Below are 71,757 nucleotides of genomic sequence, written 5' to 3'. Positions count from 1 at the left end.
CATAAGTAAAAACTTCCCAAACTACATTCCTCAGAAAAATAAATAGACAATCTATTTGTTGATGAAATCATGTTTTAGCAAAGTGCCCATTTCAGCCACTGGAACTAGAGTTTAATGGGGAAAAGAAAAGGAGAATGTGTTTAAAAGACAAACAGCTGCAAAGGAGAGGAGGACGGACACAATTGTTGCTCCAGTTAAAGCCTAGGTTTATATTGGGTGGCCTATGGCAAGCCGTTTTAATATTTATTAAAAGCACACTGTTGTTCCATTTGTAGATCGCTAAAATAAGATAGTTAGTGATCAAAATCACTGCTAGACTGAACTGTAACAATAGATTTACTAAACAGTGTCGTTTCTGGCAGCCGTCTTAGATTTAGTCTTAGTCTTCCGGACAAAAATTATTAGTTTTAGTCGCATTTTAGTCATTACGATATCTGATGTTTTAGTGGGTTTTAGTCTACTTAAACTCTAAAAGGTTTTAATCAGTTTTACGTTGCAATAACAAATACCACATTCTTTCCTTGACTGACAGCTCTATCCTAGATGCTACAATAGCTGGGCATAGAATGCTGCCATGTAGATCATATTGCCGTTGTGCAGAAAACTTTGATTTATAGAATTCAAATAAACTTTTACATTAATTTATGCCCTACTTTGGAGAGTGTTGGTCTAGTGGTTAGACCAGTACTCTGTGCTGCCCAGTTCGACCCCACAGACTCCACTCTGGGTCCCTGAACAAGACCCTTAACCCCACTCTGCTCCCCGGGCGCCGAACAATGGCAGCCCACTGTTTCCCAAGGGGAGGGGTTAAGTGCTGAAACTGAATTTCTCCATTGTGAGATCAATAAAATAAACATACAAAAGTGTCTCAGAAAAGCTGTGAAAATAGATCTAGTTCAACAGATCCAATTGGTTAATATAGCAGATAAACAAGCTAACAAATAGTCCAATAAAGGAAAGATTTAGACATCCAAGGTTTCCATCCCAAAGCAAACACTTCCTACTATGAATTATGCATTAAACACACATCTATAAAATCTGCATTGTTCCAAAAAAAAAAGCAAAGAAGAAAATCATTCTTTCTACTTTGGTAATTTTGGTTTTATTTCTGAGAATTTCCCCCTCGGTTCCTGCTGCTCAGGGGTCAAAGTGGATTTAAATCTGCAGCCTTTGATATATAAAAAAATAAAAAGAGAATCTACATAATTGCCTTGTAATGCCATGGCAACTCAGACCTAAAATGAATGAATATGCTACTAAAATTTTGAAATATTTAAAGGAAACCGAACATTTTTTAATGAGAGAGAAATATTCAAAGATCTATGCAGCTTTTCATCTGGATCTTTATCCAGAGATAAACAGAATGAAATGAAATGAAATATTTGCTCTGGTTATAATTTAGGGATTCCTTTGGTAGAGATTAAAGAATGTTTAGCATCACTTCTTGTGAGCTGGAAGAAAAATCTTGATAGTTAGACAAAGGGATTTAGTAGGCTTGGCAGAGGATGATCAGCCACATATAGTTAATTAAGTAGCGAGAGCAGGAAGAGCCGTACTGCTGAGAGCGAACCATCAGAGTGGAGCGTGAAGCGCAGACTGAGCTAAGCCGCGCAAAAAAGTATTTCTGCACAAGCACAGCTGGAAGAGCAGAGTCAGAGTTCAGCACCCAGTAACGGATCAGTCCCAGTCATTTTCTCAGACCTGCTGTTGCCAGGATCCATTTCTGGTCATGAAGAATGAGCAGCGCTGCACACCAGGTGGGGGCGTGACCAAACAAGATGCACGGCTGATACCGCTTAGCTGGTCTAATTACAGCACAATGTCTGATCGACCGCCCGCTGACATTTTTATTCAGTCATCGACAAAAACCTCAGACCCATGAGTCGTCAGGTTTTCATCATCAAAGATCCACATTTAGCTCGTCAGTTTTCGTTAGTCATGAAAAAAAAGGTGCGTCAAGGAAATAATTGTCTTCATAGACGAAAATGTTACTCAATGACATTTTTACTGCAGAAAGTGAATTACAGAAAGAAACTAAATTATACTAGAAATAATTTATACATCTAGAAATGTTTACATATTTTAATTTGCTGCTCTGACATTTATCAGTTTGAATTAATATTTATTTATGATATCTGAAATAAATTTCATTAAAATAATGCAAATTCTGACTAGTAACAAGAGGAATATGGAAATCTGAAATTAATTTCCAGACATCTGGAATGTTTATTCCAGACGTATAGAATGTGATTTTATTTGAAAGTCATTTTGACAAAGAAAAATGTTTTGTTTTTTTCTCCAGATATCAGGAATACACGTTTAGGAAAACTTTTGTTTCAGTCAAACTAAATATTTTTCCACAGAATTAATTAATCTATTTATATGGAATATAAAAATTTCATTAGTTCTTCATGTTCTGAAAAAATAAATAAAATATTCAGCTTGTTGCTCATATTAAACAAACCAAAAACAAAGAAATTTCATATCCTGTCAACTGAGTTGTTTTATCAGCACATTCAATGTGACTGAAACATGGAATTCATGTAAAACTTTAAAGTAGTTTTTTTTTTAATAGGTTCATTATAAATAAAGTAGATAAAAAGTACAAAGTAGGTTAATAATAAACAAAACATCCAGTTTTAGAGGATAAACTGCATATTATCAGCCATAAGAAACCTACTAGAAGGTAGAGATGCAGCCTGGAGCCGTTTTCTATGATGCTGCTTTAACTCAATGTTCTCTCACTGATATCCAGTTCTGATAAAGTCTGCAATGCTGCTAATGTGAGGATGAGACGGTCTGGATGTCTGGAATTATTGAAAGGTCAAAGGTTAGCTTGCATAAAGATAATTTTCTGAATATGAAAGGTTAGCTTTCACTCTGTGAATTAATGCCGTTTATCCTTTAATAAGTTCCTCATCAAATGGACGTGCAATGTTTGTTTTTAAAACCTAATGTGTGTAACGGACCTAAGGAAGGATTTGGCATTTTATGCACAAAACTACAACAAAATGTGACTAAATTAGGAAATCAATCAGCGTGATTGGCTGTAAGGAGAGTGGAGACAGGACACCGAGTTTACTGAAGGAAAGCAGGTTAGCTCTGGGAGGATGTTACTATGGCAACAGAAACAGAGGAAACTCTTTGTGAAACGGAAAAATCAGCTTCTTCAAACGGAATCTAGAGGGAAAAAGAACTTACAGAAATCAGAATAAAGGAACCTGGAAACCAGAAAGAAAGCTTTTAAATCAAAATATGTTCTTGATAAATTAAATAGTTTAAATGAATTTTCCTTCTCTCACATGAAAACCTTTTACAATTCTAGATTTTCTGCTGTGTGCTGCTGTGAGCAGCAGCCTGTCCAGCTTCCTGACTGTATCAGTGAGATGTTAGGCAACAGGCAGCTTCATGTCCTCCATCATGGACGCTGAGCAGCAGCCTGTCCAGCTTCCTGACTGTATCAGTGAGATGTTACGCAACAGGCAGCTTCATGTCCTCCATCATGGACGCTGAGCAGCAGCCTGTCCAGCTTCCTGACTGTATCAGTGAGATGTTAGGCAACAGGCAGCTTCATGTCCTCCATCATGGACGCTGAGCAGCAGCCTGTCCAGCTTCCTGACTGTATCAGTGAGATGTTACGCAACAGGCAGCTTCATGTCCTCCGTCATGGACACTGAGCAGCAGCCTGTCCAGCTTCCTGACTGTATCAGTGAGATGTTACGCAACAGGCAGCTTCATGTCCTCCGTCATGGACACTGAGCAGCAGCCTGTCCAGCTTCCTGACTGTATCAGTGAGATGTTACGCAACAGGCAGCTTCATGTCCTCCGTCATGGACACTGAGCAGCAGCCTGTCCAGCTTCCTGATCCAGCTGATGAATGAATTCATGCCTGAACAGTGTGTAAAAAGGAAGGATTTATGCCGTCGCAGGTTTAGTCAATACCTGGATTCCTGGGAAATTTCATATTCATCACTTTATGAAAATCAGGCTCTTAAATAAGGAAAATTTCATTTAATAAATGAAAAATTGGCTTTAAAATCTGGCTTGAATGTAGACAAACATTTACGTCTCTGAAGAGCAAAGTGATGCAGTCTGCATCCGGGACTAAGATTTCAGTAAATATTAAAGAGCAAAAACATCTGGAAGTTTAAAGAAGCCAATCGGCTTTGAAATGAACATTAATAAAGAATAAATGCAATAATGACGTGTTGATCTCAGCCTCCAGAGTCACAGAAACAGGAGAGACGGCGGCAGCCATCGCCTGGTTAATCTAACTCTGGAAGGAGGGGGGCTACCATCAGCCAAAAACTAATTACTGAGAGACATTACCGACATCTGCAGCTTGATCTCCATCACTTGGTTGTCCAGGGCTGTCCACGGGGGGGTCATGACAGGAGAGCTGCAGGTCTGAGCGGGACAAACGGGTTTAGTTCGGGCGTTTAGCTCAGAGACGAGCGGATCGGTGGATTCAGCTCACCGGAGCCGCAGCGGCTGAGGCCAGGATCATCTTCTCCTCTTTCAGACTTTCAGAGAGAAGCGCGGCCAAGTTCATGGGCTGATCCTGAAAGTTCTTCTGCAAAGAGCAAAGTTACCAACAGCAAATCTCAAATAAGACTGTTAAAAGATTGTTCTGTACCTCCAGGCAGTCCCTCATCCCTGAGAAGTTTGGTCCCTGCAGGATGTTGTTTTCCTGGACGGAGCGCTTCCACTGATCCATCAGATGCTCCAGGAGACCTTGGAAACAACCTCTGGCTGCTTCCTCATCCACGGCTGCAGAATCCCTGAAAACAACCAGATATCAGCTGCAGGTTTCCTCACCCCAACATCTAGAACAGCAGAAAAAGCCGCTTTTTGTCCCGTTTGTCAGTTAGGGGGAGGAGCTGTGGAAAAAAAAAAAATTTAAAAAGAAAAACCCTCCAGCTCTTAAACCAAAGCATCATTTCACCAAGAACTGAGGATTTTATCAGTCAATGTGAAGCAGAATCACTTAAATTCTGCTCTGCTTAGACAGGAAATAATAATTTAACTTCACATTGGAGAAATTCCCTCTCTGCATGCAACCCCTCCCCTTGGGGAGCAGTGGGCGGCCATTGTGCGGCGCCTGGGGAGCAGTGTGGGGTTAAGGGATAAAAGATTAAAAGCAGAGTTAAAGGAATAGTACACCCAAAACATGATTAGCCTTCATTTTCTACTCACCCCCATGCTGAACAACACTCTGGAGACCATCTGGTTTGGTCTGCCGCGGTTTCCGTAGACTAGTGAACTCGCAGGCGCGCGCTTTTAGGAAATCCTATACCCTACTGTTTATGCTCTAAAAACATTCTAAATGACTTCGTTTCGAGTAAATTATGGACGCTACCCACTCAGGACACTTGGAATACATTGGACGAGCAGTATGGAGGAATATTGACACGTTTTTTGTGGACCTTTCTGCCTCGGGCGCCATAGACCTCCATTATTTGAATGTCAGCAGACAGCAAGAAGCCTCCCAGATCTCCAGATGCATTTGAGATATCAAAAAAGTACTCCAGAGTGTTGTTCAGCATGGGGGTGAGTAGAAAATGAAGGCTAATCATGTTTTGGGTGTACTATTCCTTTAAGCTCTGAATCCAGATCCTCTAACCTGCTGCAATCTGGTCGGGTTTTGGGTCGACATGTCAGAACCTGCAGCTCAGTAAAGATCAACAGGAAGGACCTTCAGAGGACCTGCAGCTGAAGGTGCTTCTCCAAACAGCAGGAGGCTTCAAATTATTCTCCACTCAATCAATATACAAGCGCTTTGTCATGCTTGGTCATCTAAACCAGGGCGCCCCCTGGTGGCCTTTGGCAGGTTATGCAGGTCTGACTCAGAAAATGTTCATATAGTCAAAAAGTTTGTTTTTGTTGCTTAAAAATCAAATTCAGAAAAAAATAATCTTCAGGGTTTGATTCCTTCTTAATTTGGTGATTCTAGTTTACAGGAAATGACCTCAGATCATTGAGATATTCATGGATGAAGGTCAGAAATGATCCATCTCTGCCCTCAATTCCTGCATCGATGGAACCAAACATCTGCTGAGCTGTAAGGAGGATTTCTGACAATTCTGGTTTTCATGATCCGGAAATCATAGGAAGGCTTGAAATGTCTGCTCTGCGTGTAATAGATCTATAAACCGGTTCAACCAGCTTCAGCTGTGCAGAGCACAGAGCAGCGTTTCCACAGCAACCAGGTGCCAGCTCAGGAAAGGCAGCTCCGGTCTGAGGGACGGTCGCAAGTTTTAATGAACCAAACCCAGTAGAACCCAGTAGAACCCAACAGAACCGAGTCATCTTACCAGTCCTGGCTCTCTATCCAGTGGCTCAGCGAGTGTCGGACCTCAGTGGGGAACTTTCCTTCATACAGACGCATCACCCGCTTCTGCAGCGCAGAGTCCAACTTCAGCAGCTCCTGCCACTGCGCCATCTGGAGAGATCCAACAGAACCTTCATTAGAAGAACCTCCAGCTGATGGTTCCTCAGAATAAAAAGACTTTCTTCTTTGCTTTCAGTTCCGCTTTCTGTGAATTCCATACTTAACTTTATCCGCTTCATTTCTATCTTCTAATTAAATAACTAGAGGTAAACAAACCGGATTTCAACATCAAACCTTTAACTCGTGTTTAGGCTCCAATCAAAGTGTGACGCTTCAAAAACAAAAAACCGGCAGGAAAAGCTGCTGAGTCAGCAGAGCGCAGCAGCTTCTAATGAACCAGCCTCTCACCTGCAGCCTTTAATCAATTAGGATTGATTAAGGAGAAATCACAGCAGCAGCCGCTCTGGACTGGATCTGGATCCCAATGAAACGGAGGAGGAGGAGGAGGAGGAGGAGGAGGAGCTTTTATTCTCAGCACCTCCCTTCACCTCCATGTGACTCTCGGGAAAAGGCTCAGCCTGAAGCATCAAGCTGGTTATGTTGATCTGACTTCCGCCTCAGCAGGTAGAGCTTTTCACAATAAAAGTCTTTAAACCTCAGATTCAAAAGCGCTGGATGTTTGTTGGATGTTTGTTGGATGTTTGCTGGATGTTTGCTGGATGTTTGTTGGATGTTTGTTGGATGTTTGTTGGATGTTTGTTGGATGTTTGCTGGATGTTTACTGGATGTTTGTTGAATGTTTGTTGGATGTTTGTCGGATGTTTGTTGGTAACGGACAAGTTATAGAAGAAATAATGGAAATAAAAAATCTAGTATGTATTAATGATGGAAAGGGAACAAGAATCAATATAAGAACGGGGATGGAATCAGTTATTGATTTAACAATTGTCTCAAATGTTTTAGCTGGTAGTTGTGATTGGTTCATTGATAAAAAAATCTACAATAGGTAGCGATCATTACCCATAATAGTAAGAGTAGGGCTAAATTTAAATAATAGGAATATAAAAATTGGGAAAAAGTATAATTTTAATAAGGCTGACTGGACTAAATTTAGATATTTGAGTCAAATAAACTTAGAAAAAGTAGACATGAGTATGGATATAAATGATTTAAATTTAATAATTGGTAAAATAATAATGGAAGCAGCAGATAATTCTATAAAGAGATCAGGGAGTAAGAATGATAAGAAAATGGTTCCATGGTGGACAAATGTGTGTAAAGAAGCAATAAAGTTAAGAAATAAAGCATTTAAGACACTCAAACATAATCCAATTTATAAAAATTTAATTGATTATAAAAGAAAACAAGCAATAGTAAGGAGAACTATAAAGAATGCAAAAAGAGAATATTGGAAAAAAATTTGTAATACGATAGGGAAAGAAACAAAAATAGAGAAAATTTGGAAGGTAATCAAAATAATGAATGGTATAAAAAGAGAGTTTGACTATCCTGTACTAAAAATAGATGATACAAAGATAATAAGAGATGAAGATAAAGTTGAAATATTGGCAAGAACGTTTAGTAAAATTCATAGTTCAAATAATATTAGTGAAAATGGAAGAAAAGGTAGAGAAAATACAAAAATTAAATAATAATAATGATTTTATACAGAGCGTTGAAGAAACAAATAATTTGTTAAATGTTGAGTTTACAAAAATGGAATTGAACAATGCACTTAAAAAGACAAAAAACACAGCACCAGGTAAAGACCAAATCTGGTATAGAATGATAGGGCAACTTAGTGAAAAATCTAAAGATATAATATTACAACTATATAATAAAATTTGGGAGGAGGGAAAATTACCGTTGAACTGGAAGGAATCAATTATAATACCAATAGCCAAACCAGGAAAAGATCATTCAAACCCAGAAAACTACAGACCAATAGCCTTAACATCTAATTTATGTAAAATAATGGAAAAATGATTAATAATAGACTAGTATATTATCTAAATAGTAAAGGATATATATCAAAATATCAAAGTGGTTTTTGAAAAGGGAGGAGCACTAACGATCCAACGCTCTGTTTAGAGCACGAAATTAGAAGAGCACAAGTAAATAAAGAAAGTGTAGTGGCTGTATTCTTTGATATAGAAAAGGCATATGACATGATGTGGGTGGATGGATTATTAATTAAATTATACAAGTTTGGTATTAAAGGGAGAATATTTAAATGGATTAAAGACTTTTTAACAGGTAGGAAAATACAAGTTAGAATAGGAGAATCTACCACAGGAAAATATATAGTAGAAAATGGAACTCCGCAGGGTAGTATTATAAGTCCACTATTGTTCTCAATTATGATAAATGATGTATTTAAAGATATTGAAAAAGACATGGGGTGTTCACTATTTGCAGATGATGGAGCTGTTTGGAAACGAGGGAAAAATGTTGATTTTATTATAAAAAAATTACAAAAGGTTATTATTGAAATAGAGAAATGGGCGTTGCAATGGGGATTTAAGTTCTCAGTTGATAAAACGAAAGTAATGTTATTTACTCAGAAAAAAATAAACAAGGAAATAAAATTTAAATTATATAAACAAGAGTTAGAGCAGGTAAAGTGTATAAAATTTTTAGGATTATGGTTTGATGAAAAATTAAAATGGCATATACATATACAAAAAGTTGTTGATAAATGTAAGAAAATTTTGAATATTTTGAGATGTTTGGCTGGCAGTGACTGGGGAGCAGATAGAAAATCACTAAAACAGATTTACACAAGTATGATAAGATCCAACATATACTTTGGTTGTTTAGTGTACGGTTCAGCAGCTAAAACACATCTAACCAAATTAGACATTATCCAACATCAGGCACTAAGATTATGTACTGGAGCATTTAAAACCACACCAACAGCAGCATTAGAAATAGAAATGGGAGAAATGCCATTAGATTTAAGAAGAACAAAATTAGAAATTAATTACTGGTTAAATTTACAAGGAAATAATGTGGATCACCCAACTTTGGACATTTTAAATCCATGCTGGGAAAAAGAAAAGAAAGAAATGAGGAGTTTTGGATGGACAATTGAAAATAAAATAAAAAAACTTAAAAATGAATAGTTTAGAAATGAGTCAAACAACACCAATATCAATTATACCTCCCTGGATTCTACCAGAAGCAACAGTAGATATGTCACTAATGGAAAAGAAACAAGATAAATCAAGTGATGTAGATAGATGTTCAGTGCAATTATATTTAGATAAATATTATCAATATATTCAAATTTATACTGATGCATCAAAAATAACTGAGAAACTAGGAATAGCATTTGTAGTACCAGAATTCAATATAAAAATAGGAAAACAAATTACAGATGGATTATCAGTATACACAGGAGAAATGTTGGCAATATTATTAGCGTTACAATGGGTAGAAGACATAAAACCATTAAAAACAATAATATGTTCAGATTCAAGCTCTGCATTGTTAAGTTTAAAAAATAACCAAACAGACAGTAGGATGGACATTTTATTAGAAATAAATCATACACTGTTCAGAATACGAAACATGGGGCTGATAGTTACATTTGTGTGGGTTCCAGCACATATTGGGGTAAAAGGAAACGAGAGGGCAGATAAAATGGCAAAAAGGGCAATTAAACATTCTATTAGTTTTATAGTTAAAATAAGTAAATCAGAAGGAAAGAGTATTATTAAAGAGAAACTTATGGAAATTTGGCAAAAAAGGTGGGATGAAGATAAAACAGGAAGATGGTTTTATAAAATTCAGAAGATGGTAGGAGAAAGAAGAAATGGAAGAAGAAATAGAAAGGATAGAGTGATAACAAGGTTAAGATTTGGTCATATAGGACTTAATTATACACTTTTTAAAATACAAAAACATAAAACGGGCAAATGTGATTTCTGTGATAAATATGAAACTATAGAACATGTTATATTAGAATGTCATAAATATGAAAAAGAGAGAAGATATATGAGGAGAGAGTTTGAAGATATTAAGGAGAAGGTTAATTTATTAGATATACTGAGGAAAAATCTAGGGAGTAAACATACAAATAATTATTCGATTTCTAAAGAAAACCAAATTATTTCATAGAATTTAATTATAGTAAGTGTGTTTGTGAGTGAAGGAATGATATACAAAGCTGTGCACAAATATGTATATATTTTTAAGTGTGAATGTGTGAATGTATGTTAAGAAGAAGTTAGGGTAGAATGTATCAGGATAAATATTTAAACCATCACGAACCACACTCCATACCAGTAAGTGGCGGTAATGCTACTAACAGTTTGTTGCCAACCGCCATAAAACTCTACAAGAAGAAGAAGAAGAAGATGTTTGTTGGATGTTTGTTTGCCGGATGTTTGTTGGATGTGTGTAGGATGTTTGTTGGATGTTTGCCGGATGTTTGTTGGATGTTTGCCTGATGTTTGCCGGATGTTTGCCGGATGTTTGTTGGATGTTTGCCGGATGTTTGTTGGATGTTTGTTGGATGTTTGTTTGCCGGATGTTTGTTGGATGTGTGTAGGATGTTTGTTGGATGTTTGCCGGATGTTTGTTGGATGTTTGCCTGATGTTTGCCGGATGTTTGCCGGATGTTTGTTGGATGTTTGCCGGATGTTTGTTGGATGTTTGTTGGATGTTTGTTTGCCGGATGTTTGTTGGATGTGTGTAGGATGTTTGTTGGATGTTTGTTGGATGTTTGTTGGATGTTTGCCGAATGTTTGCCGGATGTTTGTTGGATGTTTGTTGGATGTGTGTAGGATGTTTGTTGGATGTTTGCCGGATGTTTGTTGGATGTGTGTTGGATGTTTGTTGGATGTTTGTTGTATGTTTGTTGGATGTTTGTTGGATGTTTGTTGGATGTTTGCCGGATGTTTGAGGGATGTTTGTTGTATGTTTGTTGGATGTTTGTTGGATGTGTGTTGGATGTTTGTTGGATGTTTGCCTGATGTTTGCCGGATGTTTGCCGGATGTTTGTTGGATGTTTGCCGGATGTTTGTTGGATGTTTGTTGGATGTTTGCCGGATGTTTGTTGGATGTGTGTAGGATGTTTGTTGGATGTTTGTTGGATGTTTGTTGGATGTTTGCCGGATGTTTGTTGGATGTGTGTAGGATGTTTGTTGGATGTTTGCTGGATGTTTGTTGGATGTGTGTTGGATGTTTGTTGTATGTTTGTTGGATGTTTGTTGGATGTTTGTTGGATGTTTGCCGGATGTTTGTGGGATGTTTGTTGTATGTTTGTTGGATGTTTGTTGGATGTTTGTTGGATGTTTGCCGGATGTTTGTGGGATGTTTGTTGGATGTTTGCCGGATGTTTGCCGGATGTTTGTTGGATGTTGCTGGATGTTTGCTGGATGTTTGCTGGATGTTTGCTGGATGTTTGTTGGATGTTTGTTGGATGTTTGCTGGATGTTTGCTGGATGTTTGCTGGATGTTTGTTGGATGTTTGTTGGATGTTTGCTGGATGTTTGCTGGATGTTTGCTGGATGTTTGTTGGATGTTTGTTGGATGTTTGCCGGATGTTTGTTGGATGTTGCTGGATGTTTGCTGGATGTTTGCTGGATGTTTGTTGGATGTTTGCCGAATGTTTGCCGGATGTTTGTTGGATGTTTGTTGGATGTTTGCCGGATGTTTGTTGGATGTTTGTTGGATGTTTGTTGGATGTTTGTTGGATGTTTGCCGGATGTTTGTTGGATGTGTGTAGGATGTTTGTTGGATGTTTGTTGGATGTTTGTTGGATGTTTGCCGGATGTTTGTTGGATGTGTGTAGGATGTTTGTTGGATGTTTGCTGGATGTTTGTTGGATGTGTGTTGGATGTTTGTTGTATGTTTGTTGGATGTTTGTTGGATGTTTGTTGGATGTTTGCCGGATGTTTGTGGGATGTTTGTTGTATGTTTGTTGGATGTTTGTTGGATGTTTGTTGGATGTTTGCCGGATGTTTGTGGGATGTTTGTTGGATGTTTGCCGGATGTTTGCCGGATGTTTGTTGGATGTTGCTGGATGTTTGCTGGATGTTTGCTGGATGTTTGCTGGATGTTTGTTGGATGTTTGTTGGATGTTTGCTGGATGTTTGCTGGATGTTTGCTGGATGTTTGTTGGATGTTTGTTGGATGTTTGCTGGATGTTTGCTGGATGTTTGCTGGATGTTTGTTGGATGTTTGTTGGATGTTTGCCGGATGTTTGTTGGATGTTGCTGGATGTTTGCTGGATGTTTGCTGGATGTTTGTTGGATGTTTGCCGAATGTTTGCCGGATGTTTGTTGGATGTTTGTTGGATGTTTGCCGGATGTTTGTTGGATGTTTGTTGGATGTTTGTTGGATGTTTGCTGGATGTTTTTTGGATGTTTGTTGGATGTTTGCTGGATGTTTGTTGGATGTTTGCCGGATGTTTGCCGGATGTTTGTTGGATGTTTGTCGGATGTTTGTTGGATGTTGCTGGATGTTTGTTGGATGTTTGCTGGATGTTTGCCGGATGTTTGTTGGATGTTGCTGGATGTTTGTTGGATGTTTGCCGGATGTTTGCCGGATGTTTGTTGGATGTTTGCCGGATGTTTGTGGGATGTTTGTTGTATGTTTGTTGGATGTGTGTTGGATGTTTGTTGGATGTTTGCCTGATGTTTGCCGGATGTTTGCCGGATGTTTGTTGGATGTTTGCCGGATGTTTGTTGGATGTTTGTTGGATGTTTGCCGGATGTTTGTGGATGTGTGTAGGATGTTTGTTGGATGTTTGTTGGATGTTTGTTGGATGTTTGCCGGATGTTTGTTGGATGTGTGTAGGATGTTTGTTGGATGTTTGCCGGATGTTTGTTGGATGTGTGTTGGATGTTTGTTGGATGTTTGTTGTATGTTTGTTGGATGTTTGTTGGATGTTTGTTGGATGTTTGCCGGATGTTTGTGGGATGTTTGTTGTATGTTTGTTGGATGTTTGTTGGATGTTTGTTGGATGTTTGCCGGATGTTTGTGGGATGTTTGTTGGATGTTTGCCGGATGTTTGCCGGATGTTTGTTGGATGTTGCTGGATTTTTGCTGGATGTTTGCTGGATGTTTGCTGGATGTTTGTTGGATGTTTGTTGGATGTTTGCTGGATGTTTGCTGGATGTTTGCTGGATGTTTGTTGGATGTTTGTTGGATGTTTGCTGGATGTTTGCTGGATGTTTGCTGGATGTTTGTTGGATGTTTGTTGGATGTTTGCCGGATGTTGCTGGATGTTTGCTGGATGTTTGCTGGATGTTTGTTGGATGTTTGCCGAATGTTTGCCGGATGTTTGTTGGATGTTTGTTGGATGTTTGCTGGATGTTTTTTGGATGTTTGTTGGATGTTTGCTGGATGTTTGTTGGATGTTTGCCGGATGTTTGCCGGATGTTTGTTGGATGTTTGTCGGATGTTTGTTGGATGTTGCTGGATGTTTGTTGGATGTTTGCTGGATGTTTGCCGGATGTTTGTTGGATGTTGCTGGATGTTTGTTGGATGTTTGTTGGATGTTTGTTGGATGTTTGTTGGATGTTTGTTGGATGTTTGCCGGATTTTTGTTGGATGTTTGCCGGATGTTTGCCTGATGTTTGCTGGATGTTTGCTGGATGTTTGTTGGATGTTTGCCGAATGTTTGCCGGATGTTTGTTGGATGTTTGTTGGATGTTTGCCGGATGTTTGTTGGATGTTTGCCGGATGTTTGCTGGATGTTTGTTGGATGTTTGCTGGATGTTTGTTGGATGTTTGTTGGATGTTTGTTGGATGTTTGTTGGATGTTTGCTGGATGTTTGTTGGATGTTTAATGGATGTTTGTTGGATGGTTGTTGGATGTTTGTTGGATGTTTGTTGGATGTTTGCCGGATGTTTGCTGGATGTTTGTTGTATGTTTGTTGGATGTTTGTTGGATGTTTGTTGGATGTTTGCCGGATGTTTGTGGGATGTTTGTTGGATGTTTGCCGGATGTTTGCCGGATGTTTGTTGGATGTTGCTGGATGTTTGCTGGATTTTTGCTGGATGTTTGTTGGATGTTTGTTGGATGTTTGCTGGATGTTTGCCGGATGTTTGTTGGATGTGTGTTGGATGTTTGTTGGATGTTTGCCGGATGTTTGCCGGATGTTTGCCGGATGTTTGTTGGATGTTTGTTGGATGTTTGCCGGATGTTTGTTGGATGTTTGCCGGATGTTTGCCGGATGTTTGTTGGATGTTTGCCAGATGTTTGTTGGATGTTTGCCGGATGTTTGCCGGATGTTTGTTGGATGTTTGCCGGATGTTTGTTGGATGTTTGTTGGATGTTTGCCGGATGTGTGTTCGATGTTTGCCGGATGTTTGTTGGATGTTTGCTGGATGTTTGTTGGATGTTTGCTGGATGTTTGTTGGATGTGTGTTGGATGTTTGTTGGATGTTTGCCGGATGTTTGCCGGATGTTTGTTGGATGTTTGCCGGATGTTTGTTGGATGTTTACCGGATGTTTGCCGGCTGTTTGCCGGATGTTTGTTGGATGTTTGTTGGATGTTTGCCGGATGTTTGTTGGATGTTTGCCGGATGTTTGCCGGATGTTTGCCGGATGTTTGTTGGATGTTTGCCGGATGTTTGTTGGATGTTTGCCGGATGTTTGCCGGATGTTTGTTGGATGTTTGTTGGATGTTTGCCGGATGTTTGTTGGATGTTTACCGGATGTTTGCCGGATGTTTGTTGGATGTTTGTTGGATGTTTGCCGGATGTTTGTTGGATGTTTGCCGGATGTTTGCCCGATGTTTGTTGGATGTTTGCCGGATGTTTGTTGGATGTTTGTTGGATGTTTGTTGGATGTTTGCTGGATGTTTGTTGGATGTTTGCTGGATGTTTGTTGGATGTTTGCCGGATGTTTGCCGGATGTTTGTTGGATGTTTGTCGGATGTTTGTTGGATGTTGCTGGATGTTTGTTGGATGTTTGTTGGATGTTTGCTGGATGTTTGCCGGATGTTTGTTGGATGTTGCTGGATGTTTGTTGGATGTTTGTTGGATGTTTGTTGGATGTTTGCCGGATTTTTGTTGGATGTTTGCCGGATGTTTGCCGGATGTTTGCTGGATGTTTGCTGGATGTTTGTTGGATGTTTGTTGGATGTTTGCCGGATGTTTGTTGGATGTTTGTTGGATGTTTGCCGGATGTTTGTTGGATGTTGCTGGATGTTTGCTGGATGTTTGCTGGATGTTTGTTGGATGTGTGCCGAATGTTTGCCGGATGTTTGTTGGATGTTTGTTGGATGTTTGCCGGATTTTTGTTGGATGTTTGCCGGATGTTTGCCGGATGTTTGTTGGATGTTTGTTGGATGTTTGTTGGATGTTTGCTGGATGTTTGTTGGATGTTTGTTGGATGTTTGCTGGATGTTTGTTGGATGTTTGCCGGATGTTTGCCGGATGTTTGTTGGATGTTTGTCGGATGTTTGTTGGATGTTGCTGGATGTTTGTTGGATGTTTGTTGGATGTTTGCTGGATGTTTGCCGGATGTTTGTTGGATGTTGCTGGATGTTTGTTGGATGTTTGTTGGATGATTGTTGGATGTTTGTTGGATGTTTGCCGGATTTTTGTTGGATGTTTGCCGGATCTTTGCCGGATGTTTGCTGGATGTTTGCTGGATGTTTGTTGGATGTTTGCCGAATGTTTGCCGGATGTTTGTTGGATGTTTGTTGGATGTTTGCCGGATGTTTGTTGGATGTTTGCCGGATGTTTGTTGGATGTTTGCCGGATGTTTGCTGGATGTTTGTTGGATGTTTGCTGGATGTTTGTTGGATGTTTGCTGGATGTTTGTTGGATGTTTGCTGGATGTTTGTTGGATGTTTGTTGGATGTTTGCCGGATGTTTGTTGGATGTTGCTGGATGTTTGCTGGATGTTTGCTGGATGTTTGTTGGATGTTTGCTGGATGTTTGTTGGATGTTTATTGGATGTTTGTTGGAGCAGCGGTTCCCTCAGAGAACTGCTGCTCCAGCCTTCTCCATAAACACACCACTGATATTTATTTATTCCCTAGATTGCTGATAGGCCATTGGCAGTACACGGTGCTGTGAAGTCACCAGCCGCCATATTGGTACTCCCTAGTGAGACCGGTTGCAATGTAAACAGTCCGGGCGCTACAGCATTGAATAGCAATGATGTTCTCATGTTCAGTGGACTTAAGACTTTTCAAATAAAGATAAATTCATCACTTTGACATAGACTGGCTGTTTCATAGCATCACAAGATTACTATCATTTATGTTAAAGAAATAGGAACATCACATTGCATAGTCAGTATGAAAGTATGAAGTCAATGAAGCCTATAAATCATGTAATATAACATATACAAATCCATCACAATATAAATTAATGAGTTAATGGAGCAGAATTAATACTGAGTTGAGTACTATAAATACTTAATAGGGCTTGGTCGTCATGACGTAAGCACTTTGCATCGCCGCCATCTTGAAGGCCTCTTTTACCGCTGCTCAGACTACTGCCTATGACTACCGCGTACTTTACTCCCTCTCAGCTGTGTTTTGATTTGATTAATTTCACCTTAACTTGATTTCAACCATGGTAAACCGTTGCTGTATTGTGGGCTGTAACAGCGCAACACATGATCGCCATGGGAACAACATAGAAAATGGGTTAACTTTCAACTGCTTTCCTGCCTGGAGGCGTAACCATGGAGACCAAGCGTCAGAGATAAAGAGTCGTCGGCTAGCTTGGATCGCGGCTGTAAGACGACCGAACATAACTTTCCACAGTATCCCGATGTCAATGAGAGTGGGTTCCCTGCATTTTCATTCTGGTAAGTTAAAGATGCACGGTTTTATTTTATAGCCTACTTTGTTTCTTTCCTTCAAAGTGTCATGATCTTGGCACCGTAGGCTGGGTTTTACTCTGTTTTTCCTCTTATCTGCTTTGCTCCTCCCTGGCCCTATTATCTCTTATCAGATCCACCTGTGTCCTCTCCTATTTATGCCACTAGTTCCCAGCCCATGGTGCCAGATTATTCAAGCTTCCAGCCTGTCTAGTTTTCTCTGTATGTGTTCTGCCTGATTTTGACCTGTTTCTGCCCCCGGACTTCTGAGTTTTGGCCGCCCCTGCTCTGCTCTGTTTTGCCTGTTCTGTTTCTCTGGATTCTACCTGTTGCCGACCTTGGACCTGTCTTCTGACCACGGCTTGGATTATCCCTCCTGGATCCCTCGTTTTCTCTGTGTGCTCTGGCTGCTGCTGGTCGCTGCTTCTCTACCCTTCTGGATCTCTGGTTCGGGCTCAGTCTCACGCTGCGGAGCTCAGCTCCTCCGGACTTCACTCCTCCTCCTGAGCTCAGACTGAACTTTGCCTGGTTGGTGACTTTCAGCTCATTATAATTCCCCGATTGAGCTTCTGAGATATTTATCTGAGTCCATATCCCCGCAGCGTATCCAGTGAACCCGCGCCAGCTGATGAGCAGCCGCACGCAGCTTGTTTCAATAAACTCGTTTAAAGCTTCACTGTCTGTCTCGTCTGAATTCTGGGTCCAAACCTCTGAGCCCCTGACACAAAGTTGGGATCTTTTACAGGAAAATAATAAAATCGGCAGCGGGAAAAGGCTCAAATACGTGAGAAACCCGGAGGGTTGGCAGTTAACGTTACTAACTACACCTTTGAAACACATAGCAGCTAGTTAAAAGTACATTACATGCGTGAGTGGTTGTTAGCATTAGCGGTTAGCAGTTGCTAAACTAGCAGGTTCCAGAGCCCGTCTGATCACAGCTTACCTTTGTACGGATTACTGTGTTCCCACTGTTTGCTGGCTTTATGATCTGCAGCTCCTGAACCCATCCATTCATGAACTGCATATGAGACTCCAGGGACTTGTAGCTTCGGAACTGTTTTGAAGTATCGCCGCTCACTCATCTATTCTCCACTCATTGTTTGGAACTTCATATGGATCCAAATTATTAATAACGCAGATTTTGTCAACATACATGTCTGTGGCTTCTCTATTTAATGTGTCCCGGTAAATTCCAGATCCTTTTCTGGATTTTAACATCTTTTTTCTCTCTACTTCTACGTCTCTTCTTTCAACAACAACGTTGTATCAGAGCTATGTTTACGTTCGCGTAGCCCTCAATATGGCCACCACGTCCCACAATGCAACGCGGATCCCAAGCGCTATTGGAAGTTCAGTTTAATATAATCTAGTCTGTGAATAGTTTCGTCTGAAATGAATGAAAATAGTTGTTTTAATGGTTATGGAGTCAGATATGTGGCGGTAATGTTTTGGTTTATCTAAAGGTTTTTATCTGTTACTGTATAAATGGGTTTGGCTGGAATTTAAGGTCAGATTCTAATATATCTGCAGGGTGAGGGGGGGACTATAAATCTGATAGGAGTTTTATCTTTTTATTGCTGTTTTTGCACAATATGCTTAACTAAGAAATTTTTTGTTATTGAATATTAGATATTTTGCAGATATATATTTTTTATACATACATTGTTTAGATTTACTTATATCTTTCTTCCCCCTTTATAGAATAGAAAATCCCTTTATTGTCTCACAATGGGCAAATTTACAGCAGCAGAAAGATTATTGAAAATGGTCACACAAATGTGGACCTTAGAAAAATGTATAAGAATAACATAATAGGGAAGAGTTAAAATATAAACAATAAAATACTGTAAAGTGTTTTAACAATATAAAACTGGGGAATAAATAACCAATATGCAGCTATGGACATTTTTACAGTAATGGATATTTGAAATTAGCAGCAACATCAGAGATCTGCAAAATGACAGCAGCAGGTTATTTAACTGACTACGGTTTCTATCATTACATTTGATTTTATCTGTTCCTGCTCCCGGTGGTTGGAACCTTTATTCCACTCAATAAAAAATAAATAAATAAACAAACAGTTTTGAAAACTTCGGTTTTCATTCTTTTCCTGCTTTGTGTGTCAACTGTCATGGTTGCTAAGCAACAGAGCCTACGGTGGTAAAACCCGCCGAAGGGTAGACCTGTTCAATTCACAGCCACAACTCTTCATATATCCTTATTTTCACGGACTTGGAAGGATCCAGTCCAGGTAGACCAGGTCCTTGAAGGATCCAGTCCAGGTAGACCGGGTCCTTGGAGGATCCAGTCCAGGTAGACCGGGTCCTTGGAAGGATCCAGCTCATGAATTCGAACACAGCCCATGAGAGATTTTTAAGCAGAATGGGAGTGACTCACTTCTGACTTCCTCTCCAGCTGTCACCAAAGTAAAAGCTCCAAACTGGGCAGTAGTTCTTTGTGGCCAGCAGGGGGCGAAGGTGTGAGATAACCCACATGTACAACACAGCAAACTAGTTTATTTTTCTGAATTTATTTAAAAATACTTTTTTACAGACAATCATTGATCTGAAGGTGAGCTTGGAGCCCAAAATAAGAAGGGAAAAAAAAACATTAAATACATTTATTAAAGATGTTCTGGTTCTTTTTAAGGGAAAAATTAACATTTATATATGAAGAGATGGCATAATGGTGGAAACACTGTTGATCAATATGGTCATCCAACTTCACTCTGAATATGGGGAGCTCATCTGAAAGCAGAGGAAAATAAACAAGGCAAAATGATTCTTCAGGCACCAAACAAGATCCCATCATAAAGTCAGCAAAGCAAACTGATTAAAAATTAGGTAAATATAAAGGAGCTGATGAATGAAACTAAGAAAACGTCTTTACTGTAAACCTGCAGAATAAACAGAATAAACCCCCATTACCATGACAGCCTGCTGTGTTTAATACTGTTAGCAGACATAAAGTTAGCCTCAAGGCAGATGGCTGGAATAAAAGCAACAAAGGAGGAGCTCATAGCCGAGGGTTAGGAGCTCATAGCCGAGGGTTAGGAGCTCATAGCCGAGGGTTAGGAGCTAATAGCCGAGGGTTAGGAGCTCATAGCTGAGGGTTAGGAGCTAATAGCCGAGGGTTAGGAGCTCATAGCCGAGGGTTAGGAGCTCATAGCCGAGGGTTAGGAGCTAATAGCCGAGGGTTAGGAGCTCATAGCCGAGGGTTAGGAGCTCATAGCCGAGGGTTAGGAGCTCATAGCCGAGGGTTAGGAGCTCATAGCCGAGGGTTAGGAGCTCATAGCTGAGGGTTAGGAGCTCATAGCCGAGGGTTAGGGTTAGGAGCTCATAGCCGAGGGTTAGGAGCTCATAGCCGAGGGTTAGGAGCTCATAGCAGAGGGTTAGGAGCTCATGGCCGAGGGTTAGGGTTAGGAGCTCATAGCCGAGGGTTAGGAGCTCATAGCCGAGGGTTAGGAGCTCATAGCCGAGGGTTAGGAGCTCATAGCCGAGGGTTAGGGTTAGGAGCTCATAGCCGAGGGTTAGGAGCTCATAGCCGATGGTTAGGAGCTCATAGCCAAGGGTTAGGAGCTCATAGCCGAGGGTTAGGAGCTCATAGATGAGGCTGAGCTGCAGGAGTTTGATGCTCTGGGGACATTTTAGAGGGATTGTAGAATGGAAGACTTAAAACTTTGAACACATGAACCAATGTTCCCTGAAGGTGTATCCTTTGTTATTATACTAACTAACCCTAACCCTGGCACTGGGCGTCCCCTGGATCCCCCAGTAGGTTCTCCAAGGACTCAGAACAGGAAACTCACGGTGTCGATGTCAAAGCACAGGTGTTCACTGAGCATGTCAAACTCCCCGGGGGTCATCGGGGGTTCGGGAGACGGACAGGAGCGGGGGGTGGTGCTGGCTTCAGACCTAGAATCAGAGAAAGAGAGAGCGATGGGACTAGAGCAGACTGGATGAATAACAAGGTTTCCCAGAAGTCCATCACCAAGATCAGTTCATTTATTATTAAAAGTTCATCAAGGTAATGTCAGTTTGTCAGACCTACAATTAGCTTCCCTGCTAAAGTGCAGCTAATCTGAGCTCAAGTGTTTGATTTGTCTTTTTACAGCAACAAACATTTTTGCTTTGAGGATGGATTCAGGTCATTCATCCAGTCACTTCACCGCAGCAGAAAGGAAAGTCAAGGTGTTGTTGCTGAGGACTCACCGCAGCTCTGAGATGGGGATCAGGGTGGATGGGATGTATGGATGGACTGAGAATTGAACAGAGAGGAGGGAGGTTAGTGCCAAGGATGGGGGGGGCACCTAAAACATGCAGGACAGGGTGGGTAACCACTGCCAAGGTTCTACATGATAGAGTGGGGCTCGTTTTTCAGTGTTTAGTCCTTTTTCTTTGCTCAGATGTTAGCATCTTACCTTTGCTAGGCTGACTGTTGTAGAGCCGTCCGAAGGCCTCGTCTTTGGGGATGTCTGGGTACAGGAACTTGAGCGGGTTCTCGGGAACACCTCCATTTGAAATGACCTTGTAGTCACGGATTATGTCAGCAAAAGGCAGAGCGCTCAGTCGGTTTTTAGTGTATGGCTCCACGGAGTTGAACTTTACGTCCCCTGTTGCAGAAGATACCCGTTAACGTGATGAAGGAACGGGCTGCTGGAACAGGTCAGAGGCTAACGCTGAAATCAAACTAGACTCCTCAGACCAAACTTTGCTACCTGATGCAGCTGTGCATCAGGCTATCCTTTGGAAACTATTGAAAGCCGGTCTTGATATTTAACCAAATTTGATATTTATATTTATTAAACAAATTTACACTGACTGGACTGAAAAAGAACCAAGTCCAGAAAAAAGTGCTTCAGAGAGGACCGTGGCAAAGGCCAATAAAAGGCCATCAGGAAATCAATGGACGGTCTGTGAGCTTCCTATAGTCCTGATGGAAGAACTCACCGCTGTCGCTGTGCTCCACCCAGGTGAAGGTGATTCCTCCCAGGTGGCTCTCGCTGAAGCGTAACAGGAAGGTCCCCGGCTCCCGGTCCTTCAGCAGAGCACGCTCCATCTCTTTACTCACGAAGCCCATGATGTAGCTGCAGTCACACAGAAGAAAATCAGCTTCTCCTTCTGCCCTTCAAGATACCTGAAAAAACTGTTAGCTGCTTTTTTTTGGGTCATTTCTCTGTTCAGACCTGAACAATAAAACAAGCAGAAATAACCTGCAACAGATTAAAAGAAGCTCAACTTCCTCTGAACAGAAGATAAAAGAGTCAGAGGAAGTGATGGAAGATGGGGTCAGGGTAAAGCCCAGTACAGCTGAATATTCCGGCATTAGAGTCGGTATCAGTGCTGCAGAAAGGCGGACCAACATCTTAAGAAGGTAAAGCATCCTGGATACTGGTCAGGATGTTTGAGGCAGAGATCACCAGTTCAGCCATTACAAGTATTCACTCCTCTGAAAGTTATTCTCATTTTATCACATTGCAACAACAAACTCTCACCAACATAAACTAGAGGTTATTGTGAAGCAATATAGATATATTATAGATATAAAGTGATAAAAGTGAAGAACGTCAATGCTGAAGTGAAGCAGTTTATGGTTCACCGTGAAGAAGGGAAGCTGTTCTGATCTGAGAAGATCAGGAAAGATGTTTTGGTATAAATCCTAAGAATGCTTAAACACCAATAACTGGTGCCTGGGGTCCTTTCTAATGGCTGCATCATGCAGTGGGAAGCTGGTCCCACTTGCTATGGAATGGATGGAGTTAAATCCAGATAGTTCTGGAGAACTACCCAAAGACCAGAGACTGTGGCAGATGTACAGCATGCAGATGCAGAGCCTCCCTGAACATCTAGTCAGAGATACGATGGATGGTTTAGATTAAAAAAAAGGGCCTAGTCAAAGTCAAGCCTTGAATCCATCTAAGGTCTGCATTAGGAGCTAAAGACTGATGATCACAGATGTCCTCCATCTAACCTGACTAAAAACATAGATCTGCAGTAACAGAAGCAGCACCTTGTTCATCACATTGAATCTCAGCACAAGCTACTGAAGTTCTTGGTTGTAAGGCGACTAAATGTTGATGACTACTTCAACAAAAGAACAAAAAGTATATTTCATATGAACATATTGAGTGCAAATGTAAAAGTATATAAAGTAAAAAGACAACAATTCATGGAGCGTTGAAGACCTGAAAATGTAACTCTCCCTAAAAACGGGGCCATTCTGAACAACGCTACCAAAGTGGGTGGTGCGAATAGAGCATGGGGGGGGGGGGTCAGCTGGGTGTGGTTATGATGCGTTTTCTGTGTTAAACACCAGAACCTGGACTCTGGGTCAAACGGCGGTCAAGATGAGCTGCTCTGATCTGTCGGCGGAAACTAGAGAAATTATTGGCTTCATGATGAGTCGGAAAAACTAGTTTGGACAGAAAGTTCATCAGCGAAAATATACAGTTCCTGTTTATAAAACGGTTTATAAAGCGACATTGGTAATTAAACCACAGATCTATTGAGGCCCCCCGGCTCCAAAAAGCTCCTGGGGTAGGAGCCTTATCTGTCTGAGCATCTATTTTCACAGAGCTAGCGCAGTGAGAGGCTGGAGAACAGGAAGTTGCTATGGAGGCGTGTGTCTGACTGAGACGTTTCATGGCAACAGATGGCTGCAGTCATGATGATGACGGTCTGAAGCCATGGGAAGATTCAACCGCTATGGCCCCTGTTTGACCTTTTTAAGGCAAATATCGCAGAAGGAAACAAGCTCATCTTAAACTGCTCATTGGTCCAGTTTAGGTTTAGGAGACAATCTGGATTCAACCTGTTTTATACCTCAGCGGTCAGTAAAGTCTGATTAAAACCCAAGCCTGAGGACTGACCCAGTTATACACTAGAGACTGACATTTTTTCAGGAATTCCACGGGTCACGGGATTCCCGTGGGATGGGAGTCAGTATTAGTAACGATCACGTGATTGGGACGGTACAGGATTAAACATTAACGGGAGCAGACGGGAGCGGGAGCAAACCAATAGTAACAAAAAAAAAACTAGGATCGATGCCAAAAAATAAAATTAAATAGAAAGAAAAAAAATCCAGTACTGGCGCCGCCATTTTGTATTTTTTTTCCGTGAAGCCTACACTATAATGCGAGTCAAAAAAACTACATGACCCAAAAACCAACAGTGCTTCTGCTCTTAGTTTTTCACCCGCGCTAAAAAAAAAAAACAGAATGGGAGTGGTGCGGGAGCGGGAGTCATTCTGAATGGGAGCGGGATGGGAGTGGGAGTAATTTCTCCAGGAGTGGGACGGGACAGGATTTAGAATTCTACTCTGGCCCGGGATCGGGACGGGACACAATTTTTTTCTGTGGGAGTGGGACGGGACAGGAGTGAAAATCCACTCCCGTGTCTGTCTCTATTACACACTCATCAGCCTAAATCTGGCTTTTTATTTGCTATTTTTTTAAGCAGTTCAAAGACTGATGGGTAATAGAAATAGAAACCTAGAGATGTTCTAGCTTACTTCTCATTCCAAACTGGCAGCAGGTGCTTCTTGATGAGTTCCAGGATGGAGTCCAGCCACATCCAGAAGCTGAAGGGTTTCCCGGGAATATTCTCCTTTATAAGGGAAGCAGACATGGAATTGATTGATTGATTGATTGATCTCACAGTGGAGAAATTTACTCGTTACATCAGCTCAAGTAGTCAAAGCAGAAGAAGAAGGAGCCAAAGGAAGAAAAGGTGCATGATGGGATACATACAGAATAAACGGTGCATCCACATTGGACAAGTTTTTTTTAATAGCAGGATTATTATACAGGGTTATTGCACAGGATGTTTAAATGTGTATTTATATAGATTTATATTTAAACAGGGATCATTGTAGCCATGATGCCCGACAACATGAAAGCCACAACTTTTGCATTTCCGCTGAAAACCGTTTGGCTTAGCAGCGCTGAGGTCAATGCGGCGCTCCATCAGGTCACTTACCTTAGCGAACTTGGACCAGGAAACCTGATAGTCCCCACATGAGACAAGCTGGCCTGCAGACACACATGGTAACAGAAATGTTGAAGCCATAGCAGCTGATGTATTTAAAAGCTGCTCCTTTATGAAAACATCAGTTCAGATTTCCTCGGTATTGTCACAGTCTTGGTTCTGTTATGTTTTCTTTTTAGTATTCTGTTTTACTTTGCTCCATGTTTACTAGTTTTAGTGGTTTAATTTTTATTTTGTTGTGTTTTCTGGTTATTGTTTAGGTTTTTATTTGTTTTCCTCTGCTGCCCTCTTGTGTTCTCCTTTTCCCTAGCTCCTTTCCTGTCTGCTCTGTTCACACCTGCTCCCAATCTGCTTGTTAGTCCTCTCTTTTCTCAGTCGCCCATAAATACACTCATTATGCAGTTCCTCAGTGCTGGTTCCCCGTCTAACTTCCTGCAACTCCGTCTCTCTGGGTCTTCCTCGTCGTGATTGTTTTTCCCCTGATTTCTCCATGGTTTTTGGTTTGTTTGACTTTTTTTCACGTTTGATTTTTGGACTTTTTGGGTTCCTGCCTCAGCTGTCTGTAAACAGTTCATTAAATCATCAAACTCACCTCTGCCTCCCAGCCTCTGCATTTGGGTCCTCAAACCTCAACCTAATCCTGACAGGTATTAGTTAAGCTGAAAGTAAAGCTGATGGATTAAGAAGAAGCATATTTTTTATGTTCTCTGTGGTTTTCCTGTTTTTTTTTTATTAAATTAGTTGATTGTTTCCATTGGGTCTCTGGAGAATTAGATAATGTCGCCTGCTAGCCTGATTAACTAACTATTAGACTAAACTAGCGTGTGGGGCTAGTTTACTAGGCTAGTCATCTGCAAAGAAATGAATTATTCAGTTTATTTATAAAGCTCCAATTCACATGATGTCATCTCAGGTCACTTTATAGAGACACTTCTACCAGATCATCCAGTCAAAATGGTTCAAAGTTTCTCTCTAAGGAAAACCAGCTGATTGCATCGACTCATTGACCCTTCAGCAATCCTTCACACAGGCTCGGACTGCTAATCTGTGATAGCGGGCATTTTCCTGGTGGGCCGGTCCTAATTTCAGCGTGCGAGGGCCGGCCCTCCTTAAATCATATCGGCCCCACCACTTGCTGTCGGACCGAAGCACCTACCTGTGACAGTAAACAACTCAAGGAGCTCAAGAAGTAATACCATTGTCATACTCTGTGGTCTAGGTGTAAGTCTGTTTTTCTTTCTCTCCCTCTGGATGGGCAGGTGTGTTCCATCAGAGCTAATTACCAGCCTTCATAAGGAGCTGAAACCAGGAGGAGGGTGTCAGTTCGTTTAGGGTTGAGATACCAACTGTCTCAGTTATTGCGCCCATTAAGTCACACGTTCAAAATATGACAAAAAAGTAAACTACCTAAATGATGCATGCAGTCCTTCCTTTTCATGCACATACTTGTGATGGTTGGCATATGGTGTCATTTTCCATTTCTTTAAACTGTGAAATCCTTGCAACAAATATTCCATAAGTGGGCTGATGTAGATGGAAAAATGCCAGGGCTGAAAATTGTTCCCAGTCTGAGCCTGCCCTAACACTAAGCATGCTTGTAGCAACAGTGGAGAGGAAAAACTCCCCTTTAACAGGAAGAAACCTCCAGCAGAACCAGGCTCAGTGTGAGCGGCCATCTGCTGAGGCCCACTGGGGTTCAAGGAGACAGAAGCAGAGATACAAAAAGGCACTGTCAGAGAAACAGGACTACAGTGGAAAACAGGCAAATCTCCAACATCTAGAAACAAAGGTGTTGATTGCAGCAGCACAGCTGATATTTCTCTCCAGGATGGAGTCACAGCCAAACAGGAACAGACCAGATGAAGCTACTATGAGAAAAAGCAGAGAGAGCAGAACGTTAGAGATTGAACTAACAGATTCTGCAGAGTGGGAGAATAGAGCTGAGGAGCTCTATTCTGAGGAACATTGCAGAAATGAGCAATCTCCTGTCCAGGGGTGATGCTGAGAAACTAGTCCATGCATTTGTTACTTCAAGGCTGGACTATTGTAATTCTTTACTATCAGGAAGTCCACAAACTGTAGTTAAAAGCCTTCAGCTGATCCAAAATGCTGAAGCCAGAGTTCTGATGAAAATGAAAAAGAGAGATCATATCTCTCCTATCCTGGCTTCTCTTCATTGGCTTCCTGTTAAATCAAGAATAGAATTTAAAATCCTCCTTCTCACATTTAAAGCCTTAAATGGCCAAGCTCCATCTGATATCAGAGATCTGATTGTTCCTTATGTTCCTAACAGAGCACTTCGCTCTCAGTCTGCAGGTTTACTAGTGGTTCCTAGAATTTCTAAAAGTAGAATGGGAGGCAGATCTTTTAGTTATCAGGCTCCTCTCCTGTGGAACCAACTACCAGTTTTAGTCCGTGAGGCAGACACCCTGTCTACTTTTAAGGCTAGGCTTAAAACTTTCCTTTTTGATAAAGCTTCTAGTTAGAGTGGCTCAGGTTATCCTGAGCTATCTCTATAGTTCTGCTGCTATAGGCTTAGACTGCTGGAGGACATAGGGACCCCTTTTTCATCATTCTGCTTCATTCTCTCTCTGTTCTCCTATTCTGTAGAATCTGTTAGTTCAATCTCTAACCTTCTGCTCTCTCTGCTTTTCCTCAGAGTAGCTTTGCCTCATCTGTTCCTGTTTGGCTGTGACGTCATCCAGGAAAGAAACATCAGCTGTGCTGCTTCCATCAACACCCTTGTTTATAGATGTTGGAGATCGGCCTGTTTTCCAGTGTGGTCCTGTTTCTCTCACCGTGGCTGGGTGGATGTGCTCTCTTCATCCTCTGGCATGGGAGCTGCCTTGGAGCTCGTTTGCCTGGCTGTGTGTTTCCTGGACGGGGCCGCCTTTTACAGCTGCTTTTTGTATCTCTGCTTCTGTCTCCTTGAACCCCAGTCGGTCTCGGCAGATGGCCGCTCACACTGAGCCTGGTTCTGCTTGAGGTTTCTTCCTGTTAAAAGGGAGTTTTTCCTCTCCACTGTCGCTACAAGCATGCTTAGTGTGAGGGATTGTATTTGAGTCAATGAGTCAATGCAATCAACTGGTTTTCCTTAGATAGAAAACTTTGTATCAATTTTACTGTATGATCTGGTTGAACTGTAAAGTGCCTTGAGATGACATGTGTTGTGAATTTGGCGCTATATAAATAAAATCAATTGAATTGAATTGAATTGAATTAAGTCAGACTGAAAGATTGTTGCTACTCCTCCTCCTCGCCCAGAACTTCTGGGGATGTGAAAATTTAAATAGCTTGAAGGAGTTGCCTCGTTTATGCTCACATAATCCTCTTGCTGCAGCCAGGTTTCTGTAAGGCAACACAAGTCAATGTGATTATCACAAATCAAGTCATTAACTAGTAGACTTTTAGAGGAAAGCGATCTTATGTTAAACAGACCACATTAAATCATTTTAACTTTTTCCCTAATTAGAGTTAATTTTATTTTTATTAGATTTTGGTCAAGGGCAAAACACTGTAAAACATACTTAGCTTCAAACTGTCAACATAACCTGTTTCATCCACTGAGATTCTCACCCAGCAGTTTTTCTCCCAGCATATCCAGCTGCTCTTTGTTGAGGCCTCGACCAGCGAAGGTGGAAAACTGCCAGCTGAGCATCTCAGAGAGCTGGCTCCAGCTGGCCCGTGTCGGGTTCCCGAAGAAGCCCAGGTTCTGTGGGGAATTAGAAGATAAACATGATGAAGGTGATTATGAATCCTAGATGTTACAATGAGGGACATTCTATTGGAAACAAACATCATATCCAACCAGGACAAGCCTGAAAGTGAGCAGGATAAGTTTTAAAGTAAAACGAGTAATAAAGAGTAAAAAACATAATTTTCAAGTTATTTCTAAAATAATATAAATCAAATAAAATTTCTACAAATTAGTCCTTATAATATTATTTTATTCAATAACCTAAATTTATGAATTAGAGCGACTGATTCTAAACGTTGAAATAAAGTGTTAAAAGTCACCCTGGGCTCGTCGGTCAGGAGGTTGTACCACATGACGGAGGCCCAGCCGCCTGGCAGCTGGCTCACATTGGAAATCACCACTAAAGGCAGGGAGCACGTCTGGAGAACGACATTATGAAGCATTGATGAAGAAAAACAAGAAGAGCCCAACAGGACAAAGACAGCCTGCCCCTCTGCTGACCTCCAGGTCGATGGTGAGGCCCTGCACCGTGAAGCAGGCCTCGAAACTCAACGAGTGAAGTTCTTCTGTCACAGACAGCAGACCCTGCAAAGAGAAATGCAGAATGCATCAGCGCCTGAGTTTGCCTGATCAAACGGGACTCAGTCTTAAAGGTGCAGTGGACCATTCTTTTGGAAATGAAGGAAAGAGACGCCCAACTGTACATGCACAGAACGTCCTGCTGTTCCACTATGGCATGGAGGAAGCTCCCAGACACATGCCGCTCATTTTCAAGTATATGATGAGAGGACTTTAGCTAACTGGATACAGAAACACCAGAAGTGCACAGCAAGAGGAGACGAGCACCACACTGAGGTCTTCATGTGGGACCACGGATAGATCAGATGTTCCCCTGAGACCTGAAGCCCAAAGAAGATCATCCACCTCTAACAGACATAATCAAACAGTCCTCCCATTACCTCGTTTCCCTTGGTGCCATTGGAGTATTTCTTCTCTTTCAGCTGCTGTAAAACACAAACTCAGTTAACCTCCAGAAGCTGGGCGAACATTTGGTCCAGAAGTCAGTGGAACACTTTCCTACCAAGTGTCTGAACTCCACGGAGAGGCAGCCGTTTGAGTAATCCTCAATGTCCATCACTTTAGTGTTGTTTGTGAGGATGAAAAACTGTCGACTTCTGAGGAGAGACAAAGATGCACCCGATGTGTTTTCAGAACTTTGCTTAGCAGGTATCTTAATAAGGGGAGTATTTTAATAAGGGGAGGGGCAGCCTAGTGCTTAGGCCACAGGGCTTTGAATCCTGAGGTTCTGAGTTCGAGCCCAACTCCCACAGCCTGCCACTCTGGGTCCCTGAGCAAGACCCTTAACCCCACACTGCTCCCTGGGCGCCACACAATGGCAGCCCTCTGCTCCCCAAGAGGATGGGTTAAATGCAGAGAGGAAATTTCTACAATGTGAGATCAATAAAGTTCATTTTTATTATTATTATTATCTCCTCCCCAGGATGCAGCTGATGATTGAAGATCTACCAACAACAGCCAAACCCTTCTTCCGTCCTTTTGGATCTTGGTTCCATCACAGAATTTTATCAGGTCAAGGTCTGAGTTTTGACTAGGCCACTGTTCATGTATTTCTTAATAAAAAACAAAAAAAAAGTGTCATGCTGTGTGAAAATAGGTTTTCAGATGAGTTTTAAAAAGAGACACTGAAGAGGTCTAATGGGGGGGGGGGTGTTAGGGTACCTCTCCCCCACTTAGGTAAGGGGAATTAGCTGTGTCTCCACTGAGCTTCCGTACCAAACACCATAGCTTCAGTTTTTCCTTGTTAAGATATAAAAAGTTCAGAGCCAACTAGGCGTTAATGTCCTTACGGCATGCCTGCAGTGGTGCGAGGCAGAAGGAATTTTCTTTTTAACAGGCACATATATCTGACTATCATCAGTACAGAAAGGGCAAGAGATGCTGTGTATTATTTAAGTATTTCTGATTTCTAATTCTGTATTCTCAGAATGGACCTCAGAGGCAGCAAGTAAAAGGAAAAGAGAAGGGGTCCTAACACTGAACCCTGTGGAACCCCATAAGGAAGAGAAGCACAGCTAGAGTGGTAGTTCCCAAAGTTCATGCTTCACTTCTCCTGGAAAGATGAGCAGCTGCCTGAGATGTTATGATGTTTGGAGATGTCATTGCGTCCTAGCTAGGTTCTCTGAGGTCATGGCTGATCTCTGTCCACCTCAGCGTTGTTCTAACTAACACCTGTATGCCCAGTGCAGCCTTTCTGTAATGATGGATTTTTAAACAAACAGCTTGGCTGTATGAACAGGTTCGGGGAAATAGAACATGACATTTCTGTGATGCGTACAATTAGTTTATCACACAAATATACGTCTGATAACAAGCAGCAGGAATCACAGAGATCCTTCAATATCAGGTGTGTTTGGATGCTTCCTGCAGCAACACACTAAAGATTAAGAGGTTTGTACTCACACTCTGCCAGGGGGGAGGTCTCTACAGACACAAGAACATACAAATTAGTCCTCAGATTAAATCACATAGAAAATACTGAGAGACCAGCCTGTGGTTATTTACTTGTCAAATGTCGTTTTAACTTTTAGTTGATAATCCACTTCAGGGAGTTTGACCAAAAGTCTGAAAGAAATCACAAGGAAAAGAAATGAAATAGCAGAAATAATTGAGCTTGTTAGAAAATGTGAAGGAAGAGAAAGAGTCCAGATACCTGACTTTAGTGGTGAACTGCACTCCGGTCTTGATGATGAGAGGTTTCTGTGGATGGGTGGGCATGCAGGGCTGCTTCTCCACCACAAACGAGCTAAAAACAAACCAAATACACAGAAGTTGCAGGAAGACAAAATATTTCTCATTCTATGTGTTTTTAATTCTAAAATGGTTTAAAAACAGTTTCCCTGCATCTCAACTATATTTTATATACTATATTTAGCTTTTCTGTCTGCAAAGAAATACAAATTAGAAATAAAAAAAACATTTCTGTGAATCATTCGGTAGAAAAGATGTAACTAATATCATTATCTAAACCTAATCCATGTTAGTACAGGCTTCAATTAGCCATTGCTATACCTCTTGATGAGATGGTAGATAAGGTATTTAACTCGTTCCTCCATCTGAGGTTTTTGTAGTGGGATTGGGTCACTCTCATATGTAACTTTCACAACCAGTTCCCCCAGTTTGTCCAACTGCCGCTTGATCTGGAAGAGGCTCTGTGCTGTCAGAGTAAACCTGAGAGAAGAGAAAGTTTGCACAAGGTTTTCAGATGAAATCAGCGATCCTCTGAATGCATCCACTAACCACTAGGCCGACTAGTGGATGACTAGTGAAAATGCCCTAACCACTAGGCCGACTGGTGGATGAGTAGTGACAAGGCCCTAACCACTAGGCCGACTAGTGGATGAGTAGTGACAAGGCCCTAACCACTAGGCCGACTAGTGGATGACTAGTGACAATGCCCTAACCACTAGGCCGACTAGTGGATGAGTAGTGACAAGGCCCTAACCACTAGGCCGACTAGTGGATGAGTAGTGACAAGGCCCTAACCACTAGGCCGACTAGTGGATGAGTAGTGACAAGGCCCTAACCACTAGGCCGACTAGTGGATGACTAGTGACAATGCCCTAACCACTAGGCTGACTAGTGGATGACTAGTGACAATGCCCTAACCACTAGGCCGACTAGTGGATGACTAGTGACAATGCCCTAACCACTAGGCTGACTAGTGGATGACTAGTGACAATGCCCTAACCACTAGGCTGACTAGTAGATGACTAGTGACAATGCCCTAACCACTAGGCCAACTAGTGGATGACTAGTGACAATGGCCTAACCACTAGGCCAACTATTGGATGACTAGTGACAATGCCCTAACCACTAGGCCAACTAGTGGATGACTAGTGACAATGGCCTAACCACTAAGCCGACTAGTGGATGACTAATGACAATGGTCTAACCACTAGGCCGACTAGTGGATGACTAGCAGTGTTGGGCGCGTTACTTTGAAAAAGTAATTAGTTATAGTTACTAGTTACTTCTCCCAAAAAGTAACTGAGTTACTAACTGAGTTACTCCACAATAAAAGTAACTAGTTACTAGTAAAAGTAACTATTGCGTTACTTTTGCGTTTCTCGCCCCCGTAACCCTCCCCACCCAGCCCCCACCTTCTCGCTGTGTGTTTCCAAAGCCAGCTGAATAGAGCAGACGACAAAGACAAGAACCTGCAGAGAGTTTTGCATTTATTGCAACTCAACGTAAATGACGTCAGGGGGGGAACGCGATGTGAAGTTTTTTAACAGGGCGTTCAGATCTGGTGAGTATATGAAATTAATAACTGGGGATGTCTAATTCTGAAACCCTGTGTGTTTGGGTTGTTATAGATACTGCAACATCTATCTATCTATCTATCTAGATCTATACTCTGTGTGTGACATAAAATATGGATCTCCATCCCTGCCACAAAGGCCATCAAATAACGTTTAAAATAAAAAATACAGTAGGTTGAGAAGGCAGAGTATCCATCCATCCATACATCCATCCATCCATCCATCCAGATTTCTCCCTTTCTTCATATAGGCTATCATTTGATCGTTCACGCTCTCCATAGTTCTCCTGTGGCGCGAGCACAGGGCGACTGGTGCGCGCCTTTAGCGAGCATGCGCGTTTCCTGTCGCTTGCGCGGTGACTCATGCCGCCTGCGCTGTGCGGAGATGCAGGGGAAACCGTATCTGATGGGGAAACGCAGCTTGACGTAACACCGGTATTTCCATGTGGAAAACGCTGTTTTGCTGCTGGAGTCATCCTCACTCTCCATCTCTCTGTGTGTGCTGTACGTTAACACCCGCCAGCAGAAACACCCACCTACCCAACTGACAGACGGAATCTCACTATACATCAGCCATTCTCATCCTCCCCTCTCTCATGACAAGGCGCACACCTCTGGATGACCTAAAAAATAATCTTTAATATCTCTTAAACAAAAGTAGCACAAACAATATTTTTTTCTGCACAAATCTTCACTAACGTTGCACTAACCATTCAGTCTATTTGCAGATTTTTTTGACGTGGGTGGGGTGTCAGCTTCACGCAGCTGCGCACGAGTCATATCATGAAAAAAGGTTCATTGTGCGACCTGAGTAACGCACAGTAACGGGGAGTCTGCAATGGTAACTGCGTTATAGTTACAGTCAAAGTAATTAGTTAGATTACTCGTTACTAAAACAAGGTAACGGCGTTAATAACGCCGTTACTTTCAACGCCGTTAGTCCCATCACTGATGACTTGTGACAATGGCCTAACCACTAGACTGACTAGTGGATGACTAGTGACAATGGTCTAACCACTAGGTCCACTAGTGGATGACTAGTGACAATGGTCTAACCACTAGGCTGACTAGTGGATGACTAGTGACAATGCCCTAACCACTAGGCTGACTAGTGGATGACTTGTGACAATGGCCTAACCACTAGGCTGACTAGTGGATGACTAGTGACAATGGTCTAACCACTAGGTCCACTAGTGGATGACTAGTGACAATGGTCTAACCACTAGGCTGACTAGTGGATGACTAGTGACAATGCCCTAACCACTAGGCTGACTTAGACTTAGACTTAGACTTAGACTTCTTTATTTGTCATTTTGTATGCACAGGGTGCATACAGAACGAAATTGCGTTACATACAGCTTATGAACGTTGCATTGATATTTCAAATGGCACGAGTTATAGAAAAATACAAAAAGTGCAGCAGTGGTCAAAGTGTGAACAGTGCAGAGGATAAGAGACAGTGTGCAAGTTGCAGTGGTTCAGTGCAAAATGGCATTTGTGCAAAAAATGCGTTATTGAAAAATACAATGAGATGAACAATTTAAAGGGCTAAAAGTTAAAAGTTCAGCAGCATTTGATGCCCGATAATGTGCAATAGGTGCAGAGTTCGGATTGTGGATCAAAGGTTCAACAGTCTGATGGCAGTGGGGAAGAAGCTGTTGCACAACCTGGTGGATCTGCAGCGGATGCTGCGGAACCTCTTTCCAGAGGGCAGCAGGGAGAACAGTCCATGGTGGGGGTGTGAGGGGTCTTTGATGATATTACGGGCTCGGGACACACAGCGCTGTGATGAAATGTCCTTAATGGAGGGAAGAGGAGCCCCAATGATTCCTTCCGCTGTCCTCACCACCCTCCTCACATTCTTCCAGTCAGAAGCTCTGCAGCCTCCACACCACAGAGAGAGACAGCTGGTCAGAACGCTCTCTATGGTGCTTCTGTAGAAGGTTGTGAGGATGGGCGGGGGCAGGCGGGCTCTCCTCATCCTCCGCAGAAAGTACAAGCGCTTCTGTGCCCTCTTCACTAGAGATGAAGTGTTTACAGTCCAGGTGAGGTTGTCCGTGATGTGCACCCCTGACTAGTGGATGACTTGTGACAATGGCCTAACCACTAGGCTGACTAGTGGATGACTAGTGACAATGGTCTAACCACTAGGTCCACTAGTGGATGACTAGTGACAATACCCTAACCGTTAGTCCCATCACTGATGACTAGTGACAATGGTCTAACCACTAGGCTGACTAGTGGATGACTAGTGACAATGCCCTAACCACTAGGCCGACTAGTGGATGACTAGTGACAATGGCCTAACCAATAGGCTGACTCGTGGATGACTAGTGACAATGCCCTAACCACTAGGCCGACTAGTGGATGACTAGTGACAATGGCCTAACCACTAGGCTGACTCGTGGATGACTAGTGACAATGGCCTAACCACTAGGCTGACTAGTGGATGACTAGTGACAATGGTCTAACCACTAGGTCCACTAGTGGATGACTAGTGACAATGGTCTAACCACTAGGCTGACTAGTGGATGACTAGTGACAATGCCCTAACCACTAGGCTGACTAGTGGATGACTTGTGACAATGGCCTAACCACTAGGCTGACTAGTGGATGACTAGTGACAATGGTCTAACCACTAGGTCCACTAGTGGATGACTAGTGACAATACCCTAACCACTAGGCCGACTAGTGGATGACTAGTGACAATGGCCTAACCATTAGGTCCACTAGCCGGGCCTAGTGCCTAGGGCATTGTCACTAGTCATCCACTAGTCAGCCTAGTGGTTAGGGCATTGCAAATGGGTCCCGGAGTTCAAGCCCAACTCCCACAGACTGCCACTCTGGGTACCTGAGCAAGACCCTTAACTCCACACTGCGCCTTGGGCGCTGCACAATGGCAGCCCACTGCTCCCCAAGGGGAGGGGTTAAATGCAGAAAGTGAATTTTGTTGCTTTGTACTTGTGAAAGTGTAGTGACAATAAATGTGAATTCTAACAGAGTCACGTTTCCTGCTGAAGTCATACCAACATGCAGCGTGTTTCTGAGGCTGACAGGACCAGAGGTGTCAAGTAATGCAGTACAAATACTTTGTTACTGTACTTTCGTACACTTTTTAGGTATCTATACTTTACTCCATTACTTATTTTTCCTCCTACTTCTGATTTCTACTTATTACATTTTCACGCAAGTATTTGTACTTTCTATTCCTTACATTTATAAACAACCGTTACTCGTTACTCTTGGCTTCGGTCTAATGCAGAGGTCACGGATTAGCGGACCGCGGTCTGGTGTTATGCCGAAAAGTGCATGCCTGCCGAGATATCTATACCCAGTTGCGGGAGCGCGCCTCGCTCTGTACAATGGCGACTATCGACGAGGAAAACGGATTAAAATATGTCCAATGGAGCTACTTGTTGTTATATTGATGATATAAAAACGTTTAAATATTCCTCTCGTGGGAAAAAAAACTGTGGTCATTTGGCAGATTCATTTACAAAAGTACGGGTGTTTAATGAACAACATTCAATCCAAAGATTTTGTCCGAGGTACGACTGATCTCTTTTTATTCACACACAACAATAAACAGTGATGCCGACGTGAGTTTGGAAACTCCAAAAGTTTGTCTTAAGCGGAAAATCAAACACGCTTCTACACAGCACAGCGTTCACAGACCAGTGTCATGCATTCACGAGTGTCAGATAGCTATGGTGCATTTAGGTGCATCCTGACTTTCCTGCCTTCCTCAATCATCTGCTCAGGTCTGATCTCCTGTCAGTTAAATTCTATTCAGTTTATTTCTATAGCTCCAATTCACATCATGTCATCTCAGGTCACTTTCCAGTTCACCAGATCATCCAGTCAGATTGATTCAAAGTTTTCTATCTAAGGAAAACCAGCTGATTGCATCGACTCATTGACTCTTCAGCAATCCCTCACACTAAGCATGCTTGTAGCGACAGTGGAGAGGAAAAACTCCCTTTGAACAGGAAGAAACCTCCAGCAGAACCAGGCTCAGTGTGAGCGGCCATCTGCTGAGGCCCACTGGGGTTCAAGGAGACAGAAGCAGACATAGAAAAAGAAGCATAGATACAAAAGGCAACTGTCAACCAGCTCCACACAGCAGCAGTTGCATACCAACTTTGCAGCTGCTCCAGCCCAGTAAGCATGGGGCCACCGATGGCAGCAATCTGCTGCCTGCGTTTCCAGTCCATTAGCTCAGGTCTGAGCTGAGAGGTCATCAGGTCATCAATCTCTTTGATCACCACGTCCATCTTTGACAGAATCTCCTAAAAAGTAATGTAAGAATTAAGGATATTGAATTTCTTTGATTCAGAAACAAGTCTTTATCTATAAAGATTGTGCTTCGCTAACACACACCTTCCTTTTGAAGTCAAGCCTGTTGAGCATTTCCTGTAGTCTTGTTATCCCCTGTTTTATCATATCAGAGGTTCTATCTGCTGATTCTGAAACATGCATTAAAAATGACCATACAGGTTTTTTTTTTTACTGTCCAGATCCTGAAGCCTGATTCAGTTCAGGTCAATCATTGAAGCAGTGAAGTTCTCACCCCGTGACTGTAATGTCTTGTAACAGAAATCAAAGTCATCCTGCATGTCCTCAATGTTTTTCACTGCTTGGTCCATAAGCTACAAACAAACATTTGATCATTTTTAAAACACATGAATTAGACCTGATCTGCATCAACAATGAAGATGTTTCTAGTTACCTGGACACTATTCCTGATGATGCCCACTCTGTTGTCCATATTCTTTTGTCTCTCAAAGGCCACGGAGTCCTGCAATGATTGCTCCAGTGCTCCCTGTTCAAAATGTTCAGTTATCTTCAATGATAATTCACATTTTTCTTATTCTCACTGCACTGAGAAGATTAGAATATAAAGAGGAAGAGCTTTAGGGTCTGCCATAGTTAGGCTGCACATCATGTTGAAAAATGACTGATCTCCCATTCTCTCTGTATTCAGTTCAGTTTATTTCTATAGCGCCAATTCACATCATGTCATCTCAGGTCACTTTCCAGTTCAACCAGATCATCCAGTCAGATTGATTCAAAGTTTTCTGTCTAAGGAAAACCAGCTGATTGCATCGACTCATTGACTCTTCAGCAATCCCTCAGACCCCCAACCTATTTGGCAAGGGCTTCAGTTTGTAACAGACTACAGGACCACCAACACCTCCACTGCCTCCTCTGATGTCTCCTTCCTCAACAACTTGTTTTGAGAGAGGGAGCACTACAGCTGCAACCAAGGTAGCCATTAGCCCAGACCACCAGCCACTGACCTAGAAGTGGTTCTGGGCAGGATTAAAGCCCACAAGGCTGCGGGTCCTGAAGGCAGCCCTGGACTTGTCCTCAGAGTGTGCTGTGGATAGGGGACAGGAGTGCTAATGGACATCTTCATCCTGTCCCTGGCACATGCTGGGGTCCCGACCTGCTTCAAGTTTACCTGCATTGTCCCGACCCCCAAGAACTACAACCCATCCAGACTCAATAATTACTGACAGGTAGCCCTCACCCCCATCATCACCGAGTTCTTTGAGCAGCAGACCCCCCCCCCCACCCGTCCCCCTCCCAACCCCCGCCCCACCCCCCCACAGTGGATGCAAACTCCATCCATCCTTTTACATCTGGAAAGTAGAAACACTCCAGAATGCTGTTCATAGACTTTAGTTCAGCATTTAACACTGTTATCCCATCAAAACTCATTACCAAACTCACAGCCCTCGACTTCCTGACCAATCACCCTCAACATTTCCGACTGGACAACCACTCGTCATCCACCATCACTATAAACACTGTTGAGCTGCGTGATGAGTCCTTTCATCTACTCCCTCCTCACCCATGACTACAGACCCATCCATGGCTCTAACTCCATCATCACATTTGCAGACAACACCATGGTGATCAGCCTTACAGAGACAACGATGAGTCCGCCTACAGGGAGGAGGTGAACCGTCTGGCTGAGTGACACAAACAACCTGCAGCTGAACACTGAGTAGATGATAGATGAAGGAGCTCATTTTGATCTTCAGGAGGAACACTGATCCACATCAATGGGACGGTGGTGGAGCGTGTGGACAGACTGTTCCTGGGAGTCCACATCTCCAAGGACCTGACTGGGACCACCAGCTGCTCCAAACTCATTAAGAGGGTGCACCAGTGCCTCTTGTTTATGAGGACCCTGAAGAAATACCATCTGTCCTCAGAGATCCTCACCAACTTCCACCGCTGGACCATGGAGAGCATCCTCACCATCGGTATCACAGTTTGGGATGGGAGCTGCTGTGCCTCGTTGGAGAGGGTGGTGAAAACGGCCCAGCCCGTCACCAGGGCAACGCTCCCTGCCATCAAGGACATCTACAGGAAGCAGCATCTGAAACGGGCCGGAAAATAACCAAGGACCCCCCTACCCTGCAGAGACACTCTGCTCACTGCTGCCCTCTGGGGGGCACTACAGAAACCTACAGACTAGAACCAGCAGGTACCAGAACAGCTTCTAGCTGTCATGGTCCTGAACGCCTCATAAGACCACCTATAAGGACTGTAGCCCCCCCTAACCCTAACCTATAAGGACTGTAGCCCCCCCTAACCCTAACCTATAAGGACTGTAGCCCCCCCTAACCCTAACCTATAAGGACTGTAGCCCCCCCCGTCTCAACTATAGCGTCTGTAAATCTTTTATCTGCTATTATCTGTCATTATTTATCCTGTATTATAAACCCACTAATATAAATAGATATAAAATCCATTTCCTAACTTTCCTGTATAACCAGTGTTTAGTGTCCATATTAATTTTATTGCCTCTTACAATTATTCTCTTTATATAAATCATTTATACTCCATGTCAGTAAATGGTTATTTACTGTAAAGCACTTTGTTGCTTTGTCCTTGTGACAGTGTATTGACAACAAAATGTAATCTATTGTGTTTATCTTGATCTCAGTGTTTGACACAGACACCCTTTACATGCAGATTAATAAATTTAATTTCCTTCAGCTGCTCTCTGTGTCCGTTTGATGCTGGGTGTTTGGCAGCCATATTGGGATGTAAGAAACCAAACAGGATCAGAAATGTTAAAAGGATTTTCTGAACTTTCACATCAACTGGAGGAGTTTTAAAATATATTTCACAATAAATTGAGATCTTAATTTAAATGCCACTTTTTTATATATTCAAACTACAAAACAGTTAAACCATATCATCTAGTTCCTTGTTGCTATGAGACTTAAAGTGCTGAAAAGGTTGTTGGTATTAAGGAGAAATGCCACAGCAGCGTCTTCCTTCCTGGTTCACAAGCTGCTGCTGTAAATAAAGGAGTAGAGAGACTTCCTGTTCCCAGCAGACACACCTGTTCCTGCGTGCAGGTGCTGGACAGGATCCGCCGCTCCTCCCTAAGGCAGGTGGAGATCACTCTGGCCATGGCCATAGGGTTGGTCGTGTATTTCCGCTGGAAAAACATAAAAACAATAATGAATTAAATGTAGACAAAGCAGCAAATAAAGGGATTCAACTGTTGGAGCAGGACAGAGAAAATCTCTTCTACATAAAGCAGCTTATCTAGGAAAGCCAAAGTAATAGACAATAGATATTAATAGATATTCAGGGAAAGTTTTCCTTTGAGATTTAACCCCTCTTCTGTTTTAATGAGATGATTGTAATCAGAGGAAAGTTTAACCAGCCTCCCATAGCCAGTATATGATTGATGCCAAAATGTTATTATTGGGGACTCCTCTCCTCTTTCCCTTTGGAATCTATCTAGTTTGAAAATATTTTACAGTATAGGATTTTATCGTTATTTATAAAAATCTCTTCTGGTTTACTGGGATTACTGGGAGGAATTAAAGAAACAATGTATCTTAAAAATGAGAAATCTCCTGTCCAGGGGTGATGCTGAGAAACTAGTCCATGCATTTGTTACTTCAAGGCTGGACTATTGTAATTCTTTACTATCAGGAAGTCCACAAACTGTAGTTAAAAGCCTTCAGCTGATCCAAAATGCTGCAGCCAGAGTTCTGATGAAAATGAAAAAGAGAGATCATATCTCTCCTATCCTGGCTTCTCTTCATTGGCTTCCTGTTAAATCCAGAATAGAATTTAAAATCCTCCTTCTCACATATAAATCAATCTGCAGGTTTACAAGTGGTTCCTAGAATTTCTAAAAGTAGAATGGGAGGCAGATCTTTTAGTTCTCAGGCTCCTCTCCTGTGGAACCAACTACCAGTTTTAGTCCGTGAGGCTCTACTTTTAAGGCAAGGCTTAAAACTTTCCTTTTTGATAAAGCTTCTAGTTAGAGTGGCTCAGGTTATCCTGAGCTATCTCTATAGTTATGCTGCTATAGGCTTAGACTGCTGGAGGACATAGGGACCCCTTTTTCATCATTCTGCTTCATTCTATCTCTATTCTCCCACTCTGCAGAATCTGTTAGTTCAATCTCTAACGTTCTGCTCTCTCTGCTTTTTCTCATAGTAGCATCATCTGGTCTGTTCCTGTTTGGCTGTGACTCCATCCTGGAGAGAAATATCAGCTGTGCTGCTGCCATCAACACCTTTGTTTCTAGATGTTGGAGCTTGGCCTGTTTTCCAGTGTAGTCCTGTTTCTCTGGTTTGGCCCATCATGAACAGAATCAGACTGATCAGTTCCCCCTGAGGACTCCTCCTCAGGTATCCTTATGCTAAGTTTGAATAGAAATAGAGCTAGACTCCAGCAGGACCCGACCGATCTGAAGTCCTGTATGGTTGATGGCTGATAGCTTCTATCCATCAGATCTGCTACTAACAGAAACAGGTTTTAGATGGAAAGCAGATATTTCTAAAATCTGTCCCTGATTTGCAGATTTAATTGAGGAGAGTTGGAAGTGAAGACAGAGGATTTATCTGAGCAGGAGAACATCTCTGTGTTTTCTTCCCAACTCAATCTAACGTCAGTGGCCGGCATGAAAATGTCACATCCCGATACAGAAAAAGTTCAGACTGAGACTTTAGTCCTTCTCCTCCAAACTTCATTCTGGTTCAATTCAACGTTTTGAGCTCAGATCTTCAGGTACTGAGACTTTTACTGACTTTTTCAATCAGCTATATAAATGTTCAAAAGGCTGAATGATGAAAAATAACAAAAAACTTTTTACTAATTAGGTTTTGCACATATTTAGCAGCCACAAACTTTCCCGCAGCTGTAATCTAACCTCTGCAAGAGTTTTTCTGACATTTCCAGCCAGTGCCTGTCTGCTTCTGCCCATTCAGAAAAGCACCGAAAATATGAGGGGAGAGGAACATTTCACCCACAGGAGCTGTCATCAGCACTGTTAGCGGAAATGGATCAGATGCACACCTACACTCAGCAGAGAGGCAGCGCAGCTCAAACTCAGCTTGTTTTGGTGCTTCAAGCAACCATCAATCACAACCTTACTTCTCTTTTTGGTTCTAATGTTTACCTTTCATTGCTGTGCTGTTTGTGTAACAGCTGCTCGTCTTGGCCAAAAGTAGAGCTCATTCTACACAATAAAAAAGTCAAAGTGAAGAAGTGCTTTAAAGTCTGGGTTCTTTGCCCTCATTGTGTGGATGGAGGAACAGACAGCGAAGATTAGCAGAAAACCACAAACACCACCAGTTCCTGCTTCCTCTCTGGCATTTATGCTTCGACACAAACAGTCAGATAACACAGGAAGCAGCGGTACAAGCTTCACAGGCCGGTTCTGCAGAGGTGAATACCTTTCAAGAACAAAGTATATCTGAGATGCTCATCCGCAACCAAACATCCTGCATAACTCCACAATCAAATGACGTTTCTGTTGAGAAACAACCTGAAATCAGTCCGTAAAAATAAAAACATTTTTACGGACTGACTATGACCTGGATGACTGAGAATCTTCATCAGCAACCTGAAATCAGGGAATAACTACCACCTTTGCACTTCATTTTTTCAAACTTTTATTTCTGCTTTTGATAAGTGGAGTAATGTGCAGAAATGTTTCTAACAATGTTAGAACGAGAAATGAGATCCAAATTAAACGCTTAAAGTGAACATGAACTAGATTTAACTTCCTTTCAGCAAGCCCCCCCAAACACCCTCCATGTACTTCTGCTTATTGTCTGTGTTTTCAAACCGAAGCACATGACCTGTTTTATGGCAGAAGTCTGCTAACGAGCTGCAGGAAGATCTCTACAGGAATAAACGGGCGTCTGACTAAAGGTTTCAGAGTGATGCTTATGAAAGTAACCAGAAACTTTTTCCTACAGGCGATGACACAGATTACCGTAAATCCACACAGAAGTCTTTAAGGCTAGAAAACTGAATAATAACAGCAAAAGAGGTTGTAGATCAGAAAATAGATTTTCAGCATCTCTTCCTTCTTTCATTTCTGATTATTATCAACAGGTTAAAGATGGTGTGATCGTCTAATAACTCAGATATCCTGTGGAACTATTTCCAACAGAATAGAATCTCTAAAACAGGAATTAATGAGCCAATGTTGATATTCTCTTGTCTAAAGGCTCATTTAAAATGTCCGCCTGCTCAGCATATACAGAAATGATGAAATGTTCATTTCAATGGATGGATGTGAACCTTTGTAGAGATGAACATGCGTCCTTAAATGTTAAGTTAAAAATGTGTGATGATGCCTAAAACACCTGCAGCAGGTAGAGCATTGTAGCTACAGACATGACAACTGACTGTTTTCTCCGCCTCCTATAGGGGGCGGCAGTTAGCTCTGCAACAGATGGTGGTCAGAGGGCCGGTGGCGCATCAGTTAATGACTGAGCCTATAGAGTCAAGCACTTTGGTCAAGTCCTCTGACTCTAAAAGACGCTTTATAAGTACCGGCCATTTACTTTTAGAAAGGGACACAGATTCTATTGGCTTTGACGGTTCGGTGGACGTGTCAATCATAATATTAATTTTAAAAATATTGATACGTCCAGAATAAGTATATTTTTTTAGAACAGTAAACTTTGTGGTGTCCATGGTTATAAGTGTTGGGATCCGGAGGCTTGCCCACCAGAGGGCGCCAAGGATCCCTTCTTGGGGTTTGTTTTTCTGTTTGGTTTCTGTTCTGTCTGCCTTTCTCCTCCAGAGGGCGTTCTGGGTCTCCTGAAGTTGGAACTGACTTCACCAGCTGTTTCAGGTTTTGTCTTCTCTGCTTCTTAGGAAGAAACCTGACTGAACCCTGGAACTCTGGAAGAGTTTCTCTGCTGAAATCTGCCTGCCGGCTCTCAGGAGCTCACCTGAAGAATCTAACTGTCTGAACCTGCCTGCCCGCCCTCAAGAAGAGGATCGGAAGAAACTCTGGACCTGAACACTGACAAGTCTGAAGTCGAGCCCTGCCGTTGTTTAGCCCTCAGCCAACTACTAGCCTCTGGACCCTCCTGGTTCCCTCCCTCTGCTGCTCAGCCTGAACCACATTACAGGTACAGACCTGCTCAATTCCTCTGACAAGATCAACCGAAACCTGGCTAACCAAACTGTCCAGCTATACAGAGAACCCTGTGTCACCAGTCCCGGATCTGTTTCCCAGCATCTGTACATTAACATTGTCTTTGTTTTTAATAAACAGTTAAACTTTTCATCTGACTCCGTGTGTGTTCTGCATATGGGTTAGGAACCTAATCCCATCATGACAATAAGGACAGAAATGTACCAGTTTGTTTTTTATAATGTTTTTTTTTACTTATATTAATATTAAGTGTGGTAAGTTTCCCTCTGCAGGGCAGAAAAAATAATAATAATAAAGAAGTTTGCACATATATTATTTACAGTTATATTGTTAATATCTGGTATCTGTACTGGTCTGGGTCTACTTCTTGGTCTGGGTTTTGGTCTTGTTATTAGTCTGAGTCTTGGTCTTGTTCCGGGTCTGGGTATTGGTTTTGTTCTGGGTCTGGGTATTGGTCTTGGCATCAGTATTGGTCTGGGTCTTGGTCTTTTTCTGGGACTGGGTCTTGCCCTTGGTATCAGTATTGGTCTGGGTCATGGTCTTGTTCTGGGACTGGGTCTTGTTCTTGGTATCGGTATTGTTCTGAGTCTTGCTCTGTGAAGGTCCCGTCTGGTCTTTGTTACAGAGAGTGCAGTATTGTCTGCCAAGAACCGGTCTTGACTCCATCCCTTCTTTCATCTAGGTCTCTGATTGTCTTCTCTGTAGTTCTCATGTTCTTATCTGCTTACCTCTGTCACGTTTCTGCTGTTGCATCTGGTTTTTCTCCCCATGGGACAAAAAAGTTGTTGTTTTCTAGATGACAGTGCAGCTGAATGTGTCATGATCTTGGCGCTGATAACTGGCTTAATTATTTATTCCATTCTCCTGTCCAACTCTGCCGGTTTCTAATGACTGCTTATCTGAGAGTGTTTCTGATTTCCTGATCCTAACCTGTTCTGTTCTACCACTGAGGCATCTTTGTACTCCTGGACCTCTGAGCCTTCCTGTTCTGATCTGTTTGCCTGACCTGGCTTTGGACCTGTGTTAACACACAGTCAGTACGGGTGTGTTCATAAACATTATAGGACAGTCCTGTGTACTTGTATAGGACTCAGAGTGAGGACCATTTTTTCCGATTTCACCATCACACTGAAGATCAATTATTGTAAAGGGAGGACATTTTGCTGGTCTTCAAAAGGTATTTTGGGCTAAGGTGGGTTAGGGTGAGGTATGCATTGGTCATGGTTAGGTTTAGGGTTAGTTTTAGGGTTAAGGCATAGAAAGGGTTGAAAATTACAGAAAATCAATGGAAGTCAATACGTGGTCCTCACAACATATAGCAGAACACACATGTGTGTGGGGTAGGTATGGGGTGTATTCAAGGAATATACATTTTCATTTACTGGTTTTAGGTATTTCTTTCAATAAATACATTAAAAAGTGGATAAAATTGTGTAATTCACATTTCTCTCAAAAATTTTTCTCTGTACTTCCTGATGTTCGGCAAATAGTTACCAAACTATAGTATCAACCAGAGTGAGATAATCATTTAATTCAGGAGGAAAATATGAAATGTTTTTAGAAAACAACAGATAACTGTGAATACCTGCAGAGGACAGTTCAGCTGTTATATCCCTCCTAAAGTTTACCTGCAACTGCTGCTGAATAATTTTCATATTGTGTCTCTGTAGGAAGTTCTGTTCCTGTGAGCGGACCTTCTCCAGCTGGGTCTGCAGATTGGTAAACATCACTGAAGCCATTGACTCGTCGTTGACTGCTGATTCCCTAAAAAGATAAAAATCTTATCATCGTGTTTTGAAACACATTGCGATTTGGTGAAAAACATCAAGCAGCTTCAAGAGGCGAACTTCTGAACAGACAATGTTTCTACATCCAAGATGTGAAAAAACAGCCCATGTTTCATTTTAAACATCAATGTTTCTAGGAAATGTTTCTAGGAACTTAAGTATGAAAAATAACTTGATGTTCAAAAGCAGAGATGTTTTTCTGGTTCTGCTTGTTTGAACTGAGCAGCTGCTTGGCTTCATGTCAGAAACCTTCACGCAGAGATCAATCTAAACTCTCAGGAAATGTGATCTAGATTCATTTTTCATGTATTTCTTTTGGCCCAGATATGTGGGTGCAGATGGAAACAGAGCATCAGCTGCAGCTTCTGCCAGAGCTTCTGTTGCTACTGACAACCAGAACTTGTCCAGCGTGCAGAGAAAGCGGTCTGCAGGGGGGTCAGAGGAGGGGTGACGATAGTGAACGACTCCTATCCAGTCATACTTTTTGGTGCGTGTCATCATTCAGAAAGTACTTATCGAAACTTTCAAGCAGGCTCCTGAAGTTGGAGAAAATAATTCCTTTCATTGTTTGAATGGTTAAGTAATAACTCTCTATGATGAGTGGAAAAAAACACCTGGTCTCCTCACATTCAGCCACTCTTTCATCATCTCCTCCATGAGGTGGTCTCAAAAGTCCGCAGTAACAACACACATAGGGCGCACCGCACCAAAGGGCGCGCCGCACATTTAGAGGGGAAAAAAAGACGTTTATATGCGCCTTATAGTCGTGAAAATACGGTAATAATTTCAGTACATGTGTCAAATAAAAAAAATTTAAATAAAAAAAAAAAAAGGACCAAAAGGGCACATTGGGATCATGGAGCAAAAGGGGCAGGTGCTCAAGCCCCCTTAGCACCCCCCTCTGCACGTGCCTGGTCTGAAAACTTCCAATTTCTGAAATTAGTGAAAAGCTAATTTGATCAGATCCCAAATTCTTCCAGATAAACTTTGGTTTCAAACACAGAATCCATCTTAAACTGTAATATGGTTTTTAAACATGTTTCCCTTCCTCTTTGTACATAGTAGTTTGTTTAGTTTCACTAGTTTTATTCAAGAGTTTTTAGCTGAAATATGTTTGACTTGGAGCTGAATGATCTTTGTTAATAAACTCTTATATTTTGAACAGAAGTTGTGGTGAATTTAATCTATGTATGTGCAGAATTAACTGTGTGACAATGATTAGAGCTCGAATCACTCTTTCATCTATTGTTCTAACACACAGCTACACTGTAAACCCGAACATTACTACTGACTCAAAAGTATGTGAAGAAAACAATCAAAATCCACTATGAAGTGAACCCAACTTTAAGTTACTAAGTGTTCCGAACGAGGAATGCATTTATAATTTCGTTCTACTTAAACTCTCCGAGTGATCATCATTGCCTTACTCGAAAGCTTTGAATGCACAGAGACGTACAACGTAATGACGTCAGTGCGTCAAAACGTCGGCGGGAACCAGCCAGGCAAAATCAAACCAACACGGCGGTCGGGAAGCGAGTCGTTGCTGAAGTCAAGAAAAGGTGTAAGTATGATGGTTAAGTCTTCACACGCGTGTTACATGGACGGTCCATGTAACACGCCGTCCATGTAACACGCCGTCCATGTAACACGCCGTCCATGTAACACATGGAGTGAGTGCAATAATCATAATAACGAAAAATATTTTAGTTACGATATTTTTATTCCTGATGAATGTGTTTCTGTCAATAAGGTCGACTGTGTAATACTTTGCTGTATACTTAATTGTTGAGTTGGCAGCTCTATTAGTATTCAGAAATAGTTACAGTGCCTTTTCATTTTCCAGAGTGAGGAATCAGAGGAGCCGGACGTCAGGAACACACCTGTGGTATTATCACAGAGATCAGAGGAAGAAGTGCATCTCTACTTCACTTCAGTCCTGCATCCACAGCCATTGTGGTTGAAGATGAATTTGTCATGAGGGACATTTTACTTTTTGGGCTGTTTATGCTTTGCATCTGGACGACCCAAAGAACCTTGTTGGCACCTTCACCTTCATTCAGAAGCAGCTCATGGGTTTGGATGATGGTGCTGAAACCATCTCTGCTTTCTTTGAAAAATGACCTGCTGTCAATGTAGACGATATGTAATTCTCGAAAAAAAAAAAAAAAAAAACATTTGCAGTGATTTAATCATAACCATACAACCAATTTTATGTAATTCATGCGTATATTTTGAGTTTTTCAAGATATGAGCGGCTTCCTACAGGTGTTTATATTTAGGACTTTTGCATTTGTTCCCCTTTGCTAGTTTGATGGATAAATGGTTTTAAGATGGTTTTAAGATGCCATATTTGATCTTGACCACCGAAGATCCTTGTTTTTTTTTTCTGTAATACATTTGCAAAGAATTTGCAGCCATACAGATGTGTATGTCTGTAGTGTTTGTTTACAGTTTTGGAGAAAATAAATTTGAATAAAAACATTTAAATTCTGCATTGTTTTGTGAAGAACTTTGTGTATTCTGAACTTAAAAAAGTAGTTTAGTAGTTTAGGTTATGGCCTGTATAAAATTATCTTTTTGGTTACTACATAGTTTTACTTTTTGAGTTTAAAGAAAGTTAATAATTGGAGTACCGTATCATCCCAACAAATTATTACAAAGAAATTAAAAAATGTATAGAAATTAAATTAAATGTTTTAAGTAGAGTGCACTCACAATGTTTACTTTTAGAGAATGAGTAATGTTTGACTGTTAATTATGTAAAAGTTGTAAGTAATTAAAACTTAAATATTCTAATTTATTGACTCAAAAACTGTGAGGTAATCGGTTTCCAAAAAAAAATTGAGTTTTCTGAACTTCTTCGGGTTTACAGTGTAGTAGGGCGCATGTCATAAACAGTCTATAACAGCCCAAATAATATCTAATTCAGTAAGATATTTACCCCCCCTACAGGGGAGGGCAATAAACATCTTCCAGTATCAGAACATAATATGAACTCCCAGCTGGCTGGGAATTAAAAATAACAGTTATTCACAACATTAATATGGCGTCCCACCTGGATGGACATTGAATATAAATTCACAACAACATTAAAGTGACTGGATCAGATTTTTGTTTCGTGGATTAAATTATTATATAGTGCCCCAGTTTCCAGTGTAAAAACAAACTTGACACAATCCAACTTCATTCCTTTAACATGCGGCTGCCGCAAAGGATGCCCATTATCACCATTGCTGTTTGCCGTCGCAATAGAGCTGCTTTCCATTGTCCTTAAGAGCTCACTGCTTTTTAACGGGGTATATAGGAACGAGCACCGAGTATCACTTTATGCTGATGACCTTTTACTCTTTGTCTCAAATCTCACTGTCTGCATGGACAAAATTCTGGACATTTTATACTTTTGGTTCCTTTTCTGGCTATAAGTTGAATATTAACAAAAGCAAATGCTTTCCTCTTAATGATACAGCAAAACAGATCCCGGCTCAATCACTACCGTTCTGCTTAGCCTCTTCTAGGCTTCAATATTTAGGAGTTAATACTTTGAATAGTCTCCCTTTACTGCATAAGCATAACACTGTAGAGCTGGTCAGAAAGGTGAAGTCAGACCTATAATAATCTCCCACTGTCACTCCTAGGCAGGATAAACTCTATGAAAATGAATGTTCTACCAAAACTTTGATTTCTTTTTCAGTGTTTACCTATATACCTGCCCAAAAGTTTATCAATGAATTGGATAAGATTATTTCACATTTCATTTGGTCAGGAAAGACTCCAAGGGCAAAACACTCAGTACTGCAAAGACCCAAGAAGAAGCGAAGCCTCGCATTGCCGGACTTCAGGACATATTATTGGGCAGCCAATATTCAAAAGGTCTCTACCTGGTATAACTCCCCCAGCACAGACTGGTGTCAGATGGAAGCTGACTCATGTACCCCTGCCTCGTTGTCAGCCTTACTATGTTCCCCTCTAAATGCTCATCCCACTAAAGTCACCTCCAACCCGAGTGTATTATCTACTATTAAAATCCTCAGACAATTTAAACGGAACTTTAAAATCATCTGTCTTTCCCACTAATGCCCCTTTGTGAAAATCACTTATTTCCACCAGCTTCACTGGATCCGACTTTTTCTCTGTGGAAAGAGAAGGGGCTGTAAACTTTGATGAACTTTATGACAAGAACATTTTTACTTCCTTTGATAACCTCCAAACTAAGTTTGCCCCCCCCCCCACAATCCAACTTATTTAGGTATTTTCAGGCCAGAGATTTTGTTCGTTGTAACTTTCCCAATTTTCCCCATAAACCTCCTCGTACTCTTATTGATATCATTCTATCTCTCCCAGCTGCTCATGGATTCATTTCAGTAGCTACAAAATTAATCTTGTCATCAACACCATCCTCACCGGTGACTAGAAATCCATGGGAAAAGGAGTTGGGTTGTCGGATGAGGGGTGGAAAAGGGTCCTTGAAAGGGTCAACTCCACCTCATCTTGTGCCAGTCTGACTTTAATTCAGTTTAAGGTACTAAACAGGACACACTGTGCCAGTCTGACTTTAATTCAGTTTAAGGTCCTAAACAGGACACACTGTGCCAGTCTGACTTTAATTCAGTTTAAGGTCCTAAACAGGACACACTACTCCAAAGCTAAACTTAAAAAACTCTTCAATACATTGATAGTTGTGACAGATGCTCTCTGTCACCTGCCAATCATACACACATGTTCTTTTCCTGTCCCACATTAAGCTCCTTCTGGTCTTTCTACTTTACTTTCACAAAAGCTCTAAACAAACCAGAGTCCTCTGACCTCCATCTTTGGTGTGCTTTAGGATTTCACCAACAGGGAAAGTAACGCTATTGCTTTCGCATCTCTGGTAGCCCGAAGACGAATATTACTTCAATGGAAGGATAAGAATCCTCCCCCCCCCCCAACTCTTGGCTGAAGGATCTAATGTCATTCCTACACTTAGAGAAAATCAAGTACAGCATTAGGGGATGTGTCGACAAATTTTATAAAACTATGAATCCCATTCTTTCCTTGGTTGACTGAACTTCCTCCTTAGATGATTAGAAAGAATGGCTTTAATCAAGATACAGGAACATAACCCCTCCCTAACTCTCTGATTCTCCATTTCTCTAAATGAATCACTCCTGATTTTCCAGAGGTTTGATCTGTTGGAACTCCAGCCAGGATTTTAAGAGAGGCCGGCGGTTGGGTTATGGATTTGGTGGTCGAACCTTAAGCACAGCATGCAATAGACGATATAGTTATATTTTTGATTTGGTTTTCTAAGCATTTAGATCCCTCCTCTAAATTCTGTTTGTTTTTTTGTTTTTTTCCTTTTTTTTGTAATTTGCTTGTTGGTACCTGTTCTCCCCTCCTGTTTTCTCGTTATGAAGGAGAGAATCACGGTTGCTTATTGTTAACGTCTCTCACTGTATTCCTGGGAATGTAGGGGAGGGGGGGGGATAAGTGAAATCTATTCTCATGTTAATGAATATATTCTACCCTGCTAACCCTATAAAAATATATGGAAAAAGTGACTGGATCATAAATGGCTGTGGGGGGGGGCATAAAAAGAGGAAGAAAGTCCTGAATATGATTTGTTCCACTTTAACGGATCTTGGACCCAAAGAGTTTCTGCGATTGTTGTGAGAGGAGGCGCCGTTCAGCCAAAGCAGAAAAACATTTTCTTATTATTTTCATAAATGTCGCTTCCCTTTCTATCCTGTTTCAATGTTCTTCACTTTCAGGAAGATAGTTCTGTCATTAGCCAATAAAATGCTATTTAGAATTGTAGAACTGCAGAATATAGAATGATGCAGCCTGATAAGATGGATGATTGATTCTAAGGAACATCAGATGAGGTCATTTTGGGAAAAAACTAACAGCTGACTGATGAAATTAGGGGAGTAACCAGTTAAAAACCATTGGGGTCAGAATAAAGAAAATCATCAACCAGTGAAGGTCTGGAGACATTTATAATTCTCTGTTACTTTAAACAGAATTTAACACTGAAATAAAATGAGGTGTTTATGCATACATGTTATACATAGAATTTTTAAATAAAAAAAATATATAAAAAAATAGAAAATGTTTTAAAACCTAAATTGTTTTTAAAGTAGAGATCATTCAGTTTGGTTTATAGATAATTTCCTGATTCCCATATTTTCTCAAACCCCTGAACTGATGGTTTGTTATTTTCTTTCTTTTTTCTGTCTTAAAGCTACAGTGTGTAATTTTCAGCGACATCTAACGTCCAGACTGCAGACTGCAGCAAAATGAACGTCTCCCCCCCACCGCTTCTCCCCCCCAACAGTACGGCAAGCGTTAGGGGACAAAATGTCTTCCACGACGTCGGAATCACCTACCTTCTCAAGTGATGAGGTTTGTTTACATAGATAATTTTACAGATAGTATTTCATTAGTCTGTGTAGGGTATAGATTTCATGTAGACTTTAGATAATAAATATACCCGTTATTTTTTCTACATCGTTGTGACGTTTTGGTGAGCTGCTTTGCATGGTGATATAAACAGACGAAGGAATTGTAGTCATTAGTTTAACAGCGAGATTGTGTTCGCTGGAAGAATATATATTCCCCGTTTACAGAGTCCAAGTCTTGTTTGTGGCACGGGGGTTACAAGGCGAGGAAGAGGGCGAGGGCAGAGAGGCCGGGGTGGGCGTGCAGCTAGGGCCAGGCGAGGGAGGGGAGCCAGCGGGGTGAGAGCAGAGGAAGAAAGGCTTGAAGATCTCCAAAGGAGCCGGAGAGAAGTAACCGAGGTATATATCCAGAAAATTATTTTACAGAAAATTACTGAATCATTACCTGTGAAACGTCAGGGACGTTGCTGAATAAGTATACTGGAGAGTAACAGCATCATCACGCAGCATGTTATTGTTTTAGACAGGTCTGAGCATTCTGTACTCCAAAAACTGCAGTGATATTAGACAATTGTGTGTGTAGGATTAATTACCTGTCCAAGAGAAAACTGGCAACTTGAGCGTCACTTTGAAAACCTTTTTCCTCCATCAGTGACTTCCATCGTGTAAATGCCGTGCCAATGTTGATCCGTGTTTTTTGTCGTTTCTTGTCACGCTTGCGTTTATTCTCGTCGTGTTTCCGCTTCTTAGATGACGGGGGTTCGGTGCCCGCCGCTTTTCGTTGTGATACAGAGTAGGCATGATCCTCCTTTTTATCTGATGTTTGGCCACACAGTGCCAAACAGTTTGCAAAGTCACTCACGCCTGCCGCCTTGTTCACCTTTCTTGTTACTGAGGCGCAGTATACCTGCTTCTTCTTCTTCTTTGGTTTCAGGCAGACTAAACGCTTCTCAGGCATAGTACTGCCATCTACTGTTCAGTACCGTCTCAGTTAATCTCTCTCAACTTGCCGTAGTTATTTTCGAGCGTAATGGGCGATCTCGCAATCGCTAGTTTGTTGCCTCTGCGCTTGCCGTAGCACAAAGATGTCAGCCTCCATGGCTGCGAGACCCGCTCCTATGTAATTATAAATAACGAATTCTAAGGCAACGCAAATATTATGGTTAAATGGCTGAGCTCATAGGTGATGATAAATAACATAGTTATGTATAATATATTAAATTTCTGACTTTATATCCCTGTAATTATTACACACTGTAGCTTTAATGTTGGCAGTGGGCTTTAGGCTGCCCTGCAAGGCTTTAAACCTGGGTTTAACCGGAGACTAAGCCATTCTCAAGCACATATCAAGGAGCTCATTTTGAGCCTGGATCCAGATTTATTGTTGATTCTGTTCATGGTGGAGAATCCTGCTTCACAGCAGCAGGTTGAGCCAAACATCCTCTAAATGTGCAGGCTCCGCTCCAGTCCGGCCAGGTCCAGATCCGCTATTGCAATCGCACCAAACAGGAGAAAGAACGGCGAGAAAATCCGGTTTGTCAAATTAAAATATAGTAACAACAGATCTGTAACTACAGATTAGAGTATAATTCTTATATATTTCAAAAAACACAGTTTATTTAAAAGATTGGATTCAAACTATTGGTGCTTCAACAGACCAGGAAGCAGATTTCTCATCTCCATCAGAAACTGAACATCTGCTGGATGCTGATGGGGATTATTTAATCTGTCATATTAAATTAAGCGTTCATTTCTGCATGTTTTGTTCCTAAAAATTTAATGATAATATGGCGCATGCTCTTCTCGACTCCGAGGAAGTTTGAGCGCAGCGATACGGGAGGAACAGCGCAGGCTGTAGGCTTTGCAGGAGGTCTGGATGCTGCGGGGCGTAGATGGAGGATGAAGGAGAAGCAGCAGAAGTGACGTTTGCACAGTGTTGTCAGACAACATGCGGTCATTTATAAATGTTTTAAATGAGGTTGGGTCTGGATTAGCCAGCAGGTGGATCCGGATCCAGACCACAGCCCGCTAATCTGTGACCTTTGAACTAGACTCCTACATCAGTCTGGAGGAAAATAAGCTGATGAAGGTTCCCAGTCATCCAGGTCATAGTCATTCCGTAAAAATTAAAAAAATATCCACTGGACTTGGTTTCCAAGATTTGAAGACGTTTCGCTTCCTCTCCTGGAAACTTTCTCAATTCAAATGTCTGGATCCGCAGTGAGTTTGAGTCTTATATGGACAAGGCCTTGTATTGCTTGGAAACATACAAATGGTAACCGATGAATGGGTCGTTTGGTTCCATCGTTAGCCTGTAATATCTGAACCTGTCTATGATTCTAGGGGTCGGTCGTTAAAGGGGGGATTGCCATTAAGGGGGGGATTGTCTCCTGTAATACCTGAAACCTGTCTATGATTGTTAAGGGTCGGTCGTTAAGGAGGTATTGTTCACCGGCTGGAGCGGGTAGGTCCCTCGTTCCTCTGTGATGGGGTGGGGGGGTTCGGTGATATCTAGAAGGGATCATGTCTATGATTGATTTGTAAGTTTTTTGTTTAAAGTTGTTTTTTCTCTCTTAGCATAGATGGCTTCCTTCACGCCCCTCTCAAACCACCTATTTTCTTTATCCAGAATGTGAACATCCTGGTCCTCCAAAGAATGTCCTTTGTCCACAAGGTGTAGGTGTACTGCGGAGTCTTGTCCAGAGGAGGGCGCTCTTCTGTGTTGGGCCATGCGTCTGTGGAGCGGTTGTTTGGTTTCTCCAATATAAAGATCAGAGCATTCCTCGCTGCACTGAACAGCATATACCACTCCGCTCATATTTGGTCTGGGGGTTTTATCTTTAGGATGGACTAGCCTCTGTTTAAGGGTTTGGTTTGGCTTGAAATGTACTGGGATCTTGTGTTTGGAGAAAATTCTCTTGGGTTTTTCAGAGACTCCAGCAACATAAGGGATTGTGATGTTTTTGTGTTTATTTTTCCCATCGCTGTCTTCTGTTGCATGTCTTTTGGATTTACTTGCTGATTTGATAAACGTCCAGTTTGGATATCCACAGTTTCGGAGAGCATCTTTGATGTGTTTCTGTTCTTTTTGCTTCCCATCTGTTTTAGTAGGGACATGTTCTGCCCGGTGTTTTAAGGTTCTGATGACTGAGAGTTTGTGTTCCAGTGGGTGGTGTGAGTCAGAAAGAATATACTGGTCTGTGTGAGTAGGTTTCCTATACACTTCAATGTTTAGGCTTCCCTCTCCTTCCATGCTCACCAAGCAGTCCAGAAAGGGTAGTTTGTTGTCCTTGGCATCCTCTCTGGTGAATTTGATGTTACGGTCAACAGAGTTGATGTGCTTGGTGAAAGCTTCCACTTCCTCTAGCTGGATTTTGACTAATGTGTCATCCACGTATCTGAACCAGTGGCTTGGTGGTGTTCCATTGAAAGTGTCTAAAGCTCTCTTTTCCATTTCTTCCATGTAAAGATTGGCTACAATTGGTGATACTGGAGATCCCATTGTGCAGCCATGCTTCTGCCTGTAAAAATGACCTCTGAATGTGAAATAGGTTGTGGAAAGACAAAGGCCCCGTAGTGTGCAGATCTGGTAGTGAAATTAGTCCTGTTGTTTAAGTCACTGTCTTGTTCAAGATGTGTCCTGACTGTTTCCACTGCCTCTGTTATAGGTATGCATGTGAAAAGTGAAGTAACATCAAACGATACCAGGGTTTCTCCTGGTGTCATCCTTAAATGTCGACTTTGTTAGCAAAGTCTTTGGAGTTTTCTATGTGATGTGGTGTGTTTCCCACCAAGGGAGCTAAGATATTAAGCTGTTTAGCAATGTTGTATGTTACTGAGTTAATGCTGCTGACGATGGGCCTGAGTTGCGCCATTTGCTCTCATTATTTATCATTTAATCTAGAAGGGGGGTGGGGGTGCAGCAGATGTGCTGCTGTGGACTGAATCCTGAACTATGACTTTGAAAGGGTAACAGCTTTAATAGTCCTTAGTTTTCCCTGCTGATGCCTAATCAGCTATAATTTCACCTTCCCTATTTGTTGAACTAATGTATATTTTGTTGTTTGCTTTCTTTTTGATCAGTTCTTTTCAATACTTTTGATATTTAAATTAAATTATGTTTATTTCTATAGCTTTAATTCACATCACGTCATCTCAGGTCACTTTCCAGTTCACAAGATCATCCAGTCAGATTAATTCAAAGTTTTCTATCTAAGGAAAACCAGCTGATTGGATCGACTCATTGACTCTTCAGCAATCCCTCACACTAAGCATGCTTGTAGCGACAGTGGAGAGGAAATCCCCCTTTTAACAGGAAGTAACCTTAAGCAGAACCAGAACCAGGCTCAGTGTGAGTGGCAATCTGCTAACCCAAACCCTAACCAGGGAGGAATTTTAAAGGACTTTGAAGGGGAAAAAACATTTCCAATTATTAAATTCTTCTTGTTGACATTTTGTCAATCACTGGCCATCCCTAGCCAATCACTGGCCATCTTTAGTCAATCACTTGCCACCCGTGGTCCATCACTGGCTATCCCTAGCCAATCACTTCCCACCCCTAGTCAATCACTAGCAATCCCTAGCCAATCACTTACTACATCTAGCCAATCACTGGCCACCCCTAGTCAATCACTGGCCATCCCTAGCCAATCACTTTCCACCCCTAGTCAATCAATGGCCTTTCCTAGTCAATCACTTGCCACCCGTGGTCCATCACTGGCCATCCCTAGCCAATCACTTCCCACCCCTAGTCAATCACTAGCCATCCCTAGCCAATCACTTGCTACATCTAGCCAATCACTGGCCACCCCTAGTCAATCACTGGCCATCCCTAGCCAATCACTTGCCACCCCTAGTCCATCACTGGCTACCCCGAGTCAATCACTGGCCATCCCTAGCCAATCACTTTCCACCCCTAGTCAATCAATGGCCTTCCCTAGTCAATCACTGGCCATCCCTAGTCAATCACTTGCCACCCGTGGTCCATCACTGGCCATCCCTAGCCAATCACTTCCCACCCCTAGTCAATCACTAGCCATCCCTAGCCAATCACTTGCTACATCTAGCCAATCACTGGCCGACCCTAGTCAATCACTGGCCATCCCTAGCCAATCACTTGCCACCCCTAGTCCATCACTGGCTACCCCGAGTCAATCACTGGCCATCCCTAGCCAATCACTTGCCACCCCTAGTCAATCACTGGCCATCCCTAGCCAATCACTTGCCACCCCTAGTCCATCACTGGCCATCCCTAGCCAATCACTTACCACTCCTAGTCAATCACTGGCCATCCCTTGACATGGTGCTAGACCAGAGGCAGATTAAAAAGTTTATTTCCTGGTTAAACGGAGAAGAGCTCAGTCAACTTAGACAGAAACAGGGAGAGAGAGAGTCTGAGTTTGGATCCTTTTCCAGAGGATGGTCTTGTGTTGGATTGAGGGTGGAAAGGCAGGCTGATTGTTCCTGTAAGGAGAGGAGACAGTTCCAGAGCAGCAAGGAGATGGAGGAAAAGGACCTGATCCTGGTGAGCGTCGATCTGGTTCACTGAGGGAGCAGAACCAACTGGCAGCTTGCTCCAGGAAACTGCTCCAATATAAAGGCCCCCACTGATTGTCATCAAGGAGTAACAGCTGGAACCCATCAACCCTGCCACCCTGTAATTAAGCAAAAACACAAAGACCTAACATCCCTAACCAATCACTTGCCCCCCCTAGTCAATCACTGGCTACCCCGAGTCAATCACTGGCCATCCCTAGCCAATCACTTGCCACCCCTAGTCAATCACCGGCCATCCCTAGCCAATCACTTGCCACCCCTAGTCCATCACTGGCCATCCCTAGCCAATCACTTACCACTCCTAGTCAATCACTGGCCATCCCTAGCCAATCAGTTGCCATCCCTAACCAAATAATTGCCACCCCTAGTCAATCACTAGCTATCCCTTGCTAATCACTTGCCACCCCTAGTCCATCACTGGCCATCCCTAGCCAATCAGTTGCCACCCCTAACCAAATAATTGCCACCCCTAGTCAATCACTAGCCATCCCTTGCCAATCACTTGCCATCCCTAGTCAATCACTAGCCATCCCTTACCAATCACCCACCATCCCTAGTCCATCACTGGACATCCCTTGCCAATCAATTTTTTTATTTTTTTTATTTTATATGCCCTAACCACTAGGCCGCCACCCCTACTCAGTCAGTGGCCACTCAGAGCCCAGGTCCAAGCAAAGCTGTCCTGGTGGCCAGAACTGACTAGGTCCCTGAACAGGGGTTCCACCACACATTGCTTTTTTTTGTTTTTCCTTTCCTGTTCTACTTATATTGCAGTGTTCATATAATCTGTAAAACTCCCTGCATAATTATAATAAAGCTATTTATATGCATAAATCAATAGGAACGCTATGGCGATAGCCGTACTGCTCCACTTGTGAAAGCAAAATCTGTTGGGCTCTTTTTGGCATCAAGACAATTATTCTTATTGCCACATTGCCAGACAGGACAATGTAAAAAAAAAAAAATGAAAAAGAAAGTTGATCGGACAGCTGCAGCTGATCCAGATGCTGCTGCCTACGTCCTCACTAGGACTATATAAAGTAAATCAGACACCTGCAGCTGATCCAGACACTGCTGCCTGCATCCTCACTAGAACTAAGTAAGTAGATCACATCAGACCGGTTCTGGAGCTACTGGCTCCCTGTAACAGACTTTGAAATCCTTCTGTTAGTCTACAAATCACTGAATGGCTTCATTGCCTGTTACTGGTTTCCTTTGACTTTTCTATCTCAGCTGTTAAATTAAACATCAGTAAATTAAGTTTGGAGTCCAACTTTTCTGTACATGTCTCTATCATGGCACTGAACTGTAATTTTCCTCTTACCATGTGTTCATGTTTAGCATTTCATTCTTCCTAATTCCAACCATAATCCTAATTCCCATAGTTTATGTTCACAGAGACGATGGATCATGTGAAGCTGAAAGCTGATACTGAAGGCTTTGACATCCTGAACTGTTTATGTTCAGTCTATCTGCTGACATCATGTCTGTTCATTCAGAGTTACAGTTTAATTCTGATGAGTCTTCATATCAAAATGAGGCAAATCATTGTTGTTCAGTGACATCAGAACCCCCCCACCCCACCCCATGCTGCTGACAGCATCTCTATTTCTCTGCATGTGGAGCCCATTAATCATGGCGAACTCTAATCATCACACATTTACTGTCAGAATCTGCTAATGCCCAGTCTGGACAGGGTCAAAGGATCTGATTGGTAAGGATGATGACCTATGACCTCAGACCAGCCAGGATCCCCCAGGAGTCACATGTCAGCACGCTGTCTGAGACACGCAGCTTCAGCTCTTTGGAGGCAGGCTTCAGCCTGTAGCCCTCCTCTTACACGTGTTTCCATTTTTGATTAATGTAAAAAACAGCAAAACATCTTCAGATCACAGTAGGAAGGTTGGAGAGGAAAGATGAACTGGAGATGAAGTGAGACTTTTCAGAGATTTTCTCACATTTTAAAAAGAACGGCTGTAAATAAACTTTATGTACATGTAAACTGGCTAAAGCAAAGTTATCTTACATATAACAACTGTAAACAAACAAAAAGCAATCAGCCTTCCACGACCATCACACACTAAGCTGGGCTTACCAGTCCTGGGCCTCGATCCAGCCGGCCAGGCCCTGCCTGATGTCCATGGGGAAGTTATCATCATACAGGTAGTCCACCTGTTCCAGGAGCCTCATCTCCAGCTGCTGGATCTGTTTCCACTGGCTCATTGTGCTGGGATGCTTTGCTTCTAGGTCCAAACTCTGCGCTGGGATGAAGAGTCCAGGTTCTGGAGGCGTCCTGTAAAGAGCTGGATGTGCTTTTCTTTAGCTGTTTTATCAGCATGTGTGTCTGTTTCTGCAGGGACTTTCAGTTTTACAGAGATCAGGAAGAGAGCTAGTTTACTGGCTGCCTCATCACCAGGAAACCACCCCCACCCTCGGCCTCAGGCAGCAGAGCCGCTCAGGAAGGAACAGGTTCCTGCCTGAGAACTCTGAAAAAATAACAAAATGCGCTGACAGAAAGCCAGGATTATTTGTAAGGTAGAGAAGCAGATTATCATCATAATGGATTATCTACCCCCCTGACCCCCCCCCCCCCCCCCAACCTCCCAATGTTTGTTGAAAGTTAGAATCAATTCAAGATATGGATGACATCATCAAATAACGCTTTGCGGTAGGGACATTAAAGGCTCACCATTAGAAATACTTTATATTGCTCTACTGTAGGGTTACTTTCTTCTGATCAAATGGCGCCCCCTGGAGGTTATGGGGCAGCTGTCTGTGCTTTTGACCAGAAACATTTCCACTTTATTTGGCAGCTTTATTTGGGTAGCACCTCTGGACACTGCTGCTGCTGCAGCATGAAAATAGCAGGAAAGACTCATCAACAGAGATATTTCCTGGAAGGATCATGCTGTGGGATTGCAGATGAATGTTTTTCCTCCTCCTTCTCTCAATTAAATCAATTAAAAAGAATGCTGGAACCCACATTAGCCTCCGGTTGCTGTTAGACACTTCATGACACTTTGATACATAATTCACCGTTCACCTTCAGGGTCTCACCAGATAATATCAGGGTAATAAACCGCTGATGTGAGCTAGAGGTGGGCTGCTCTCAGGGTTTGATATCAAACCATTAGGATGCTGTTTACTTTGCTGTCTCTCTCTGTGAAATCGGTTCAATTATCTCCACTACTCCCAGTGGAAAACTGAGATCAAGGTCTGGGATTTGACTAGTCCAGGCATCCCCAAACTCGGTCCTCAAGCCCCCCTGTCCTGCAGGTTTCAGAGGTTTCCTTGCTCCAGCACAGCTGATTTTAATTGAAAGCTGATTAACAGGCTTTTGGTCTACTGTAATCATTATAACCAGCTGTGCTGAAGCAGAGAAACCTCTAAAACCTGCAGGACAGGGGGCCTTAGGACAGAGTTTGGGGATGCCTGGACTAGACCAACCAGGTGTTTTCATCCCTTAACCTCAGCCGGTTCCTGGTGAATTTACTGGATAGATTTTAGATGTTCCTCTTTTCAAAGATGGCCTCAGATTCAAAACAAAAAAAAGAAAAAAAGAAAAAGAAGAAAGAAAAAGAAAAAGAAGAGCTGATGCAGACTAGTTATCTCACCCTACACATTAGGTGGTTTGGTTTGGGAGGTGGTTAGGGAACGTGCAAACGGAGGGTTAGGTTTTAGGGGCCATTTTGCGATTCAGCATAGACATAAATATGAGAGTAGACCCCCCATTGACTAACGCGGCACTGAAACTATGGGAGCCATCTTGGGGGGGTCAACCTGCTACCCTAACCTGCTGGTTTAAGCAGAACAGAAGGAGAACGCCTCAGCAGTGTGCAGCATATTTTAATCTGAGTCCAGGGATTATTGACATCAGGACTCGATGGATTAGTTAGTGAAGGCATTAGAGCTTATATATATATATATATATATATATATATATATATATATATATATATATATATATATATATATATATATATATATATATATATATATATTATACATACAGCTGGGTGTATTTAAACACATAGAAATCATGGAGAGTCTGAAATTACATAATCTAAAATAAAATACAGAAATCATACAGAAACAATCTACGATCTTTTAACAATTTATTTGTATGATACAGCTGCAAATAAGTATTAGAACACGTCTATCACCTGTACAAAACGAAATAAAATTTTGTTTACAAAATGAAAATAAAAGTTGTCTAGTCTAAGTCTAAGCTAGACCTGTCAGTCTGCCTTCAGAGGCTATGTTCACACTGCAGGCCTTGATGCTATATTCCGATTTTTTTTTTGCGTTGCCGTTCATATTTCCAAATATATGCGACTTGTATGTGATCTCCTGTGTGAACTGCAGTCATACGACGCATGTGTCCCGCATGCGCAGTAGAGGACGCAGTGACCTCACAGGCCAGCCTGCTCTTTTTTTCCGGAAGTAAACATGGCTGGTAGTGCCGGCGCACATCTAGTGATCTTTTCCAACCATAAAATCTCAATCTATTTAATATGTTTAAACATAAACACTGCTCTACGCATCATCATCTGCCGTTGTTGTTGTTTTTTTTGCCGCTTCTGCATAGCAAGACGCAGCATAGTGACCTTTGTCGGGTATTAATGACATTCAGGTCAGATTCATCCGTTCACGTGTGGATGAGTGCGACCTGGCCGTTCACACACAGGTCGCATTTGAAAAGATCCGATTCGTATCGGATTCAGGACCACATAGCCAAGTGGCCTGGGTCGCATTGGAAAAAATCGGATCTGTGTTGTTCAGACAGTCATGAAAAGATCAGACCCGGGTCACACATGGGTGAAAAAATCAGATTTGGGTGACTTCAGGCTGCAGCGTGAACGTAGCCAAAATGTCCACCTTCATTTATTCTCCTAAATTAGATGCACCTGTCTGAGGTGGTTAGCTGCATAAAGACACCTGTCCATCCCATACAATCAGTAAGAATCCCACTACTAACCTGGGCCAGACCAAAGAGCTGTCCAAACAAAGACACTAGAGACTAAACTGTCCTCCTCCACCAGGCTGGGAAGGCTGCAGGGAAATAACTAGTGATGGTGAGATGAGGCCTCATGAGGCATTGAACCGTTTGGCCAGTTTGCTTCAACGACCCCCCAGTTCATGAGGCTCCATGTGAACATGTCACCACCTACTGGTGGAAAGCAGAACTACAGGTAGTAATAAAATCTGTGATTTTTTGCAAACGTTTTTCTTTTTTGCCCCCTTTAAGTTCCTCTGAAATTGTTAATTGTTAGTGTGTATAATAAAATCTTTTGTAATTTTTTAAGTGTAAAATTTCTTAGAACAATAATTTAAGGTGCACAGTTTTTCTGCCATTTTAGTGAAATAAACTCAAGCAGGCAGTGAAAATGTGCAAAGTGGGCAATGATGAGGAAAATGAAAGGTGTCATTTTTATTCAAACATGATAGTTTTTCCATCATTTGGTTTTATTCAGTCAGAAGTTGTGTTCATCAATCTTTTGGCTAAACCGACCTAATTTGGCAGCATTTTTACCCAATCTATATTTTTACTCGGGCAAACCAATGCAAATTAGTCTCAAGCCAAAGTAATTAAGTTTAATCGCAACTTTCAAAAGTCAAAGGCAGATTTTGAACCATCAACCTGTAGGGTGAGAATCCGTGCCTTACAGATGACGCCGCTAATATGGCTAACCATAGAGCAGAGAAAATACTGCTCAATGCTGATGTGTTAACACTGACTGTGTCTGATGGCCTGCTCAGATTTTCCTCATTACATTATTTATTATAACCTAAATAGTTTTAAACAACTAGATTGGTTGTTTTTCCATCCCATCTATTCTTAGAATCTATCCAAACTCTGTCATACTGACAGCATCTCTCCTCCAATCTCCAACATCTTGACTGAATCCTGAGGCTGTTTAGATGCCTGTCAAAAATGTTCTAATGAAGCTTCTTGCGCTTCCCGTCACGTGGTTTCACGGCAGCGAGGCCACGGACGTCATCAACTTTGGCCCCTCCTCTAAATGAATCTCGACACGCGCTTCGGGGAAACGCCCCTCCATTACTGGACACACGCCCCGAAGCCTCGGCTCATCTCAGAACATCACTAGAAATAACCGAGCAGCTTGGTGGAAAAGCTCCGCTGTTGGAGCTTCATTAGAAAATGGAAGAAGCTAAACATGACTGTCAGTCAGACTGGGGCTCCATGCAGGATCTCACCTGGTGGGGCCTCACTGACCCTAAGAAAGGTGAGAAATCAGCCCAGAACTACAGCTGCTCTATGACCTGAAAGAGCCTGGACCACCGTTTCCATGGTTACTGTTGGCAATACACTAAGAAGTTAAATGAGCCGTTTGTAGTTCTGTTTTCAGGCATAGTTTGGGTCTATTTTACATAGTTTCAGTGCATTGGTTTGGTTCTCTGACCAGTATTCCTGCTCTACTGGTGGCGCTGTGGGTGAAATCCAAGTGTCCAGGTGGGGGCAGTAGGGGATGGGTGTGGGGAGGCTTCATTATATCCACATTTGGATCAATATGAGCATTTCCTTTGCATGCTGCCATAGACCGCCACCCAGGAATCTGGATCACATTCAGGGTTCAGTGCCGCATCTCCCAGTCTGGATGTTGCCTTCAGAGCGCGTCAGGACCTGGAGGCACCCAGAGGTCAGAGGGCATTTGATGGTCGCTACATAAAGTAAAAAACACGACTTTTCGGATTGAAAGTTGTGCCACTTTATTAAGCAGAAAGCTCACCTGGAAAAGTTTAGAGCTCAACTGGAGGACAAACAAAGGAGCTATATTCATTCAACCCTCCATCCTGTCACCTCAAGTCAGATCGATCAAATAATGTGGGAAGTTTATCGATTATCATTCAAGTGCCTCACTGGAAACAAACGTAGGACATTATGGACTGCTTTATGATGCGTTACAGCGTTCAGAGATGATGTTATAACCTGCTTCACGGCTAATGGCTTTTTTGGTGGCTTTCATATCTCAAAGTGTGAACATTCAACATGTAAAGGCGTTTGTTCATTTGGTGGCACTTAAGACTGATTAAGCACAAAGCAGCCTGTTGTTGTTTCGTTGATTCACTAGCCTGATAAACCAACTAAATGTGAGATTAAATGTGTAATCTAGTCTGGCCCTGTTGAATGAGACGTCAGAAGATTGTTGATTAGAAAAACCCGTTGTCTTTCAAACCATGTCTGTCCCTATTGGCCAACGCTCTGACCAATGAGAGCCACTCACTGTGACGTAGGAAGCGCGACAGGAAGCTGGTGGGGGAGTGGAAACAAACAGCCTGTCGGTAAAACGGTGAATAAGTGAACAAATGAACGAGCGTCTAGCCTCTTCCTGCTCACCTTTCAATGAAAACCCAAGTCTGATCCTTCCAGAACGGATTCCAAAGCTGCGTCAGACCAGAACTGGTCAATAGTTGCTGCCATCTTCCTTGTTGTGTTTTCTCCAACGTCGTGCAGCTTTATCGTAACACACTCAAAACCCCGCCCACTTTGCATCCAGAAATTCAAAACACATCTCTGCGTCGTGATTGGCCCGCCAGTTCTAGGGCCTGGGGCTTTGATTGAGGCTAGACCACTGCAGGCAAAGATGATTCTGGCTGCTGGCAGGTGGGGCTAGTTTACTAGGCTATTGATGCACAGTTGAAAATTAGAGATATGACTGATGAAACTGAGCCTCTGGGCACACGAGGTGAAAAAAGATCAAACAACTTTCTCTAAAGGAACTTCTGCTTTTGGAAAGGTGCAGAAGGAAAGAAGTGACGTATTTAGAAATGTCATTAAAATAAAGTGGAAAATAATATAGCTTTGGTCATCAAAGTAAAATGTTTCTGAAGTAAAGGTTCAACAGACGGGGTGGAAATGCATCCTCCCTTCATAACTAAAGGATTTTAATTTACCTGAAGATGAGCAGCAAAGGCAGAATAACTGGTTTCAAGAGAAAAGTGATGCAAAAAACCTGCTTGTGAATAAAGTAAATAACTGGCTGAAAGAAAAGGAAATGGATGAAAAGCATGAAAAGGTGAGTAATAAAGTTACTGCTGATGACATTCAAGCAGGGAAACAAGATGAGAATGAGGAAGGTGTTTATCTTGCAGATAGTGTCTCATTTATTTCTCCTCTGTGTTTGAAGCGTCCAGCACATCCTGGCTGATCAAACAGCTTTACTGGCCAAAGCAGAAGCTTTAAAAAGAATACAGGAATTGGAGGAATTACAGCAAAGACATAGATTGGAAGCTGATAAAATGCAACAACAAAAGGAACAGGTGGAAATAGGGGCACAAATAGCTGCTGCTGCTGCAGCGCCTCCCTGTGAGGGAAGGCAGCGGCGCTGGAAGAAAATCCCTATAAGTTCTGATGGGATTAATTTATCATCAGCAAAGGACTTAAAGAGCTAAAGTTGACTGAATTTAACCCACAAGAGAAGCTAATGTCTAATGTCAATAAATGTGACACCTTGCAGACCTTATCTGGCCCCCAATGTCTGCACCAGATGGAAGATCTGAGGTTTTCTGTAGTAAACTCAGTTGGACAGGATCAGGTGCAATACCAAAAATAGCCAGGAGATGTCACTGCTACATCAGGTTCAAAGTTGGATGGATTACTTTCTGTAAAGCCAAATATTGTTCCTGTAAAATTCCACTGCTTTTCAAACAGAAGTAAAGAACGATGAACAAAAACATTTTAACAGTTCATCAGATCCAACTGATGATATCATTTCTTCTATTATACAAAAACAGAATGAAATTACATCAATGCTTGAAATCAATGAAATACGTTTTTAAAGGCAACCCCTTGCAGTGTATGTCTTTTTTAAGAGCTTTTGAACATTATGTGGAAGAGAAGACAAACAGTTATCAGGACTGTTTATACCTTTTAGAGCAATAGACCAGAGGAAAACCAAAAGAGCTGTGAGGAGCTGCATGCATACGGCGCCACAGCAAACAGCAAAGCAACTTCTAATTGAGCATTTTGGAAGCGAACATCCTATTGCTTCTGCATATATGGACTCAGTGTTTGCTTGGACAGTTATAAAATCTGAAGATGTTGAAGCTTTGCAGGAATAGGCTTTGTTTTTGCGTAGATGCTGAAATGTCAGAAATACAGTTTGTGGAGGAGTTGATTATTCCATCCAGGGAACAGGACAACACCAAAGGTTAAACGAAAAGGCAGCAACTTTGTAACATTTCAGCCCCTGATAGTCATTTTCTGTGCCATCAATTCATAAGCGGCAACTAACCTCCAATAGCCCTCTCCTAGAAACCATCTTTACTGTGAGAAGCCACATTCTATATCAAAGCTCCCCGAACTGCAAAGGATTTCTGATAAGGAGAAAATAGGATTCCTAAAAGGAAATGGAGAATCTTTTGAGTGCTTAGGGATAGGCCACATAAGTAAGGAGTGTAGGAGTCGTCTCACCTGCGACAAATGGCATTTAAAGCATCCCACCCTTCTGCATTTTGACAGGAAGGAACCAGCAATAAGCATCGGTGCTTCACCAGGCTGGTGTTGGTGCTGTATCTGGAAACCATGACTGTACCTGCTCCATTGTTCCAGTCAACATGTAGTCTAAAGGGAGATAATGTGTTGCAGACCTTACAGCCACTTTCATTACAGGCACGTTTCTGTTGGGAGGAGTTGGTTGAATCATGAGGAACCAAGCAGGAAGTGACATCATCAGAGCAGAGCTCTCTAACCCTGAGATCCCACATCCTCCGTCACCAGCGTTCCTTGGTGGGATTTAGATTTTGAGGATTTTTGAGGATTACAAAGCAGAAAAGAAGGCAGTCCTCCCACATTGATAATGAAAGGAAATTATTCGCTCCATTCTTTTATTCCTCTTTTCTCATCAGCTATCTTCATTTTTCCCTTCGGGAAATGGATATGGGACAGTTCTTACCTAAGGCTGCATGATGAAAGAGGAAATAAGCACCGGCGTTCATGCTATGAAAAGCTAGAGTGGCTCCATTAAAACAGATAAGTTCCTCACCTTGAACTCATTGCTGCTGTTCTGACTGACCAGGTGGACGTTGAAGAAGGAGTTCTCTATCCAGATCATTCTTTTGGACAGACAGACAGTTCTAAGATAGATAAATGATAACACCAAACCATTTCACAGCTCTGTTGCACATAGAGTGGCTGCGATAAGAGAATCTACAGACATATTTCAGTGGAAGTACGTCAACTCTAAGACAAAAAGGTTTACTGAGAGGGTGGTAGGCTTAGTTCGTTCAGCCTTATCTCTGGAACAGAAACTTCCTGTTATCCTTTATGAAGGCCAGCATGGATCCAAACTTATACTGCAAGATCAACATCCACAGACGGGCCATGCAAGAATAAATCATATGCTTTCAGCCCTCAGAGACAGATATTGGATTACCTAACCCTAACCCAGTGCCAACTTGGCCTGCAAAAATATATTGTCCAATTGAATGTGTACAGACGCTACAGAGGACAACCAGCCGAGCAGAAATGGCAGATATGCCACCAGAACCAGTCTGTCCAGATTTACCACTAAAGTAGGTGTAGATTATTTTGGCCCATTTAGGGTCAAGAGAGGACACGTACTGGTTAAGAGATACGGTGTTATTTTTACATGCATGGCCATTTGAGCTGAACATCTGGAGGTGACTCATTCATTAACATCTGACTCCAGCATTGATGCCATCAGATGTTTTGTGTTCCAAAGAGGAACAGTCTGTCAAATACGGCCTTCAGTGGTGTCAATTGTGTTTTATTTCTATTTTTATTTTATGCTATGGTTCATTATATATATATATTTTATATTTTATTATGCACCGTGGGGTTGAGAGGACTGAAATTTCATCTGTGTTGTATGTTTACCATGTAGCACAATTGACAATAAAGTTGAGTTGGTGCAGAGCATGAAGTGAGGGAGGCTTCGGCAGCCATAGATCCACCGAAAAATCCACCAAACTCCACTGGCAAAGGAGATAGATTGGATTTTTAACACACCTGCCGCATCTCATCATGGAGGAGTGTCCAGGTAAGGGCAGCGGAGGAAGGGTGTGGGGAGGTCACATGGTTTTTACTGCTCTGTTAAATACTGGTTTGCTCCATTATATCCACATATTGATCAAAATGACCAGCGTCCATAGAAAGCAGTGGATGAGGTGTGGTCTACTCTTAGACCGGTGTTCTGTCGGACCAGCATACGCCGTCAGACCAGCATACGCAGTCAGACCAGCATACACCGTCAGATCAGCATACACCGTCAGATCAGCATACGGCGTCAGATCAGCATACGCCGTCAGACCAGCATACGCAGTCAGACCAGCATACGCAGTCAGACCAGCATACGCCGTCAGACCAGCATACGCAGTCAGACCAGCATACACCGTCAGACCAGCATACGCAGTCAGACCAGCATACACCGTCAGATCAGCATACGCCGTCAGACCAGCATACACCGTCAGATCAGCATACGCCGTCAGATCAGCATACGCCGTCAGACCAGCATACGCAGTCAGACCAGCATACGCAGTCAGACCAGCATACGCCGTCAGACCAGCATACGCAGTCAGACCAGCATACACCGTCAGACCAGCATACGCAGTCAGACCAGCATACGCCGTCAGATCAGCATACGCCGTCAGACCAGCATACGCCGTCAGACCAGCATACGCAGTCAGATCAGCATACGCCGTCAGACCAGCATTAGCCGTCAGACCAGCATACGCCGTCAGACCAGCATACGCCGTCAGACCAGCATACGCAGTCAGACCAGCATACACCGTCAGATCAGCATACGCCGTCAGACCAGCATACGCAGTCAGACCAGCATACACCGTCAGACCAGCATACGCAGTCAGACCAGCATACGCCGTCAGATCAGCATATGCAGTCAGATCAGCATACGCCGTCAGACCAGCATACGCAGTCAGACCAGCATACACCGTCAGACCAGCATACGCAGTCAGACCAGCATACACCGTCAGATCAGCATACGCAGTCAGACCAGCATACGCCGTCAGATCAGCATATGCAGTCAGATCAGCATATGCAGTCAGATCAGCATACGCCGTCAGACCAGCATACGCCGTCAGACCAGCATACGCCGTCAGACCAGCATGCAGTCAGACCAGCATACGCCGTCAGACCAGCATACGCAGTCAGACCAGCATACACCGTCAGACCAGCATACGCAGTCAGACCAGCATACGCCGTCAGATCAGCATATGCAGTCAGATCAGCATACGCCGTCAGACCAGCATACGCAGTCAGACCAGCATACACCGTCAGACCAGCATACGCAGTCAGACCAGCATACACCGTCAGATCAGCATACGCAGTCAGACCAGCATACGCCGTCAGATCAGCATATGCAGTCAGATCAGCATACGCCGTCAGACCAGCATACGCAGTCAGATCAGCATACGCCGTCAGATCAGCCTACGGCGTCAGACCAGCATACGCAGTCAGATCAGCATACGCCGTCAGACCAGCATACGCAGTCAGACCAGCATACGCCGTCAGACCAGCATGCAGTCAGACCAGCATACGCCGTCAGACCAGCATACGCAGTCAGACCAGCATACACCGTCAGATCAGCATACGCCGTCAGACCAGCATACGCCGTCAGATCAGCATACGCCGTCAGATCAGCATACGCCGTCAGACCAGCATACCTATAGACTGTTTCTGACATTTTGAACTGGAAAAGCTTCCTGGAGGGAAACCAAACGTCTTCAAACTTGGAAACAAAGTCCAGTGGATTGTTGTTGTTTTTTTTTTTATCCCTTCAGTCTTGTAGGAAAAAAAGACTTTAAACTACATCAACAGGCGCGTTTCACTTTGGTCTTGAACAAGACAAACTATTTAAGTTGAGATCGCAATCCGCTTTAAAAACACCAAACATCTCTATTAATCTAAAAACACGTGTCAGTTTAAAATCTATATTAAGGTCATGAATGTCTGTAAATGATGATCTTTTATTGTTTTATCTAAATCTCCTTAATGTGACTCAGAACATCAAATGTTGTTAAAATCCACAGCTTAATAACATCCTCCGTGTTTCTGCGTGGCGCTGTGGAAATGCAGTGTTTCAGGGGGAGGTCCTCCTGCAGCCTGTCCGCCAGAAGAAGAAGGAGGAACAGAAGAAGAAGAAGGACCGGGCGGAAGTGACGTCAGCCGGGATGAAAACATGGTTGAAGAGAGTGAAATCCGCGTGGTTCATCAGGGAGGCAGTAAAATCACCTTCAGGAAGCCGCTGATCAGCTCCGACAGCAGGTCAGACTCTGTGTCCCTCACGATGACGTCATTTTATCCGCAGAGCAGCGGGAATGTTAGCAGCTAATGCTAATGCTACACGGCGGCTCTTTGGTTCCTCCAGGTTCCTGCTCTGCGCCTCCGGCCACCATGTGAAGGTGTTCAGCATCCTGACCGAGGAGT

At 42.4% G+C, this 71,757-nt stretch overlaps 3 protein-coding genes across 4 annotated transcripts in view; 1 reads left to right on the top strand and 2 right to left on the bottom strand.

The window, feature by feature from the left end:
- LOC119792770 (signal transducer and activator of transcription 1-alpha/beta-like) overlaps nt 1-6,795 on the bottom strand; it is a 19,410-nt gene extending 12,615 nt beyond the window's left edge. The window contains exons 1-5 of the mRNA XM_038299547.1: nt 6,740-6,795; nt 6,315-6,442; nt 4,637-4,781; nt 4,478-4,573; nt 4,330-4,407 (exon numbers count right to left, since the gene is read on the bottom strand). Coding sequence (XP_038155475.1) covers nt 4,330-4,407; nt 4,478-4,573; nt 4,637-4,781; nt 6,315-6,442 — 447 coding nt within the window. The 5' untranslated portion in view covers nt 6,740-6,795. The remainder of the gene's footprint in view (nt 1-4,329; nt 4,408-4,477; nt 4,574-4,636; nt 4,782-6,314; nt 6,443-6,739) is intronic.
- Nucleotides 6,796-19,735: 12,940 nt separating this feature from the next.
- On the bottom strand, nt 19,736-60,731 carry stat4 (signal transducer and activator of transcription 4). 2 transcript variants are annotated; one of them, XM_038299534.1, is made up of 23 exons: nt 60,424-60,731; nt 46,234-46,369; nt 40,523-40,621; nt 37,886-37,978; nt 37,727-37,805; nt 37,537-37,622; nt 37,294-37,445; nt 31,905-32,063; nt 31,546-31,638; nt 31,398-31,457; nt 31,296-31,316; nt 29,896-29,986; nt 29,774-29,818; nt 29,316-29,399; nt 29,135-29,233; nt 28,694-28,829; nt 25,109-25,161; nt 24,642-24,736; nt 22,079-22,215; nt 21,550-21,741; nt 21,341-21,386; nt 20,938-21,043; nt 19,736-19,876 (listed from the first exon to the last, which is right to left on the bottom strand). In XM_038299534.1, exons 1-23 carry the CDS (start codon nt 60,549-60,551, stop codon nt 19,853-19,855), a joined length of 2,214 nt encoding a protein of 737 aa, XP_038155462.1. In that variant the 5' UTR covers nt 60,552-60,731; the 3' UTR covers nt 19,736-19,852. The 2 variants fall into 2 exon arrangements, with proteins under 2 accessions (XP_038155462.1, XP_038155453.1); XM_038299525.1 differs by having other exon boundaries at nt 29,896-29,989; nt 60,424-60,730.
- A 10,703-nt stretch (nt 60,732-71,434) lies between these two features.
- The window catches only part of wdr75 (WD repeat domain 75), a 14,266-nt gene continuing 13,943 nt past the window's right edge, over nt 71,435-71,757 (top strand). The window contains exons 1-2 of the mRNA XM_038299515.1: nt 71,435-71,595; nt 71,699-71,757. The exon at nt 71,699-71,757 is cut by the window's right edge and continues 71 nt beyond it. Coding sequence (XP_038155443.1) covers nt 71,510-71,595; nt 71,699-71,757 — 145 coding nt within the window. The 5' untranslated portion in view covers nt 71,435-71,509. The remainder of the gene's footprint in view (nt 71,596-71,698) is intronic.

The sequence above is a fragment of the Cyprinodon tularosa genome, unplaced genomic scaffold (assembly GCF_016077235.1).
Source record: "Cyprinodon tularosa strain WSP-4 unplaced genomic scaffold, ASM1607723v1 ctg1119, whole genome shotgun sequence".
NCBI classification, from domain to species: domain Eukaryota; kingdom Metazoa; phylum Chordata; class Actinopteri; order Cyprinodontiformes; family Cyprinodontidae; genus Cyprinodon; species Cyprinodon tularosa.
The sequence above is the reverse complement of the archived record's forward strand: the minus strand, read 5'-3'. Positions and strand labels throughout refer to the sequence as shown.

Excerpts from the sequence above, each read along its gene's own strand:
- stat4 (XM_038299525.1), bottom strand. The coding sequence starts at position 60,551 with ATGAGCCAGTGGAAACAGATCCAGCAGCTGGAGATGAGGCTCCTGGAA. Across the intron at positions 46,370-60,423 it reads TGGATCGAGGCCCAGGACTG|GGAATCAGCAGTCAACGACG; the intron begins GTAAGCCCAGCT and ends TTATCTTTTTAG. Across the intron at positions 29,990-31,295 it reads GACCTCCCCCCTGGCAGAGT|AAGTCGACAGTTTTTCATCC; the intron begins GTGAGTACAAAC and ends GTCTCTCCTCAG.